Consider the following 72,089-nt stretch of genomic DNA (forward strand, 5'->3'; position numbering starts at 1 on the left):
AAGGGTTACAGGGATAGTGCAGGAAAATGGTGTTGAAGTAGATCAACCATGATCTCATTGAATGGTGGAGAGGGCTCAAAGGGCTGAATGACCTACTCCTGTGCCTAGTTCCTATGTTCTTGTGCTGTGGTCAGGGTAAGGGGGAACAAAACTGTGCTGCTGTACTGCAGTGCTGTCCAAAACTGACACTTTGTATCACCGGGTTCCCACTGTGGAAATGACAATGATGAAACTGTAAAGTTCGAACCCTCACCTGTTCTTGTCTTACAGGGAATACTTCTCCTTTGTGCAGGAACCGGAATAGATGTGATGTTTTCCTGGACCAAGGAACCGTGCAGCCCAGCTCCTTCTAACACACACTAGGTACGTGATCATTCCCACAGTGTAATGGCACAGAGAGCTCACCAGTTCCACTGTCAGGGACACCAGAAGGAATCAGTCTCACACTGATCCCAAGATCCAGACACATATTTTCAGTCCCAACAATGTAAAGAGAGCAGGAGAAATCGACATTGTATCCAGTTCAAACCAATTCAGTAATGATGACAGGGAGAGACATGAATCCCAGGTCAACTCTCAGATTTAATTCGTCATAGAGTCATATACAACACAGAGGAGGCTATTCGGACCATTGACTGCATGTTTACTCTCCACAAAGCAATACAGTCAGTCCCACTCCCCGGCTCGATCCTCGTAGCCTTGCAAGTCGATTTCTCTCAGGTGACCATCCAACATCCTACTGAAGTCAGTGATTGTCTCCACTTCCACCACACTTGTGGACAGTGAGTTCCAGGTCATTACCACCCACTGTGTAAAACAGTGTTTCCTCATATTTCCCCTGAATCTCTGGTCAAAAACATTCAATCTGTGTAACCTAGTCCTTGTATCATTTGTTAATGGGAACAGTTTTTCCCTTTCCAGCTTGCCTGTTAAAATCTTGTACACTTCAGTTAAATCTCCCCTCAATCTCCTTTGTTCTGAGGAGAACAAGGCCAGATTTTCCAGCCTAACCTTGTAACTAAAATCCTCCATCCCTGAAACCATTCTGGTAAATCTCCTCTGCAGTCTCTCAAGGACCCTCCCATCCATGCTAAGGTATGGTGACCAGAACTGGACACAGTACTCCAGTTGGGGTCTAACCAGAGCTTTATAAAGGGTCAGCGTAACTTCCCTGCTTTTGAACTCAATGCCTCTGTTTATAAAGCCCAAGATCCCATATGCTTTATTATCCAATCTCTCAATATGTCCTGACAGTTACAAAGATCTATGCACTTGCACCCTCAGGACCCTCTATTCCTGCAAACTCTTTAGAACTGTGCCAATAATTATATATTGCCTCTCCCTATTCCTTCTGCCAAAATGCATCACCTCACACTTGTCAGTATTAAATTCCATCTGCCACCTCTCTGCCCATTCTACTAGCCTGTCTATGTCCTGTTGCAGGCGGTTCATATCATCCTCACTGTGTGCCTCACCTCCATGTTTGGTGTTGCCATCAAATTTTGGAATAGACTCTGTGCAGGCTGAGCTACAAATTAAATATTAGATAGATCTGACAAACTGTCTCCGATTGAGAGGTATAGAATTCATCCCAGGAAGGTGCGCTCGGACTCAAATTAAGAAAATAACACTTAACCTGTGTATCAGTAGAAACAATATTCATCCCAATCGTACAACCTTACACCCAACTTAGATGCAAGTCCATAATTCTGTGCAGTATCAGATTGAGTGATGCTGTAAAATAGTGAAACCCCGAGGGACAACTTTGATCACAGTTCAGCATTCATCCACATTATACAGCTGCAAGATGCAGTATCAATTGTTTTCGGCCCAGAGCTGCACATTACATCCCATTTCAAACTGAAAGTTACAGTGTCAATTCCATCACTGGAGACTGAGCTCCAGGAGACAAGCCAGTCCAAAAACCTCATGCACTATCATTAGTGCTGTAAAGGATGGGTTAAAATTATGTATCACTGGTGTGTTTACAGGAGATTGGGTCAATAGTAGTTAAAAACACGTTCATATTAGTTAATTAAAACTGACAGCATCAAGCCCTGTGTAGTCATAATTTAAATTAAATGTCAAGTAAATACCTACTGAGGTATTAATGTTAAATATATTCGAGAGACCAAAGTGAGATGCAAATGAAATACATTCGACAAAAGAACAGCAGATGTACAAACATTCCCCGTAGCCCTGCAAGTCTATTTCTCTCAGGTGACCATCAGGGAATGACAGATCCCTCATTCAAACAGTACCACAGACTAATATGTAAAGACTGAATGCCACACTCACACACTACTGAGATAGACAAAATAAACAACACATTCACAAACAGTACCAGAGACTGCAAAGTACAGAATTAATCCCAATTGTACCCAATAACAGATTCTGACAGAGAATGTATTTCTCTCTCTCACTGAAAACACACACACACACATTCAGATGTCGTACGAGAGACTTACAGATCAAGAAGATAGTGCCCAGCAACATCAAACTACAGAGACTGACAAATGCTGAATGAATCCCACATTCACAAACAATACCAGACACTGAGAAATACAGAATTAAACTCCAAGTTATACACAGTAACAGAGAATGACACAAACAGCATTAATCACTCACTCATACTTTAGTACAAACTGACACAGGCAGAAAAAATACAACACACATAAACAGTACCAGTGACTGAGAGATACAAAATGAACCCCACATTCACAAACAGTAGCAGAGACAGACAGGGAAAGAATCCAACACTCTCATCGAGTAATGAACACTGAGAATGAATCCAAAACACACACGCGCGCGCGTACACACACACACACACTTTACCATAGATAGACAGATACAGATTGCATTTGACACAAACAGTAGCATAGACTGGTCTATATAAAAATAGAAAATACATCCCATGCTCACATACTGTAACACAGACTGACAGTAACAATACCAATCCCACACATGTATATAATACCAGAGACTGACAGATGCAGGTAAAATAAATATACCCACACAGGACCAGATAGTGTGTGATACAGAATTAATCTCTCATTCATATTGTATCAGAGTGTCAGAGGCAGAATGAATCTCACACTTACAAACTGCACCAGGGACTGAGAGATCCTGAATCAATTTCTCTCACACAAAGATACAATAGCAGAGACAGTCAGATACAGAATGAATCCGGAGTCCCACAGAGTGGCAGATACAGATTGAAACACTCACCAACATACTATAGCAGATCAGAGTGAATATAGAATGAATTCCACCCACACAAAATACCAAAGAGAGATCCAGAACTAATCCCACACTCACACACAGTAACAGACACTGAAAGATACAGAAGTAATCCCACACTCACACACAGTAGCAGACACTGAATGATGCAGAATTAATCCCACACTCACACACAGTAACAGACACTGACAGATATAGAACTAATCCCACACTCACACACAGTAACATACACTGACAGATACAGAATTAATCCCACACTCACACACAATAACAGACACAGATAGATACAGAATTAATTCGAAACTCACACACAGTAACAGACACTGGCAGATAAAGAATTAATCCCACACTCACACACAATAACAGTCACAGATAGATACAGAATTAATTCCACACTCACACACAATAACAGTCACAGATAGATACAGAATTAATTCCACACTCACACACAATAACAGACACAGATAGATACAGAATTAATCCCACACTTACATGCAGTAACACATACAATGTGAGTGTGTGGGATTATTTCAGTGCCTGTCAGTGTCTGTTACTGTGTGTGTGTGTGTGTGGGATTAATTCTGTGTCTGTCAGTGTCTGTTACTGTGTGTGAGTGTGGGATAAATTCTGTATCTGTCAGTGTCTGTTATTGTATGAGAGTGTGGGATTAATTCTGTATCTGTCAGAGTCTGATACTGTGTGAGAGTGTGGGATTAATTCTGTATCTGTCAGAGTCTGATACTGTGTGAGAGTGTGGGATTAATTCTGTATCTGTCAGTGTCTGTTACTGTGTGTGAGTGTGGGATTAATTCTGTATCTGTCAGTGTCTGTTACTGTGTGTGAGTGCGGGATTAATTCTGCATCTGTCAGTGTCTGTTACTGTGTGTGAGTGTGGGATAAATTCTGTATCTGTCAGTGTCTGTTATTGTATGAGAGTGTGGGATTAATTCTGTATCTGTCAGAGTCTGATACTGTGTGAGAGTGTGGGATTAATTCTGTATCTGTCAGTGTCTGTTACTGTGTGTGAGTGTGGGATTAATTCTGTATCTGTCAGCGTATGTTACTGTGTGTGAGTGCGGGATTAATTCTGCATCTGTCAGTGTCTGTTACTGTGTGTGAGTGCGGGATTAATTCTGTATCTGTCAGTGTCTGTTATTGTATGAGAGTGTGGGATTAATTCTGTATCTGTCAGAGTCTGATACTGTGTGAGAGTGTGGGATTAATTCTGTATCTGTCAGTGTCTGTTACTGTGTGTGAGTGCGGGATTAATTCTGCATCTGTCAGTGTCTGTTACTGTGTGTGAGTGTGGGATAAATTCTGTATCTGTCAGTGTCTGTTATTGTATGAGAGTGTGGGATTAATTCTGTATCTGTCAGAGTCTGATACTGTGTGAGAGTGTGGGATTAATTCTGTATCTGTCAGTGTCTGTTACTGTGTGTGAGTGTTGGATTAATTCTGTATCTGTCAGTGTCTGTTACTGTGTGTGAGTGTGGGATTAATTCTGCATCTGTCAGTGTCTGTTACTGTGTGTGAGTGTGGGATTAATTCTGTATCTGTCAGTGTCTGTTACTGTGTGTGAGTGTGGGATTAATTCTGTATCTGTCAATGTCTGTTACTGTGTATGTGTGTGGGATTAATTCTGTATCTGTCAGTGACTTTCACTGTGTGTGAGTGTGGGATTAATTCTGTATCTGTCAGGGTCTGTTACTGTGTGTGAGTGTCGCATTAATTCTGTCTCTGTCAGTGTCTGTTACTGTGTGTGAGTGTGGGATTAATTCTGTATCTGTCAGTGTCTGTTACTGTGTGAGAGTTTGGGGTTAGTTCTCTATCTGTCATTCTCTCGTCCAGTATGTGGTTTGGTTCTAAGTCTCCAGCTCTCATAATCTGTTACTGTGTGTGATTGTGAAATTAGTTCTGGATCTCTCTCTGGTATTTTCCGTGAGTGGAATTCATTCTATTTTCACTCTGCTCTTCCATAGTATATTCGTGAGTGTTTCAATCTTTATCTGCCACTCTGTGGCAATTGTGCATCTGTCAGTCTCTGGTATTATATACATGTGTGGAATTAATATTGTTACTGTCAGTCTCTGTTACAGGATGTGAGCATGGGATGTATTCTATATTTGTCAGTCTCTGCTACTCTGTATGGTTGTAGGATTCAATCCATATCTGTTGGCCGATGGTACTCTGTGTCTATGTGTGTATGTGTGTGTGGCAGAAACTATATTTCATGCCAATGTCTCCCTTACTTAATGTGAATGTGGGGTTCTTTCTCTATCTCTCTGTCACTGGTACTGTTTAAGTGTATTGGATATTTTCTGCCTGTGTCAGTTTGTGCTAAAGTATGAATGATTGATTAATGCTGTTTGTGTCATTCTCTGTTACTGTGTATAGGTTTGAGTGTAATTCCTTATTTCTCAGTGTCTGATATTGTTTGTGAATGTGGGATTCAATCAGGATTTGACAGTCTCTGTTGTTTGATGTCAGTGTGTGCTATCTTCTTTATCTTTAAGTTTCTGGTACTGCATCTGAAGGTGTGTGAGTGTGTTCAGTGAGAGTGAGAGATAGTGATAGAGAGGAATTCATTCTCTGTCAGAATCTGGTATTGTGTACAAGTGGGATTAATTCTGTATTTTTCATTGTCTTGCACTGAATGTGAATGTGTGGCCCATTTTGTCTCTCTCAGTTGAGTGTGAGTGTGGCATTCTGTCTGTACCTATCAGTCTGTGGTACTGTTTGAATGAGGGATCTGACATTCCCTGCTACTGTGTGTAAGCATGTGATTCATTCTGTATTTGTCTGTTTGTGGTACTGTATGGGACTGTGAGATTTAGTCAGTATCTGTCAGTCTCTTGTACGTTTGTGCATCTGATGTTCATTTGTCATTTGTATTTCATTTGCATCTCACTTCTGGTCTCTGAAATAATATATTTAACATTAATACCTGAATCTACAGTGATGGAATTGACACTGTATCTTTCAGTTTGAAATGGGATGTATGTGTAGCTCTGGGCCGAAAACAATTGATACTGTATCTTGCAGCTGTATAATGTCGATGAATGCTGAACTGTGATCAAAGTTGTCCCTCGGGGTTTCACTATTTTACAGCATCACTCAATCTGATACTGCACAGAATTTTGAACTTGCATCTAAGCTGGGTGTGAGGTTATACTATTGGGATGAATATTGTTTAAACTCACACTGCAGGTTAAGTGGGTGACATTTTAATTTGTGTCCTGGAGCATCTTCGTCGCATGAATTCTATACCTTTCAATCGAGTACAGTGTGTCAGATCTATCTAATATTTAATTTGTAGCTCAGCCTGCACAGAGTCTATTTCAAAATTTGCTGACAACACCAAACATGGAGGTGAGGCAAACAGTGAGGATGAAATGAACCGCCTGCAACAGAACATAGAGAGGCTAGTAGAATGGGCAGAGAGGTGGCAGATGGAATTTAATACTGACAAGTGTGAGGTGATGCATGTTGGCAGAAGGAATAGGGAGAGGCAATATATAATTATTGACACAGTTCGAAGGAGTTTGCAGGAATAGAGGGTCCTGAGGGTGCAAGTGCATAGATCTTTGTAACTGTCAGGACATATGGAGAGATTGGATAGTAAAGCATATGGGATCTTGGGCTTTATAAACAGATGCATTGAGTACAAAGGCAGGGCGATTATGCTGAACCTTTATAAAGCTCTGGTTCGACCCCAACTGGAGTAGTGTGTCCAGTTCTGGTCACCATACCTCAGCATGGATGGGAGGGTCCTTGAGAGGGTGCAGAGGAGATTTACCAGAATGGTTCCAGGGATGGAGGATTTTAGTTGCAATGTTAGGTTGGAAAAGCTCGGCTTGTTCTCCTCAGAACAAAGGAGATTGAGGGGAGATTTAACAGAAGTGTACAAGATTTTAACAGGCAAGCTGGAAAGGGAAAAACTGTTGCCATTAACAAATGGTACAAGGACTAGTTTACACAGATTGAATGATTTTGACCAGAGATTCAGGGGGAATATTAGGAAACACAGTTTTACACAGGGGGTGATAATGACCTGGAACTCACTGCCAACAAGGGAGGTGAAAGTGGAGACAATCACTGACTTCAGTAGGATGTTGAATGGTCACCTGAGAGAAATAGACGTGCAGGTCTACGGGGATCGAGCAGGGGAGTGGGACTGACTGTATTCCTTTGTGGAGAGTAAACATGGAGTCAATGGGCCGAATAGCCTCCACTGTGCTGTAAATGACTCTATGACTTTATTTAAATCTGGTAGTTGACCTGGGATTCATGTCTCTCCCTGTCAGCATTACTGAATTGGTTTGAACTGGATACAATGTCTGTCTCTCCTGCTCTATTTACCTTGTTGGGATTGAAAATGTGTGTCTGGATCTTGCGATCAGTGTGAGACTGATTCCTTCTGCTGTCCCTGACAGTGGAACTGGTGAGCTGTCTGTGCCTTTACACTCTGGGAATGATCACGTACCTACTGTGTGTTAGCAGGAGCTGGGCCGCACCATTCCTTGGTCCTGGGAAACATCACATCTATTCTGGTTCCTGCACAAAGGAGAAGTATTCCTTGTAAGACAAGAACAGGTGAGGGTTAGAACTTTACAGTTTCATCATTGTCATTTCCACAGTGGGAACCCGGTGATACAAAGTGTCAGTGTTGGACAGCACTGCAGTACAGCAGCACAGTTTTGTTCCCCCTTATCCTGTCCACAGCACAAAAACATAAGAACTAGGAACAGGAGTAGGCCATTCAGCCCATCAAGCCCTCTCCACCATTCAATGAGATCATAGTTGATCTACTTCAACACCATAACCCTGCACTATCCCTATAACCCTTGATGTTTTTAGTATATATAAATGTATCGATCTCCATCTTGAACTTACTCAATGACTGAGCCTCCACAGCCCTCTGGGTAGAGAATTCCAAAGATTCACCAGCCTCTGAGTGAAGAAATTCCTCCTCATCTCAGTCCTAAATGGCCTGCTCCTTATTCTGAGACTGTGTCCCCTGGTTATAGATCCCCAGTCCGGGGAAAGATCCTTCCTACATCTGCCCTATCGAGCCCTGTAAGAATTTTGAATGTTTGAATGAGATCACCTCTCATTCTTCTAAACTCCAGAGAATAAAGGCCCAGTCTGTTTAATCTTCCCTCATAAGGCAATCCCTTCATCCCAGGAATTAGTTTGGTGAACCTTCATTGCACTCCCTCCATGACAAGTATACCTTTTTATAGGTAAGAGAGCAAATCTGCACACAATACTCCAGGTACAGTCTCAACAAGGCTCTATCTCATTGCAGCAAGACATCTTTAATCCTATACTAATCATCTGTCAGATCATTAGTCTACAGTAATGCAGATTCCCAGTGCTGACTGATCAATAGTTGACAGTACTGCAGATTCCCAGTGCTGTCTGATCAATAGTCTACAGTACTGCAGATTCCCGGTGCTGTCTGATCATTAGTCTACAGTACTGCAGATTCCCAGTGCTGTCTGATCATTAGTCTACAGTACTGCAGATTCCCAGTGCTGTCTGATCATTAGTCTGCCGTACTGCAGATTCCCAGTGCTGTCTGATCAATAGTTGACAGCACTGCAGATTCCCAATGCTGCCTGATCAATAGTCTACAGTACTGCAGATTCCCGGTGCTGTCTGATCATTAGCCTACAGTACCGCAGATTCCCGGTGCTGTCTGATCATTAGTCTGCAGTACTGCAGATTTCCAGTGCTGTCTGATCATTAGTCTACAATACTGCAGATTCCCAGTGCTGTCTGATCAATAGTCTACAGTGCTGCAGATTCCCGGTGCTGTCTGATCATTAGTCTACAGTACTGCAGATTCCCGGTGCTCTCTGATCATTAGTCTACAGTACTGCAGATTCCCACTGCTGTATGATCAATTGTCTACAGTACTGCAGATTCCCGGTGCTGTCTGATCATTAGTCTACATCACTGCAGATTCCCAGTGCTGTCTGATCATTAGTCAACAGTACTGCAGATTCCCAGAGCTGTCTGGTCAATAGTTTACAGTACTGCAGATTCCCGGTGCTGTCTGATCATTAGTCGACAGTACTGCAGATTCCCGGTGCTGTCTGATCATTAGTCTACAGTACTGCAGATTCCCGGTGCTGTCTGATCATTAGTCTACAGTACTGCAGATTCCCGGTGCTGTCTGATCATTAGTCTGCAGTACTGCAGATTCCCAGTGCTGTCTGATCATTAGTGAACAGTACTGCAGCTTCCCGGTGCTGTCTGATCATTAGTCTACAGTACTGCAGATTCCCGGTGCTGTCTGATCATTAGTCTACAGTACTGCAGATTCCCGGTGCTGTCTGATCATTAGTCTGCAGTACTGCAGATTCCCAGTGCTGTCTGATCATTAGTCTACAGTACTGCAGATTCCCGGTGCTGTCTGATCATTAGTCTGCAGTACTGCAGAGTCCCAGTACTATCTGATCATTAGTCTACAGCACTGCAGATTCCCAGTGCTGTCCGATCATTAGTCTACAGTACTGCAGATTCCCAGTGCTGTCTGATCATGAGTCTACAGTACTGCAGATTCCCGGTGCTGTCTGATCATTAGTCTACAGTACTGCAGATTCCCGGTGCTGTCTGATCATTAGTCTACAGTACTGCAGATTCCCGGTGCTGTCTGATCATTAGTCTACAGTACTGCGGATTCCCGGTGCTGTCTGATCATTAGTCTGCAGTCCTGCAGCTGCCTGGTGCTGTCTGATCATTAGTCTACAGTACTGCAGATTCCCGGTGCTGTCTGATCATTAGTCTGCAGTACTGCAGATTCCTGGTGCTGTCTGATCATTAGTCTACAGTACTGCAGATTCCCGGTGCTGTCTGATCATTAGTCTGCAGTCCTGCAGATTCCCGGTGCTGTCTGATCATTAGTCTACAGTGCTGCAGATTCCCGGTGCTGTCTGATCATTAGTCTACAGTACTGCAGATTCCCGGTGCTGTCTGATCATTAGTCTTCAGTACTGCAGATTCCTGGTGCTGTCTGATCATTAGTCTACAGTAGTGCAAATTCCCTGTGCTGTCTGATCATTAGTCTACAGTACTGCAGATCTACAATGCTGTTTGATTGAAGCCTTCTGGTTGATCAGCATACACATAATGGCCAGCACCTCAAATAGCCTACAAAACAAAACAAAACATATATGTTAATGTTGACAAAGTCTGTTGAACAATTTATCGCATTAACATTTAATACAATTTTACATAAAGCTTCCTATCACTTTTTTTTCAACTAAAAATATTCTTACCCTAGATTATTTGATGTCATGCGTGAATCTCAACCCTCCAAAGCTTTCAGATTGTCCATCTATCCTTTGAGATCTTTGTAAGTTTTTGTAGTACTGCCAGATAAACAATCAGCAAGTACTGCTTGTTCATTGCTTTTACACACTGGACTGCCCTGTTCCTCAAAAAATTACAGTTCAGTCCTCGAAGAGATAAAACATCCCAGAAACCCTGATGTTAACAAAGAACTAAGAACAGTACAGCACAGGAACAGGCCATTCGGCCCTCCAAGCCTGCACCGATCTTGATGCCTGCTGAATCTAACACCTTCTGCACTTCCCTCTATTCCCTTCCTATTCATATATTTGTCAAGATGGCTCTTAAACGTCGCTATCGTATCTGCTTCCACCACCTCCCCTGTCAGCAAGTTCCAGGCACTCACCACACTCTGCGTAAAACATTTGCCTCGCACATCACCTCTAAACTTTGCCCCTCGCACCTTAAATCTATGTCCACTAGTAACTGACTCTTCCACCCTTGGAAAAAGCTTCTGACTATCCACTCTGTCCATGCGTTCATAACTTTGTAAACCTCTATCATGTCGCCCCTCCACCTCCGTCGTTCCAGTGAAATCAATCCGAGTTTTTCCAACCTCTCCTCATAGCTAATGCCCTCCAGACCAGGCAACACCCCGGTAAACCTCTTCTGTACCCTCTCCAAAGCCTTCACGTCCTTCTGGTAGTGTGGCGACCAGAATTGCATGCAATATTCTAAGTGGGTCCGAACTAAGGTTCTGTACAGCTGCAACATGACTTACCAATTTTTATACTCTATGCCCCGACCGATGAAAGCAAGCATGCTGTATGCCTTCTTGACTACCTTATCCACCTGCGTTGCCACTTTCAGTGACCTGTGGACCTATACGCCCTGATCTCTCTGCCTGTCAATGCTCCTAAGGGTTCTGCCATTTACTGTATACCTCCCACCTGCATTAGACCTTCCAAAATGCATTACCTCACATTTGTCTGGATTAAACTCCATCTGCCATTTCTCCACCCAAGTCTCCAACCGATCGATATCCTGTTGGAACCTCTGACAATCCTCATCATTATCCGTAACTCCACCAACCTTTGTGTCGTCCGCAAACTTACTAATCAGACCAGCTATATTTTCCTCCAAATCATTTATATATACTACAAACAGCAAAGGTCCCAGCTCTGATCCCTGCGGAACACCACTAGTCACATCCCTCCATTCAGAAAAACACCCATCCACTGTTACCCTCTGTCTTCTGTGACTGAGCCAGTTCTGTATCCATCTTGCCAGCTCACCTCTGACCCCGTGTGACTTCACCTTTTGCACCAGTCTGCCATGCGGGACCTTGTCAAAGGCTTTACTAAAATCCATATAGACAACCTCCACTGCCCTTCCCTCATCACTCATCTTCGTCACTTCCTCAAAAAAGTCAATCAAATTAGTAAGACACGACCTCCCCTTCACAAAACCATGCTGTCTCTCGCTAATAAGTTTGTTTGTTTCCAAATGGCATTAAATAATGTCCCCAAGAATCCTTTCCAATAGTTTCCCTACCACTGACGTCAGGCTCACCAGCCTAGAATTTCCTGGATTATCCTTGCCACCCTTCTTAAAAAAAGGAACAACATTGGCTATTCTCCAGTCCTGTGGGACCTCACCTGTAGCCATTGAGGATGCAAAGATTTCTGTCAAGGCCCCAGCAATTTCTTCCCTTGCATCCCTCAGAATTCTACGGTAGATCCCATCAGGCCCAGGGGACTTATCTAACTTAATGCTTTGCAAGTATTAAAATGCAGAACAAATAATCTAACAGTGATCAAATACAGTTATGTATTTATTGAACATCTTTCTTCCAACTCCTTGAGTACATAAAATTAAAGATCCCAACTCTAGGAACCAAAATAAGTTTTTCTTGATAACTTATAAATACACACAGTATTTATCTTTTCTGTCAGAAATATCAGCCTGTCTCTTCTGAGACTTTCAAACAACTTCTTGACTCCCTCATGATTTTTACGCAGTCTTCTCATGAGATTATCCATTTTCTCTCCACAAAGAAAGACTTGCTCTTCTCGAGCACCTTTCACAATCTCAGGACGTCCCAAACCACATTCCACCCAATGAAGATCTTTGTGAATTGTCATCACTGTTGTACAGTAGGAAACACAACAGCCATTGCCCACAACAAGTTCCCACAATCAGCACTGTGATAATAACCAGATAAAACAGAAACAAATCGTGTCAAACCATAGTTTCGTTTAGTTTAGTGATGCACCACTGAAACAGGCCCTTCGGCCCACCGAGTCTGTGCCGACCATCAACCACCCATTTATACTAATCCTACATCCCGACCACCTACCGAGACAAGGGGCAATTTATAATGGCCAATTAACCTACCAACCTGCGTGTCTTTGACATGTGGGAGGAAACCGGAGCACTCGGAGAAAACCCATGCAGACACAGGGAGAACTTGCAAACTCCACACAGACAGTACCCAGAATTAAACCCGGGTCGCTGGAGCTGTGAGGCTGCGGTGCTAACATCTGCGCCACTGGACCGCACAAATAGATTAAAATAGATTAAAAAGAAAACTAATAACCTACTCCAACGAGGCACCCAATCAGCAGTGAGGTGAACATTGGATGTGGTAGTCTCAGTTACAGACATAACAGGTCAGTCGTCCCATTCACAGACATAGCAAGTAAGTAGTCTCAGCTACAGGCAGAGCAATTAAGTAGTCTCAGTTACAGACAGAGCAATTACGTAGTCTCAGTTCCGGGATAGCAAGTAAGTAGTCTCAGTTACAGACAGAGCAATTAAGCAGTCTCAGTTACAGACATAACAAGTAAGTAGTCTCAGTTACAGGCAGAGCGATTAAGTAGTCTCAGTTACAGAGATAGCAAGTAAGTAGTCTCAGTTACAGAGATAGCAAGTAAGTAGTCTCAGTTACAGACAGAGCAAGTAAGTAGTCTCAGTTACAGAGATAGCAAATAAGTAGTCTCAGTTACAGACAGAGCAAGTAAGTAGTCACAGTTACAGAGATAGCAATTAAGTAGTCTCAGTTACAGACAGAGCAAGTAAGTAGTCTCAGTTACAGAGATAGCAAGTAAGTAGTCTCAGTTACAGAGATAGCAAGTAAGTAGTCTCAGTTACAGACAGAGCAAGTAAGTAGGCTCAGTTACAGACAGAGCAAGTAAGAAGTCTCAGTTGCAGACAGGGCAAGTAAGTAGTCTCAGTTACAGACAGGGCAAGTAAGTATTCTCTGTTACAGACAGGGCAAATAAGTAGTCTCAGTTACGGACACAGCAAGTCAGTAGTCTCAGTTACAGAGATAGCAAGTAAGTAGTCTCAGTCACAGACAGAGCAAGTAAGTAGTCTCAGTTACAGACAGAGCAAGTAAGTAGTCTCAGTTACAGAGATAGAAAGTAAGTAGTCTCAGTTACAGACACAGCAAGTCAGTAGTGTCAGTTACAGAGATAGCAAGTAAGTAGTCTCAGTCACAGACAGAGCAAGTAAATAGTCTCAGTTACAGACAGAGCAAGGATGTAGTCTCAGTTACAGAGATAGAAAGTAAGTAGTCTCAGTTACAGACACAGCAAAAAAAAACAAAAGGTCTTATAAATTGTCATGTAAAAAAAGAATACAGTCAACAGTGGAAGGCTGCAGGACCGTCCTCCACTGGTTGATTGTCCTTCCAGCTACGCTGAAGTTCCTCTCCCTGATGCTACAGCTCGCCGGAATGCAAAGTATACTTCTAGCCAGCCTGGTCAATTTAGGGTATGTACCACTGTGTTCCTTCCACCAGCCCAACAGATCACGTTCGTTTTCCATCGCCAACACAGCAGGTCTCTGTGCTGTGTACTGCTGCACTTCATCATTTGTGTCTATTTCGTCATGAACATTCTCCCATTCAGCAAATGCAGTCACTGTTTTTTTGGCAGCTGTAGGTTCATTATCAACCACTGCCGTTTCCTTCACCGGGTCTTCTGTTTTAATGTTGTTGATAAGTCTGCGCACTTCAGAATAAACTACTTCCCTGTCATGGCTGGATAACATTCGTAGCTGATTAAATTTAGGCCAGAGGAACGTTGCTATTTTGTGCTCGTCATTTATTTTAACTTTCTTCAGAAGCCACCGTCTGTGCCGTTCCCTGACAACTGCTTGCATTGGAGTATCTGAAGAATGTGGCATACAGGGACGTTTAAGTTTCTCAAACCACGGAATTACCAGGTTCAATGTAGGATATTGGTCTCCCTCCATTTCCCTCTGAGCTTCATAAAATTGTCGGAGGAAATCCACCAAAAACTGCAAGACATCAGGGGTGATATTTTCCAGCCTGGAGCTTTCCCCATGCTGTTCCAGTTTCTCGTGCAGCTCATGATAAATATCCTGAATTGAATTCAGTGTCAGATACACAGCACTGTACCTCGTTTCTTCTATTGGATTTAAAGTTTTAGAAAACTGTGCAGCAAGACCAGACTGTTTAATATATGTCACCAAGTCTTTGGCATGATGTATAGTTTCTACAACATCCGGAGCTTCAGAAGCGAATTCCTTTGGATCAAGTGAATGTAGAAGGACCGTGTTATATACATGGCACTGACAATCCAGACGTCGACATGGTCTAAGATCAAACACTATGTTGGTGCCTTGATCTGTCACCCAGACGAGTTTATATAAATTTGCTGTGTCGAATCCAAATGTATTCACGAGCAGAATTAAAATCTCCTGACTGATGTTTTTACCAGTTTTGACGTCCTCCAGTGGAAACATTGCTGTTGTTAAAACTTTGGCATGAAGTTTAAAATCTACTGTGATGTAATGACAAGTTATCGACATCTAATGGATTTTATTGTAGTCGTCCGTCCACATGTCAGTTGTCATTCCCACATTTACATCCTTCAGTATGTCAGTAATCTGAGAAATTAGTTCTTTTCTCTTTTCTTTGGCCACATCACGACACCTTCGTGAAACTGTCCTGGATTTGGTAACACACTTGATGCTGATACTTGACCATATGTTGCACCCTCATTGATAAGCTCTTGTGCTAGCTCAACAAACCCTTCACCAGAGACAGTTTGGAAAAATCGAGTATCTTTGCAACAGAAACTCACGCATTTGTCTATAATTTCTGATTTCTTGTGAGTGGGTATGCTTTTTTTTGTCCGTGCAAAGGAAGTTAAGTCTGACCGACTTGGCCCTGCTGTGGGTCGAGTACATCCTTTTACAGTGTGCCGCTGCAAAGATGAATTTCCTGTCTTTTTGCTGTGATACTTTAGTAGAAGTTTGCAAGATTTACATTGTACAAATCCACTTGAACTTTTACTATTGCGGAAAACAACAACATTGACATGTTCCCACACAGAAGATTTACGTTTTCCAGCTCCAGGACTTTCCACTGCTAAACATTCTCCAGCAGACAGCACTTGTTTTACATCCATAGTGTACAGTAATGTAAAATCACCTTTGGACACATGTAGTCGGGTCTAGTCGTGTTTGGGTCAGGCAGCCAGGCGTTAAGTCAGATTTATACTTCCAAGTCCGATTGTTGAAGGGAAAACAAGCAGACACTGTTTAAAATGTGTCCTTAATCTTCTCACCTAGTCATTAAACAATCGCCGCATCGTTAGTGCGGCCTTTTTTTTCTGCTGTTCACTGTCCAATAACAATGAACAGTGAGACTCTGGATCTGAACCAGGAACATTAATTACAGTTTGGAGACAGAAAGCAGCAATGATTTTCAATAGTGAGTACTTCTCATTCTGTCTCTCTCACCCTGTCCAGACACTGCCTGAGAAATACCTCTCTCTTCCCCCCGACTCACTCCATGTCCCAGGACCAGTACCTGCTAAAGGCCTGCGACCAGACCCGAACCCGACAGGACCTGACGACATGTGTCGGGTTTGGGTCGGTCACTCTTCCGGGTCGAGCTCTTGGGCTCGGGTCTGACAAACACAGCATTAATCGGACTCGAAAGGTTGTTTAAAAAGATGAAGATTGGAGCCACGAAGTCAGTGATTGTTTGGTCATGAGTTAAAAAGAAACCCATGGAGTTGTGTCCAGACAGGTTGTGCCACACTGTACCAGTATCTGTATTGCTTAAACTAAACACAGCAATTGCCCGGAGGCTCAGTAAGTATCATTTTCCATTACCTGGACTCCTGCTTTACAGGTTGAAATACTTGCTGCAAGTTTATTCAGTGAGCAGCTGAGATGCAAAGAGCAGGAATGTTCTGAGTGATTATTACAAAATGATTATAAAATATACAGTATTTATATTAAAAATATAACCTGTTCACTGTCAGGACTCTAGTCTGGAAACACACACATTACCTGTCCGAACCACAGTGGACCCGAACCCGACCCGACCATCCCTTCACTTCCCTTCCTGACACCCAACATGCAAGAAGCTGCAGCGCATGCGTGGAGGGCAAAGTGAAGGCACCGGCTCACTGCGCAGACTCAGTTCCAACCCAGACTCCCAGCTCCGGTCAGTTTATTTAAATTTCAATACTGACCAGCAGAGACTGACCGAGTGTGTCCGACCCGAACCCAAACTGGACCCGAGTCCGAAAGCCGGAGCCGCAAGCTGGGACCGAGCCGAGGCGGACACATGTGCTCGGGTCCCGCTCGGGTTGGAGTCGGGTATCCAGGCCTCCAGTGCACATTCCACACAGTCCCCGACTCCCGCTGAACTTCCCCGCTATTCAATGTTAATCTCTGAACACATCTCCAGACTCGCTCCCCAAACCTGGTGTTGCTGCTGGAAGCAGATGTTGTTTGTTCACTTACCCCGGGACCCGGATGTCTCCATTCGCAGCTGATTTAAACAATCTTCCGCTCACTCACTGAATGACGCTCAGAGACAGTGTTGGGGGCAGGGGAGCACATGCGCTCTTCTCCTCATGATGACGTCACAGTGGGCGGTGTTATATCGCGCGTGCGCAGCTCTCTGCAACAAAAATCAATGGGAACTTTCCCCATTTCACCCTCATCAATGTGTGAACAATGAAACTGAACATGGGGTTAGGGTGGAGGGAGTGTGGGGAGGGGTGGAGGGAATCTATAACCTAGAAAGCCGGGAGCTGATCCCATTTAGATGTTCAAATTGCCGTCTCTCCCTGCAGGGTGTTTGTTATTATTGAGACCCCCCTCTCAAAACAGTCCGACAGAAACATGGGAGGAAGGAGGGAGTCGGTGTGTTTGCTGGTACCTTGTAGAATTCATTTCAGCCAGCAAAGGTTTGTCTAAGCGGAGTGAAACCCGAGGTCAATGTGAGTAATACCGAATGGCGATCTTCATCGTTTCATTCTAAACAAGAGAGACACGGAGCTGCCGCGATTATTCCGGACACACAAACACAGTGACAATAGAGCCCGTCCCAGAGTTTCAGCTCCACTTTGTTAAATGTCCTCATGTACACAGTCATTGCTGTGAATTTTCAGGGCTCAGTTGCGGATGTCCAGTCCTGTATCCCTTAAACACACGGAGCAAGGAGATCCTCACACGCCATTTTGAAAGATTTATGGACAGGAATTTTTCTAAACTTTGGCTGAGTCGATCATAACCTGCTGTTCAATCATTGTATTATTCAAACAATTAATGAGACATTCTGTTCACTACTTGGGTCTTGAACTCGGTTTGAGCAGATCAACAAGTGAAAGGTTCAGCATTTTTCCAGATATAACAGACAGAGCTGGATAGAGGGACTCAGGGTTGATCCTGCACACACAGGGCAGTTTGAGTGACAGTCACACAGGGACGGGAAATGGTCTCGATTCCGTTGCCTACTCACCCAACAAGGACAGTTCGGGACTGACTAAACATCCAACTCACTATAATTCAGTACTGGAGAAAGACAGAGGCTTGTCCACTCCATCTTTCCTCACTGTATCTGCTACATTATGTGAGGGAAAGTGTTCCAGTATCTCTCACTCTCAGACAGCAACTGACATGTGTTCAGACAGTCAGTGTTAGTCTTTCACTTACCATGAATAGGTGCCTCCCCAAGAACCTGCAAATCCAATATCCCGAAGCAGCTGTTCTACTCAGAACTTGGTCATGGTAGGAGAACCCCAGGAGGACAGGAGAAACACTTCAGAGATGTCCTCAAATCATCCCCCATTTGGGAAGACATTTTATACTTCAGGGATATTTATCAGGAACATGCAAAGGCGAACTCGAGGCAGCGAAGACAGCGAAGGGAGCATCACACCTCCGATGCAGTCATTTACCTGACCCTTCCAGCACCATCTGACTCTGATATGACAGGGTCTGCAGATCATGCATTGGACTTAGCAGCCATTTCAGAACCCATCAAACTGGAGTGGAAAAAAGTCATCCCTGATCGCGAGAGACTGTCTGAGATGGAAGAGAATAAATAGGCCAATATAATGATCAGCAACAATAATGAACTGGATGGGGAGGAGATCGAGAGCAGGGAGATAGAATAGGGAGGGGAAGTGTCCTGTGATGTTTATATAATGTAACACATTGACAGAGATCCTGTTCTATTTGGGTAAAGACTTACTCAAGATAGAAAAATGTAAACTAGTCTCTCGATGACATACTATTATTTCCAAACTCAAACAGGGCCAGATTATGAAGAAATGCTGTATTTCTCACTGAACCACTTTTACCTGTTGGACTCTCTGCAGATTCGCAGGACAAGGCCATTCCGATATATTTTCAATCACTAAGAGATTCATTTTGATGACATTAAGCAGAGACTATCAGATGTTTAACTTTCATCCCTCAAACACTCGGATTCACTTTTACACTTCGACGAGATCCGTTTGGACAGTTTAGGAGCCGCCCCCTCACCCCTTCCTCCGCTTTATTCCGTCCATCTTCCAATCTCAGTGTCACACACGTTACCATTAATTTGCTTTTGATCAATACAATTCAAAGGTTTGCAGAGACAATCATTGAAATAATGATGACAGTGATTTGTACAAAATATCCCATATCCACCCTATCACCATGATTACAACCAGGCAGAACCAGGGGAAGGAAAAATCTGGTAACAAAGACCATTATTTTTGACAACAGTGGTGAGTTAATAAAGGACAACCAGTACGGATTTGCTCAGGGCAAATCATGTGCGACTAACATGATTGAATTCTTGTGGTTGAAGTTACTGAAGGTAGTACAGTAATTATTGGATATATGCTCTTCCAAAGGCATTCAATCAAGTAGTGAATAACAGACTTACATGGAGAATAGAAATGCATGTTAAAATTGACACTGGTATCCTGAGATGGTAGTTGGTTAAAGCATAGGAGGCTATTCCGTGACCGTGTCTTATTTACACCTTCTCCTTTGTTATCTCTTGCCCCACCCCCGCTTTACTTGCTTATAACCTTTTACAATTCAAATATTTGCTCGTTCTGAAGTAGGGTCACCGACCTGAAATGTTAACTCTGCTTCTCTCTCCACAGATGCTGCCAGACCTGCTGAGTTTTTCCAGCATTTCTTGTTTTTATTTCAGATTTCCAGCATCCGCAGTATTTTGCTTTTATTTTAGAGTTTAGTCGTGAACTGATACTTTTTACTTACTGGGGCAGAACTATGCAGTGGACTGACGCAGAAAACTGTGCGAAGAACAATGTTTTTATCGGGCCCACAATGTCGACGTTTGAGGAGGACAAAATACATAGCAATGTATGCAAATAGTAAAGAGCTGTAAGTTTCAGGTAGATGTTACCTGAACAGAAATGAGACAGAGAATACCCAAGCCATCGCACCTTTAGATTCATGACCAAGATATACCTACAAGTTACAAACTCAAGTTATGTGACCAAGTCAGAGAGTTTATTAGGTTTAACTAAGATGCACAAAGTTAATACTTAACAAGGCAATAGATATTCAGTAAAACACAACACCCATTATTGTTTCTGTGCTTGCTGCGGCACGGACTTCTCTCCTTCTTCTTCCTTTGCTGTGTTTTCTTGACTGTGTTCTACCTTCTCCTTCTAAGTGCTAACGATCTTCTATTGACCCCTCTCATTGCACAAACTGACAGATACAGAGTAAAATCAACCTTCACATACCAGGAACTGATAGATACAGAGTAAAATCAACGTGTACACACCAGAAACTGACAGGTACAGAGTAAAATCAGCATTCACATCCCAGGAACTGACAGGTACAGTGTAAAATCAACATTCACATACCAGGAACTGACAGGTACAGAGTAAAATCAACATTCACATACCAGGAACTGACAGGTGCAGAGCAAAATCAACATTCACACACCAGGAACTGACAGGTACAGAGTAAAACCAACATTCACATACCAGGAATTGACAGGTACAGAGTAAAATCAACATTCACATACCAGTAACTGACAGGTGCAGAGCAAAATCAACATTCACATACCAGGAATTGACAGGTGCAGAGTAAAATCAACATTCACATACCAGGAACTGACAGGTACAGAGCAAAATCAACATTCACATGCTAGGAACTGAAAGGTGCAGAGTAAAATCAACATTCACATACCAGGAATTGACAGGTACAGAGTAAAACCAACATTCACATACCAGGAACTGACAGGTGCAGAGTAAAATCAACATTCACATACCAGGAACTGAAAGGTGCAGAGCAAAATCAACATTCACATGCTAGGAACTGACAGGTGCAGAGTAAAATCAACATTCACATACCAGGAACTGACAGGTGCAGAGTAAAGTTAACATTCACATACCAGGAATTGACAGGCACAGAGTAAAACCAACTTTCACACACCAGGAATTGACAGGTACAGAGTAAAATCAACATTCACATACCAGGAACTGACAGGTGCAGAGCAAAATCAACAGTCACAGACCAGGAATTGACAGGTGCAGAGGAAAATCAACATTTACATACCAGGAACTAACAGGAACAGAGTAAAATCAACATTCACATACCAGGAACTGACAGGTGCAGAGTAAAATCAACATTCACATACCAGGAACTGACAGGTGCAGAGTAAAATCAACATACTCATACCAGGAACTGACAGGTGCAGAGTAAAATCAACATTCACATACCAGGAACTGACAGGTGCAGAGTAAAATCAACATTCACATACCAGGAACTGACAGGTGCAGAGTAAAATCAACATTCACATACCAGGAACTGACAGGTGCAGAGTAAAATCAACATTCACATACCAGGAACTGACAGGTGCAGAGTAAAATCAACATACACATACCAGGAACTGACAGGTGCAGAGCAAAATCAACATTCACATACCAGGAACTGACAACTGCAGAGCAAAGTCAACAGTCACATACCAGGAATTGACAGGTGCAGAGTAAAATCAACATTCACATACCAGGAACTGACAGGTACAGAGTAAAATCAACATTCACATACCAAAAACTGACAGGTGCAGAGTAAAATCAACATTGACATACCAGGAACTGACAGGTGCAGAGTAAAATCAACATTCACATACCAGAAACTGACAGGTGCAGAGTAAAATCAACATTCACATACCAGGAACTGAAAGGTGCAGAGTAAAATCAACATACACATACCAGGAACTGACAGGTGCAGAGTAAAATCAACATTCACATACCAGGAACTGACAGGTGCAGAGTAAAATCAACATTCACATACCAGGAACTGACAGGTGCAGAGTAAAATCAACATACACATACCTGGAACTGACAGGTGCAGAGTAAAATCAACATTCACATACCAGGAACTGACAGGTGCAGAGTAAAATCAACATACACATACCAGGAACTGACAACTGCAGAGCAAAATCAACAGTCACATACCAGGAATTGACAGGTGCAGAGTAAAATCAACATTCACATACCAGGAACTGACAGGTACAGAGTAAAATCAACATCCACATACCAAAAACTGACAGGTGCAGAGTAAAATCAACATTGACATACCAGGAACTGACAGGTGTCAGAGTAAAATCAACATTCACATACCAGGAACTGACAGGTGCAGAGTAAAATCAACATTCACATACCAGGAACTGAAAGGTGCAGAGTAAAATCAACATACACATACCAGGAACTAACAGGTGCAGAGTAAAATCAACATTCACATACCAGGAACTGACAGGTGCAGAGTAAAATCAACATTCACATACCAGGAACTGAAAGGTGCAGAGTAAAATCAACATACACATACCAGGAACTAACAGGTGCAGAGTAAAATCAACATTCACATACCAGGAACTGACAGGTGCAGAGTAAAATCAACATTCACATGCCATGAACTGACAGGTACAGAGTAAAATCAACATTCACATGCCATGAACTGACAGGTACAGAGTAAAATCAACATTCACATACCAGGAATTGACTGGTGCAGAGGAAAATCAACATTCACATGCCATGAACTGACAGGTACAATACAGATCGTTGGCCGGTAGTTATTTTAAGGCAGGGAATTAACAAGTGATGCAATGATCGAACCGATATATTAACGTTCCTGTCGGAGATCTCGAAGTTACCTTTAGCTGAAATGTGAGCAGTTGGTATTCAAATAACTGCAGTAAATCGATTCTTTCAGAGAGGCTGTCAGTGGATGTTAAAAGAGCCGATGTGCTTGGTGCTTTATTTTTGTACATTGTGGAGATCTGCAAGGAGCTGTTGTGCTTGGTCACCGCAATGTCCAATCGCAGGTCAAATTTATGTTGCAGTATTTTACAAAGGAAAAAAATGTCAAAGCCATTACAGAATAGAAGTTGATAAAATATTCTCATCATCCAATCAGATTCATTCTCCTGCTTGATCGGCGTCGCCCTGCAGCAAGTTTGTTTCCTTCAAGTGTTTCTCCAATTTCCTTTTGAAATCATTGATTGTCTCTGCTTCCACCACACTTGTGGACATACATTGCAGTTGCAATGTAGCAGGTAAAGCAAAAAGTGCTTCCTCACATTTCCATGCAAATCTTTCCCAAAACCATCAATCTGTGTCTCCTAGTCCTTGTACCATCAACTAATTGGAAGAGGTTCTCCTTGTCTTACTTACCTACACCTGTATCAAATTTCCCCTCAATCCACATTGCTGTAAGGAGAACAACCACTTACTTAGATAACACAATCCAGAGCCATCTATCCAAGCTTTTCAATAACAAAAGAATAGTAGTGTTGTAAGTAGCATAGATAGGAGCATCGTCATCACACTTAGACAGGGGTCAACAGAAGATCGTTGGTACTTCAAAGGAGAAGGTAGAATACAGTCAAGAAAACACAGCAAGGGATGAAGAAGGAGAGAAGTCCGTGCCGCAGCAAGCACAGAAACAAGAACGGGTGTTGTGTGTTGCTGCATATCTATTACCATTGTTAAGTATTAACTTTGTAGATCTTAGTTAAGTCTAATAAACTCTCTGACTTGGTCACATAACTTGAGTTTGTACCTTGTAGGTCTATCTTGGTCAGCAATCTAAAGATGAGACGGGTTGGGTATTCTCTGTCTCACCTCTGTTCAGGTAACATCTACCTGAAACTGACAGTTCTTTACTATATGCATACATTGCTATGTATTTTGTCCTCCTCAAACTTCGAAATTGTGGGCCCGTTAAAAACATTTTTCTCCGTACAGTTTTCTGCGTCACCTCACTGCATAGTTCTGCCCAGTAAGCAAAAAGGATCAGTTCACTACGAAACTCTAAAAGAAAAGCAAAATGCTGCGGATGCTGGAAATCTGAAATAAAAACAAGAAATGCTGGAAATACTCAGCAGGTCTGGCAGCATCTGTGTAGAGAGAAGCAGAGTTAACGTTTCAGGTGAGTGACCTTTGATCAGAATATTTGCAGCACTGTCTGTTTTTATTTCAGATTTCCAGCATTCACAGTATTGTGTTTTTATTAACATGAACGGATTGCTCAGCTGCAAGTTGAAATCATTGTACAACATTCTATTAATCAAAACGCCGGAGTGATGCAGCGCAGTAAGCGATGGTGGTATAGTGGTGAGCATAGCTGCCTTCCAAGCAGTTGGCCCGGGTTCGATTCCCGGCCATCGCAATCTTAAATTGCAGGTTTGCTTTCTGTTGCAGTATTTTGCAAAGGAAAAAATTTCAAAGCCTTGACAGAATTGAAGTTGATAAAATATTCTCATCATCCAATCAGATTCATTCTCCTGCTTGATCAGCGTCGCCTTGGAGCAAGTTTGCTTCCTTCAAGTGTTTCTCCAATTTCCTATTGAAATCATTGATTGTCTCTGCTTCCACCACACTTGTGGACAGACAGTTGCAGCCGGTATAACAAAACGTGCTTCCTCACATTTCCCTGCATCTCTTTCCCAAAACCATCAATCTGTGTCTCCTAGTCCTTGTACCATCAACTAATGGGAACAGGTTCTCCTTGTCTAACTTACCTACACCTGTATCAAATTTCCCCTCAATCCACATTGCTGCAAGGAGAACAACCACTTACTTAGATAACACAATCCAGAGCCATCTATCCAAGCTTTTCAATAACAAAAGAATTGTTGTGTTGTAAGTAGTCTAGATAGGAGCATAACATCAAGAGACTTTGATAGATCAACTGATTGTCTCTGCCCAACGCACCAGATTTTCTGTATCACCTGAACACTGCTCACCGCTGTGTAAAGTTTAGAGTATTTTCATGGCTTACATTTATGCAAGAACTGCAATGTCAAGGTTGGATTGTAAAGCATGACGGTCATCTTCACTGAACTACGTCAAAATGTCATGTTGAGAGTGGTGTCAGTGTGGAAGATGCACGTAGCCATAGGAAAAAAAAGGCAAGTCATGTAGCTGGAGGGGGATCCACAATGTGGGGGCGATGGACCGTGACATATTTTACGTTTGTGACAAATAAGAACAACTAAAATAATTGGATTAATGATATGCTTTGTACATCAATATATTGAAGTCTGTTTGATCTGTTGCTTGCTTTATTATGAAATTTGTTTTCAAGGCTATACTTTGTTTAAACCTTTGTGTGAGAACAATGGGACAGACACCAGCACTCCTTGCAGGGAGAGAGAAGAGATAAAGGCAGAATTAAAGAAAAAAATGTCTGGGATCAGCAAGAATGTAAACTTTAGGATCTTTGCTAAAATAGAAAGAATCGGGAAGCATCTGTAATGTGTGTAGATTCAACTATTAACTAACTAGTGTCAAACAATGATGTCATCCTGGACCAATTAGAAAACTTAGAACAATTCAAAACTTATATGGTAACATCCTTGCACCACAAAAAGGATAAAAGAAAGGGTATTCCAGGACATCGTCATCACACTTAGACAGGGGTCAACAGAAGATCGTTGGTACTTAAAAGGAGATGATAGAATACTGTCAAGAAAACACAGCAAGGGATGAAGAAGGAGAGAAGTCCGTGCCGCAGCAAGCACAGAAACAAGAACGGGTGTTGTGTGTTGCTGCATATCTATTACCATTGTTAAGTATTAACTTTGTACATCTTAGTTAAGCCTAATAAACTCTCTGACTTGGTCACATAACTTGAGTTTGTACCTTGTAGGTCTATCTTGGTCAGGAATCTAAAGGTGAGACGGGTTGGGTATTCTCTGTCTCACCTCTGTTCAGGTAACATCTACCTGAAACTTACAGCTCTTTACTATATGCATACATTGCTATGTATTTTGTCCTCCTCAAACTTCGGAATTGTGGGCCCGTTAAAAACATTGTTCTCCGTACAGTTTTCTGTGTCACCTCACTGCATAGTTCTGCCCAGTAAGTAAAAAGGATCAGTTCACTACGAAACTCTAAATCAAAAGCAAAATGCTGCGGATGCTGGAAATCTGAAATAAATACAAGAATTGCTGGAAATACTCAGCAGGTCTGGCAGCATCTGTGTAGAGAGAAACGAGTTAACGTTTCAGGTGAGTGACCTTTGATCAGAATATTTGCAGCACTGTCTGTTTTTATTTCAGATTTCCAGCATTCACAGTATTGTGTTTTTATTAACATGAACGGATTGCTCAGCTCCAAGTTGAAATCATTGTACAGCATTCTATTAATCAAAACTCCGGAGTGATGTAGCGCAGTAAGCGATGGTGGTATAGTGGTGAGCATAGCTGCCTTCCAAGCAATTGACCCGGGTTTGATTCCCGGCCATCGCAATCTTAAATTGCAGGTTTACTTTCTGTTGCAGTATTTTGCAAAGGAAAAAATTTCAAAGCCTTGACAGAATTGAAGTTGATAAAATATTCTCATCATCCAATCAGATTCATTCTCCTGCTTTATCAGCGTCGCCCTGGAGCATGTTTGCTTCCTTCAAGTGTTTCTCCAATTTCCTATTGAAATCATTGATTGTCTCTGCTTCCACCACACTTGTGGACAGACAGTTGCAGCCGGTATAACAAAAAATGCTTCCTCACATTTTCCTGCATCTCTTTCCCAAAACCATCAATCTGTGTCTCCTAGTCCATGTACCATCAACTAATGGGAACAGGTTCTCCTTGTCTAACTTACCTACCCTGTATTAAATTTCCCCTCAATCCACATTGCTGTCAGGAGAACAACCACTTACTTAGATAACACAATCCAGAGCCATCTATCCAAGCTTTTCAATAACTGAAGAATAGTTGTGTTGTAAGTAGTCTAGATAGGAGCATAACATCAAGAGACTTTGATAGATCAACTGATTGTCTCTGCCCAACGCCCAGATTTTCTGTATCACCTGAACACTGCTCACCGCTGTGTAAAGTTTAGAGTATTTTCATGGCTTACATTTGTGCAAGAACTGCAATGTCAAGGTTGGATTGTAAAGCATGACGGTCATCTTCACTGGACTACGTCAAAATGTCATGTCGAGAGTGGTGTCAGTGTGGAATATGCACGTAGCCATAGGAAAAAAAAAGGCAAGTCATGTAGCTGGAGGGGGATCCACAATGTGGGGGCGATGGACCGTGACATATTTTACGTTTGTGACAAATAAGAACAACTAAAATAATAGGATTAATGATATGCTTTGTGCTTAAATATATTGAAGTCTGTTTGATCTGTTGCTTGCTTTATTATGAAATTTGTTTTCAAGGCTATACTTTGTTTAAACCTTTGTGTGAGAACAATGGGAGAGACACCAGTACTCCTTGCAGGGAGAGAGAAGATATAAAGGCATAATTAAAGAAAAAAATGTCTGGGATCAGCAAGACTGTAACCTTTAGGATCTTTGCTAAAATAGAAAGAATCGGGAAGCATCTGTAATGTGTGTAGATTCAACTATTAACTAACTAGTGTCAAACAATGATGTCAACCTGGACCAATGAGGACACTTAGAACAATTCAAAACTAATATGGTAACATCCTTGCACCACAAAAAGGATAAAAGAAAGGGTGTTACAGGACATCGTCATCACACTTAGACAGGGGTCAACAGAAGATCGTTGGTACTTAAAAGGAGAAGATAGAATACAGTCAATAAAACACAGCAAGGGATGAAGAAGGAGAGAAGTCCGTGCCGCAGCAAGCACAGAAACAAGAACGGGTGTTGTGTGTTGCTGCGCATCTATCACCATTGTTAAGTATTAACTTTGTAGATCTTAGTTAAGCCTAATAAACTCTCTGACTTGGTCACATAACTTGAGTTTGTACCTTGTAGGTCTATCTTGGTCAGGAATCTGAAGGAGAGACGGGTTGGGTATTCTCTGTCTCACCTCTGTTCAGGTAACATCTACCTGAAACTTACAGCTCTTTACTATTTGCATACATTGCTATGTATTTTGTCCTCCTCAAACTTCGAAATTGTGGGCCCGTTAAAAACATTGTTCTCCGGACAGTTTTCTGCGTCACCTCACTGCATAGTTCTGCCCAGTAAGCAAAAAGGATCAGTTCACTACGAAACGCTGAAAGAAAAGCAAAATGCTGCGGATGCTAGAAATCTGAAATAAAAACAAGAAATGCTGGAAATACTCAGCAGGTCTGGCAGCATCTGTGTGGAGAGAAGCAGAGTTAACGTTTCAGGTGAGTGACCTTTGATCAGAATATTTGCAGCACTGTCTGTTTTTATTTCAGATTTCCAGCATTCACAGTATTGTGTTTTTATTAACATGAACGGATTGCTCAGCTCCAAGTTGAAATCATTGTACAGCATTCTATTAATCGAAACGCCGGAGGAATGCAGAACAGTAAGCGATGGTGGTATAGTGGTGAGCATAGCTGCCTTCCAAGCAGATGGCCCGGGTTTGATTCCCGGCCATCGCAATGTTAAATTGCAGGTTTGCTTTCTGTTGCAGTATTTTGCAAAGGAAAAAATTTCAAAGCCTTGACAGAATTGAAGTTGATAAAATATTCTCATCATCCAATCAGATTCATTCTCCTGCTTGATCAGCGTCGCCCTGGAGCAAGTTTGTTTCCTTCAAGTGTTTCTCCAATTTCCTATTGAAATCATTGATTGTCTCTGCTTCCACCACACTTGTGGACAGATAGTTGCAGCAGGTATAACAAAAAGTGCTTCCTCACATTTCCCTGCATCTCTTTCCCAAGACCATCAATCTGTGTCTCCTAGTCCATGTACCATCAAATAATGGGAACAGGTTCTCCTTGTCTGACTTACCTACACCTGTATCACATTTCCTCTCAATCCACATTGCTGTATGGAGAACAACCACTTACTTAGATAACACAATCCAGAGCCATCTATCCAATCTTTTCAATAACAAAAGAATAGTTGTGTTGTAAGTAGTCTAGATAGGAGCATGACATCAAGAGACTTTGATCGATCAACTGATTGTCTCTGCCCAACGCACCAGATTTTCTGTATCACCTGAACACTGCTCACCGCTGTGTAAAGTTTAGAGTATTTTCATGGCTTACATTTATGCAAGAACTGCAATGTCAAGGTTGGATTGTAAAGCATGACGGTCATCTTCACTGAACTACGTCAAAATGTCATGTTGAGAGTGGTGTCAGTGTGGAAGATGCACGTAGCCAAAGGAAAAAAAAGGCAACTCATGTAGCTGAAGGGGGATCCACAATGTGGGGGCGATGGACCGTGACATATTTTACGTTTGTGACAAATAAGAACAACTAAAATAATAGGATTAATGATATGCTTTTTACATCAATATATTGAAGTCTGTTTGATCTGTTGCTTGCTTTATTACGAAATTTGTTTTCAAGGCTATACTTTGTTTAAACCTTTGTGTGAGAACAATGGGAGAGACACCAGCACTCCTTGCAGGGAGAGAGAAGAGATAAAGGCAGAATGAAAGAAAAAAATGTCTGGGATCAGCAAGAATCTAACCTTTAGGATCTTTGCTAAAATAGAAAGAATATGGAAGCATCTGTAATGTGCGAAATTTCAATTATTAACTAACTAGTGTCAAACAATGATGTCAACCTTGACCAATTAGGACACTTTGAACAATTCAAAACTAATATGGTAACATCCTTGCACCACAAAAAGGATAAAAGAAAGGGTGTTACAGGACATCGTCATCACATTTAGACAGGGGTCAACAGAAGATCGTTGGTACTTAAAAGGAGAAGATAGAATACAGTCAAGAAAACACAGCAAGGGATGAAGAAGGAGAGAAGTCCATGCCGCAGCAAGCACAGAAACAAGAACGGGTGTTGTTTGTTGCTACATATCTATAACCATTGTTAAGTATTAACTTTGTACATCTTAGTTAAGCCTAATAAACTGTCTGACTTGGTCACATAACTTGAGTTTGTACCTTGTAGGTCTATCGTGGTCAGGAATCTGAAGGTGAGACGTGTTGGGGATTCGCTGTCTCACCTCTGTTCAGGTAACATCTACCTGAAACTTACAGCTCTTTACTATTTGCATACATTGCTATGTATTTTGTCCTCCTCAAACTTCGAAATTGTGGGCCCGTTAAAAACATTGTTCTCCGTACAGTTTTCTACGTCACCTCACTGCATAGTTCTGCCCAGTAAGCAAAAAGGATCAGTTCACTACGAAACTCTAAAAGAAAAGCAAAATGCTGCGGATGCTGGAAATCTGAAATAAAAACAAGAAATGCTGGAAATACTCAGCAGGTCTGGCAGCATCTGTGTAGAGAGAAGCAGAGTTAACGTTTCAGGTGAGTGACCTTTGATCAGAATATTTGCAGCACTGTCTGTTTTTATTTCAGATTTCCAGCATTCACAGTATTGTGTTTTTATTAACATGAACGGATTGCTCAGCTGCAAGTTGAAATCATTGTACAGCATTCTATTAATCAAAACGCTGGAGGGATGCAGAACAGTAAGCGATGGTGGTATAGTGGTGAGCATAGCTGCCTTTCAAGCAGTTGGCCTGGGTTCGATTCCTGGTCATCGCAATACTAAATCGCGTGTTTACTTTATGTTGCAGTATTTTCCGAACGAAAAAGTTTCAAAGCCTTGACAGAATTGAAGTTGATAAAATATTCTCATCATCCAATCAGATTCATTCACCTGCTTGATCAGCGTCGCCCTGGAGCAAGTTTGTTTCCTTCAAGTGTTTCTCCAATTTCCTATTGAAATCATTGATTGTCTCTGCTTCCACCACACTTGTGGACAGATAGTTGCAGCAGGTATAACAAAAAGTGCTTCCTCACATTTCCCTGCATCTCTTTCCCAAAACCATCAATCTGTGTCTACTAGTCCTTGAACCATCAAATAATGGGAACAGGTTCTCCTTGTCTAACTTACCTATACCTGTATCAAATTTCCCCTCAATCCACATTGCTATATGGAGAACAACCACTTACTTAGATAACACAATCCAGAGCCATCTATCCAAGCTTTTCAATAACAAAAGAATAGTTGCGTTGTAAGTAGTATAGATAGGAGCATAACATCAAGAGACTTTGATAGATCAACTGATTGTCCCTGCCCAACGCATCAGATTTTCTGTATCACCTGAACACTGCTCACCGCTGTGTAAAGTTTAGAGTATTTTCATGGCTCACATTTACGCAAGAACTGCAATGCCAAGGTTGGATTGTGAAGCATGACGGTCATCTTCACTGATCTACGTCAAAATGTCATGTTGAGAGTGGTGTCAGTGTGGAAGATGCACGTAGCCATAGGAAAAAAAAGGCAAGTCATGTAGCTGGAGGGGGATCCACAATGTGGGGGCGATGGACCGTGACATATTTTACGTTTGTGACAAATAAGAACAACTAAAATAATAGGATTAATGATATGCTTTGCACGTCAATAGAGAGAAGTCTGTTTGATCTGTTGCTTGCTTTATTATGAAATTTGTTTTCAAGGCTATACTTTGTTTAAACCTTTGTGTGAGAACAATGGGAGAGACACCAGCACTCCTTGCAGGGAGAGAGAAGAGATAAAGGCAGAATTAAAGAAAAAAATTTCTGGGATCAGCAAGAATGTAACCTTTAGGATCTTTGCTAAAATAGAAAGAATCGGGAAGCATCTGTAATGTGTGTAGATTCAACTATTAACTAACTAGTGTCAAACAATGATGTCAACCTGGACCAATTAGGACACTTAGAACAATTCAAAACTAATATGGTAACATCCTTGCACCACAAAAAGGATAAAAGAAAGGGTGGTACAGGACATCGTCATCACACTTAGACAGGGGTCAACAGAAGATTGTTGGTACTTAAAAGGAGAAGATAGAATACAGTCAAGAAAACACAGCAAGGGATGAAGAAGGAGAGAAGTCCGTGCCGCAGCAAGCACAGAAACAAGAACGGGTGTTGTGTGTTGCTGCATATCTATTACCATTGTTAAGTATTAACTTTGTAGATCTTAGTTAAGCCTAATAAACTCTCTGACTTGGTCACATAACTTGAGTTTGTACCTTGTAGGTCTATCGTGGTCAGGAATCTAAAGGTGAGACGTGTTGGGGATTCGCTGTCTCACCTCTGTTCAGGTAACATCGACCTGAAACTTACAGCTCTTCACTATATGCATACATTGCTATGTATTTTGTCCTCCTCAAACTTCGAAATTGTGGGCCCGTTAAAAACATTGTTCTCCGTACAGTTTTCTGCGTCACCTCACTGCATAGTTCTGCCCAGGAAGCAAAAAGGATCAGTCCACTACGTAACTCAAAAATAAAAGCAAAACACTGCGGATGCTGGAAATCTGAAATAAAAACAAGAAATGCTGGAAATACTCAGCAGGTCTAGCAGCATCTGTGTAGAGAGAAGCAGAGTTAACGTTTCAGGTGAGTGACCTTTGATCAGAATATTTGCAGCACTGTCTGTTTTTATTTCAGATTTCCAGCATTCACAGTGTTGTGTTTTTATGAACATGAACGGACTGCTCAGCTGCAAGTTGAAATCATTGTACAGCTTTCTATTAATCAAAACGCCGGAGGAATGCAGAACAGTATGCGATGGTGGTATAGTGGTGAGCATAGCTGCCTTCCAAGCAGTTGGCCCGGGTTCGATTCCCGGCCATCGCAATCCTAAATTGTGTGTTTACCTTATATTGCAGTATTTTACTAACAAAAAAGTTTCAAAGCCTTGACAGAATTGAAGTTGATAAAATATTCTCATCATCCAATCAGATTCATTCTCCTGCTTGATCAGCGTCGCCCTGGAGCAAGTTTGTTTCCTTCAAGTGTTTCTCCAATTTCCTATTGAAATCATTGATTGTCTTTGCTTCCACCACACCTGTGGACAGATAGTTGCAGCAGGTATAACAAAAAGTGCTTCCTCACATTTCCCTGCATCTCTTTCCCAAAACCATCAATCTGTGTCTCCTAGTCTTTGTACCATCAAATAATGGGAACAGGTTCTCCTTGTCTAACTTACCTATACCTGTATCAAATTTCCCCTCAATCCACATTGCTGTATGGAGAACACCACTTACTTAGATAACACAATCCAGAGCCATCTATCCAAGCTTTTCAATAACAAAAGAATAGTTGTGTTGTAAGTAGTATAGATAGGAGCATAACATCAAGAGACTTTGATAGATCAACTGATTGTCTCTGCCCAACGCACCAGATTTTCTGTATCACCTGAACACTGCTCACCGCTGTGTAAAGTTTAGAGTATTTTCATGGCTTACTTTTACGCAAGAACTGCAATGTCAAGGTTGGAATGTAAAGCATGACGGTCATCTTCACTGAACTACGTCAAAATGTCATGTTGAGAGTGGTGTCAGTGTGGAAGATGCACGTAGCCATAGGAAAAAAAAGGCAAGTCATGTAGCTGGAGGGGGATCCACAATGTGGGGGCGATGGACCGTGACATATTTTACGTTTGTGACAAATAAGAACAACTAAAATAATAGGATTAATAATATGCTTTGCACGTCAATAGAGAGAAGTCTGTTTGATCTGTTGCTTGCTTTATTATGAAATTTATTTTCAGGGCTATACTTTGTTTAAACCTTTGTGTGAGAACAATGGGAGAGACACCTTGCAGGGAGAGAGAAGAGATAAAGGCAGAATTAAAGAAAAAAATGTCTGGGATCAGCAAGAATGTAACCTTTAGGATCTTTGCTAAAATAGAAAGAATCTGGAAGCATCTGTAATGTGTGTAGATTCAACTATTAACTAACTAGTGTCAAACAATGATGTCAACCTGGACCAATTAGGACACTTAGAACAATTCAAAACTTATATGGTAACATCCTTGCACCACAAAAAGGATAAAAGAAAGGATGGTGCAGGACATCGTCATCACACTTAGACAGGGGTCAACAGAAGATCGTTGGTACTTAAAAGGAGAAGATAGAATACAGTCAAGAAAACACAGCAAGGGATGAAGAAGGAGAGAAGTCCGTGCCGCAGCAAGCACAGAAACAAGAACGGGTGTTGTGTGTTGCTGCATATCTATTACCATTGTTAAGTATTAACTTTGTACATCTTAGTTAAGCCTAATAAACTCACTGACTTGGTCACATAACTAGAGTTTGTACCTTGTAGGACTATCGTGGTCAGGAATCTAAAGGTGAGACGTGTTGGGTATTCGCTGTCTCACCTCTGTTCAGGTAACATCTACCTGAAACTTACAGCTCTTTACTATATGCATACATTGCTATGTATTTTGTCCTCCTCAAACTTCGAAATTGTGGGCCCGTTAAAAACATTGTTCTCCGTACAGTTTTCTGCGTCACCTCACTGCATAGTTCTGCCCAGGAAGCAAAAAGGATCAGTTCACTACGAAACTCTAAAATAAAAGCAAAATACTGCGGATGCTGGAAATCTGAAATAAAAACAAGAAATGCTGGAAATACTCAGCAGGTCTGGCAGCATCTGTGTAGAGAGAAGCAGAGTAAACGTTTCAGGTGAGTGACCTTTGATCAGAATATTTGCAGCTCTGTCTGTTTTTATTTCAGATTTCCAGCATTCACAGTATTGTGTTTTCTGAACATAAACGGACTGCTCAGCTGCAAGTTGAAATAATTGTACAGCATTCTATTAATCGAAACGCCGGAGAGATGCAGAACAGTAAGCGATGGTGGTATAGTGGTGAGCATAGCTGCCTTCCAAGCAGTTGGCCCGGGTTCGATTCCCGGCCATCGCAATCTTAAATTGCAGGTTTACTTTATGTTGCAGTATTTTACAAACGAAAAAGTTTCAAAGCTTTGACAGAATTGAAGTTGATAAAATATTCTCATCATCCAATCAGATTCATTCTCCTGCTTGATCAGCGTCGCCCTGGAGCAAGTTTGTTTCCTTCAAGTGTTTCTCCAATTTCCTATTGAAATCGTTGATTGACTCTGCTTCCACCACACTTGTGGACAGACAGTTGCAGCAGGTATAACAAAAAGTGCTTCCTCACATTTCCCTGCATCTCTTTCCCAAAACCATCAATCTGTGTCTCCTAGTCCTTGTACCATCAACTAATGGGAACAGGTTCTCCTTGTCTGACTTACCTACACCTGTATCAAATTTCCCCTCAATCCACATTGCTGGAAGGAGAACAACCACTTACTTAGATAACACAATCCAGAGCCATCTACACAAGCTTTTCAATAACAAAAGAATTGTTGTGTTGGAAGTAGTATAGATAGGAGCATAACATCAAGAGACTTTGATAGATCAACTTATTGTCTCTGCCCAACGCACCAGATTTTCTGTATCACCTGAACACTGCTCACCGCTGTGTAAAGTTTAGAGTATTTTCATGGCTTACATTTATGCAAGAACTGCAATGTCAAGGTTGGATTGTAAAGCATGACGGTCATCTTCACTGAACTACGTCAAAATGTCATGTTGAGAGTGGTGTCAGTGTGGAAGATGCACGTAGCCAGAGGAAAAAAAAGGCAAGTCATGTAGCTGGAGAGGGATCCACAATGTGGGGGCGATGGACCGTGACATATTTTACGTTTGTGACAAGTAAGAACTACTAAAATAATAGGATTAATGATATGTTTTGGACATCAATAGATTGAAGTCTGTTTGATCTGTTGCTTGCTTTATTATGAAATTTGTTTTCAAGGCTATACTTTGTTTAAACCTTTGTGTGAGAACAATGGGACAGACACCAGCACTCCTTGCAGGGAGAGAGAAGAGATAAAGGCAGAATTAAAGAAAAAAATGTCTGGGATCAGCAAGAATGTAACCTTTAGGATCTTTGCTAAAATAGAAAGAATCTGGAAGCATCTGTAATGTGTGTAGATTCAACTATTAACTAACTAGTGTCAAACAATGATGTCAACCTGGACCAATTAGGACACTTAGAACAATTCAAAACTTATATGGTAACATCCTTGCACCACAAAAAGGATAAAAGAAAGGATGGTGCAGGACATCGTCATCACACTTAGACAGGGGTCAACAGAAGATCGTTGGTACTTAAAAGGAGAAGATAGAATACAGTCAAGAAAACACAGCAAGGGATGAAGAAGGAGAGAAGTCCGTGCCGCAGCAAGCACAGAAACAAGAACGGGTGTTGTGTGTTGCTGCATATCTATTACCATTGTTAAGTATTAACTTTGTACATCTTAGTTAAGCCTAATAAACTCACTGACTTGGTCACATAACTTGAGTTTGTACCTTGTAGGACTATCGTGGTCAGGAATCTAAAGGTGAGACGTGTTGGGTATTCGCTGTCTCACCTCTGTTCAGGTAACATCTACCTGAAACTTACAGCTCTTTACTATATGCATACATTGCTATGTATTTTGTCCTCCTCAAACTTCGAAATTGTGGGCCCGTTAAAAACATTGTTCTCCGTACAGTTTTCTGCGTCACCTCACTGCATAGTTCTGCCCAGGAAGCAAAAAGGATCAGTTCACTACGAAACTCTAAAATAAAAGCAAAATACTGCGGATGCTGGAAATCTGAAATAAAAACAAGAAATGCTGGAAATACTCAGCAGGTCTGGCAGCATCTGTGTAGAGAGAAGCAGAGTAAACGTTTCAGGTGAGTGACCTTTGATCAGAATATTTGCAGCACTGTCTGTTTTTATTTCAGATTTCCAGCATTCACAGTATTGTGTTTTCTGAACATAAACGGACTGCTCAGCTGCAAGTTGAAATAATTGTACAGCATTCTATTAATCGAAACGCCGAAGAGATGCAGAACAGTAAGCGATGGTGGTATAGTGGTGAGCATAGCTGCCTTCCAAGCAGTTGGCCCGGGTTCGATTCCCGGCCATCGCAATCTTAAATTGCAGGTTTACTTTATGTTGCAGTATTTTACAAACGAAAAAGTTTCAAAGCCTTGACAGAATTGAAGTTGATAAAATATTCTCATCATCCAATCAGATTCATTCTCATGCTTGATCAGCGTCGCCCTGGAGCAAGTTTGTTTCCTTCAAGTGTTTCTCCAATTTCCTATTGAAATCGTTGATTGACTCTGCTTCCACCACACTTGTGGACAGACAGTTGCAGCAGGTATAACAAAAAGTGCTTCCTCACATTTCCCTGCATCTCTTTCCCAAAACCATCAATCTGTGTCTCCTAGTCCTTGTACCATCAACTAATGGGAACAGGTTCTCCTTGTCTGACTTACCTACACCTGTATCAAATTTCCCCTCAATCCACATTGCTGGAAGGAGAACAACCACTTACTTAGATAACACAATCCAGAGCCATCTACACAAGCTTTTCAATAACAAAAGAATTGTTGTGTTGGAAGTAGTATAGATAGGAGCATAACATCAAGAGACTTTGATAGATCAACTTATTGTCTCTGCCCAACGCACCAGATTTTCTGTATCACCTGAACACTGCTCACCGCTGTGTAAAGTTTAGAGTATTTTCATGGCTTACATTTATGCAAGAACTGCAATGTCAAGGTTGGATTGTAAAGCATGACGGTCATCTTCACTGAACTACGTCAAAATGTCATGTTGAGAGTGGTGTCAGTGTGGAAGATGCACGTAGCCAGAGGAAAAAAAAGGCAAGTCATGTAGCTGGAGGGGGATCCACAATGTGGGGGCGATGGACCGTGACATATTTTACGTTTGTGACAAGTAAGAACTACTAAAATAATAGGATTAATTATATGCTTTGGACATCAATAGATTGAAGTCTGTTTGATCTGTTGCTTGCTTTATTATGAAATTTGTTTTCAAGGCTATACTTTGTTTAAACCTTTGTGTGAGAACAATGGGACAGACACCAGCACTCCTTGCAGGGAGAGAGAAGAGATAAAGGCAGAATTAAAGAAATAAATGTCTGGGATCCTAAAGAATGTAAACTTTAGGATCTTTGCTAAAATAGAAAGAATCGGGAAGCATCTGTAATGTCGGTAGATTCAACTATTAACTAACTAGTGTCAAACAATGATGTCAACCTGGACCAATTAGAACACTTAGAACAATTCAAAACTAATATGGTAACATCCTTGCACCACAAAAAGGATAAAAGAAAGGGTGTTACAGGACATCGTCATCACACTTAGACAGGGGTCAACAGAAGATCGTTGGTACTTAAAAGGAGAAGATAGAATACAGTCAAGAAAACACAGCAAGGGATGAAGAAGGAGAGAAGTCCGTGCCGCAGCAAGCACAGAAACAAGAACGGGTGTTGTGTGTTACTGAATATCTATTACCATTGTTAAGTATTAACTTTGTACATCTTAGTTAAGCCTAATAAACTCTCTGACTTGGTCACATAACTTGAGTTTGTACCTTGTAGGTCTATCTTGGTCAGGAATCTAAAGGTGAGACGGGTTGGGTATTCTCTGTCTCACCTCTGTTCAGGTAACATCTACCTGAAACTTACAGCTCTTTACGATATGCATACATTGCAATGTATTTTGTCCTCCTCAAACTTCGAAATTGTGGGCCCGTTAAAAACATTGTTCTCCGTACAGTTTTATGTGTCACCTCACTGCATAGTTCTGCTCAGTAAGCAAAAAGGATCAGTTCACAACGAAACTCTAAATTAAAAGCAAAATGCTGCGGATGCTGGAAATCTGAAATAAAAACAAGAAATGCTGGAAATACTCAGCAGTTCTGGCAGCATCTGTGTGGAGAGAAGCATAGTTAACGTTTCAGGTGAGTGACCTTTGATCAGAATATTTGCAGCACTGTCTGTTTTTATTTCAGATTTCCAGCATTCACAGTATTGTGTTTTTATGAAGATGAACGGACTGCTCAGCTCCAAGTTGAAATCATTGTACAGCATTCTATTAATCAAAACGCTGGAGTGATGCAGCTAAGTAAGCGATGGTGGTATAGTGGTGAGCATAGCTGGCTTCCAAGCAATTGGCCCGGGTTCGGGTTCCCGGCCATCGCGATCTTAAATTGCGGGTTTACTTTCTGTTGCAGTATTTTACAAACGAAAAAGATTCAAAGCCTTGACAGAATTGAAGTTGAGAAAATATTCTCATCATCCAATCACATTCATTCTCATGCTTGATCAGCGTCGCCCTGGAGCAAGTTTGTTTCCTTCAAGTGTTTCTCCAATTTCCTATTGAAATCATTGATTGTCTCTGCTTCCACCACACTTGTGGACAGATAGTTGCAGCAGGTGTAACAAAAAGTGCTTCCTCACATTTCCCTGCATCTCTTTCCCAAAACCATCAATCTGTGTCTCCTAGTCCTTGCACCATCAACTAATGGGAACAGGTTCTCCTTGTCTAACTTACCGACACCTGTATCAAATTTCCCCTCAATCCACATTGCTGTAAGGAGAACAACCACTTACTTAGATAACACAATCCAGAGCCATCTATCCAAGCTTTTCAATAACAAAAGAATAGTTGTGTTGTAAGTAGTCTAGATAGGAGCATACCATCAAGAGACTTTGATAGATCAACTGATTGTCTCTGCCCAACGCCCAGATTTTCTGTATCACCTGAACACTGCTCACTGCTGTGTAAAGTTTAGAGTATTTTCATGGCTTACATTTATGCAAGAACTGCAATGTCAAGGTTGGATTGTAAAGCATGACGGTCATCTTCACTGAACTACGTCAAAATGTCATGTTGAGAGTGGTGTCAGTGTGGAAGATGCACGTAGCCATGGGAAAAAAAGGCAAGTCATGTAGCTGGAGGGGGATCCACAATGTGGGGGCGATGGACCGTGACATATTTTACGTTTGTGACAAATAAGAACAACTAAAATAATAGGATTAATGATATGCTTTGTACATCAATATATTGAAGTCTGTTTGATCTGTTGCTTGCTTTATTATGAAATTTGTTTTCAAGGCTATACTTTGTTTAAACCTTTGTGTGAGAACAATGGGACAGACACCAGCACTCCTTGCAGGGAGTGAGAAGAGATAAAGGCAGAATTAAAGAAAAAAATGTCTGGGATCATAAAGAATGTAAACTTTAGCATCTTTGCTAAAATAGAAAGGATCGGGAAGCATCTGTAATGTGTGTAGATTCAACTATTAACTAACTAGTGTCAAACAATGATGTCAACCTGGACCAATTAGAACACTTAGAACAATTCAAAACTAATATGGTAACATCCTTGCACCACAAAAAGGATAAAAGAAAGGGTGTTACAGGACATCGTCATCACACTTAGACAGGGGTCAACAGAAGATCGTTGGTTTTCAAAAGGAGAAGATAGAATACAGTCAAGAAAATTCAGCAAGGGTCGAAGAAGGAGAGAAGTCTGTGCCGCAGCAGGCACAGAAACAAGAACGTGTGTTGTGTGTTACTGAATATCTATTACCATCGTTAAGTATTAACTTTGTACATCTTAGTTAAGCCTAATAAACTCTCTGACTTGGTCACATAACTTGAGTTTGTACCTTGTAGGTCTATCTTGGTCAGGAATCTAAAGGTGAGACGGGTTGGGTATTCTGTCTCATCTCTGTTCAGGTAACATCTACCTGAAACTTACAGCTCTTTACTATTTGCATACATTGCAATGTATTTTGTCCTCCTCAAACTTCGAAATTGTGGGCCCGTTAAAAACATTGTTCTCCATACAGTTTTCTTCGTCAACTCACTGCATAGTTCTGCCCAGTAAGCAAAAAGGATCAGCTCACTACGAAATTCTAAAAGAAAAGCAAAATGCTGCGGATGCTGGAAATCTGAAATAAAAACAAGAAATGCTGGAAATACTCAGCAGGTCTGGCAGCATCTGTGTAGAGAGAAGCACAGTTAACGTTTCACGTGAGTGACCTTTGATCAGAATATTTGCAGCACGGGTTTGATTCCCGGCCAACGCAATCTTAAATTGCTGGTTTACTTTATGTTGCAGTATATTACAAACGAAAAAGTTTCACAGCCTTGACAGAATTGTCGTTGATAAAATATTCTCATCATCCAATCAGATTCATTCTCCTGCTTGATCAGCGTCGCCCTGGAGCAAGTTTTTTTCCTTCAAGTGTTTCTCCAATTTCCTATTGAAATCATTGATTGTCTCTGCTTCCACCACACTTGTGGACAGACAGTTGCAGCAGGTATAACAAAAAGTGCTTCCTCACATTTCCCTGCATCTCTTTCCCAAAACCATCAATCTGTGTCTCCTAGTCCTTGCACCATCAACTAATGGGAACAGGTTCTCCTTGTCTAACTTACCTACACCTGTATCAAATTTCCCCTCAATCCACATTGCTGGAAGGAGAACAACCACTTACTTAGATAACACAATCCAGAGCCATCTATCCAAGCTTTTCAATAACAAAAGAATTGTTGTGTTGTAGGTAGTATAGATAGGAGCATAACATCAAGAGACTTTGATAGATCAACTGATTGTCTCTGCCCAACGCACCAGATTTTCTGTGTCACCTGAACACTGCTCACCGCTGTGTAAAGTTTAGAGTATTTTCATGGCTTACATTTATGCAAGAACTGCAATGTCAAGGTTGGATTGTAAAGCATGACGGTCATCTTCACTGAACTACGTCAAAATGTCATGTTGAGAGTGGTGTCAGTGTGGAAGATGCACGTAGCCAGAGGAAAAAAAAGGCAAGTCATGTAGCTGGAGGGGGATCCACATTGTGGGGGCGATGGACCGTGACATATTTTACGTTTGTGACAAATAAGAACAACTAAAATAATAGGATTAATGATATGCTTTGTACATCAATATATTGAAGTCTGTTTGATCTGTTGCTTGCTTTATTATGAAATTTGTTGTCAAGGCTATACTTTGTTTAAACCTTTGTGTGAGAATAATGGGAGAGACACCAGCACTCCTTGCAGGGAGAGAGAAGAGATCAAGGCAGAATTAAGGAAAAAATGTCCGGGATCAGCAAGAATGTAACCTTCAGGATCTTTACTAAAATAGAAAGAATCGGGAAGCATCTGTAATGTCTGTAGATTCAACTATTAACTAACTAGTGTCAAACAATGATGTCAACCTGGACCAATTAGGACACTTAGAACAATTCAAAACTAATATGGTAACATCCTTGCACCACAAAAAGGATAAAAGAAATGGTGTTACAGGACATCGTCATCACACTTAGACAGGGGTCAACAGAAGATAGTTGGTACTTAAAAGTAGAAGAGAGAATACAGTCAAGAAAACACAGCAAGGGATGAAGAAGGAGAGATGTCTGTGCCGCAGCAAGCACAGAAACAAGAACGGGTGTTGTGTGTTGCTGCATATCTATTACCATTGTTAAGTATTAACTTTGTACATCTTAGTTAAGCCTAATAAACTCTCTGACTTGGTCACAAAACTTGAGTTTGTACCTTGTAGGTCTATCTTGGTCAGGAATCTAAAGGTGAGACGGGTTGGGTATTCTCTGTCTCACCTCTGTTCAGGTAACATCTACCTGAAACTTACAGCTCTTTACTATTTGCATACATTGCTATGTATTCTGTCATCCTCAAACTTCGACATTGTCGGCCCTATCGAAGTAATGTTCTTCGTACAGTTTTCTGCGTCACCCCACTGCATAGTTCTGCCCAGTCAGCAGAAAGGATCAGTTCACCACTAAACTCTAAAATAAAAGCAAAATACTGCGGATGCAGGAAATCTGAAATAAAAACAAGAAATGCTGGAAATACTCAGCAGGTCTGGCAGCATCTTTGGAGAGTTAACGTTTCAGGTCAGTGACCCTACTTCAGAACGAGCAAATATTAGAATTGTAAAAGGTTATCAGCAAGTAAAGTGGGGGTGGGGCAAGAGATAAGAAAGGAGAAGGTGTAAATAAGACAAGGTCACAGAAGAACCTCCTATCCTTTAACCAACTACCATCTCAGGATGCCAGTGTCAATTTTTACATGAATTTCTATTCTCCATGTAAGTCTGTTATTCACTACTTGATCGAATGCCTTTGGAAGAGCATATATCCGATAATTACTGTACTACCTTCAGTAACTTCAACCACAAGAATTCAATCATGTTATTCGCACATGATTTGCCCTCAGCAAATCCGTACTGGTTGTCCTTTATTAATTCACCACTGATGTCAAAAATAATGGTCTTTGTTACCAGATTTTTCCTTCTCCATTCCAGAACAGGAGTGTAATCCTTCAGTCACCTGGCACATCTTCCATATTCAAAGATTTTGCTCAGAGCTTCTGCTATGTCCCCCAGTAATATGGGATACTTCCTTTCTGGACTTATTAACTTAAAGAGATGTCAACCTATCCAGAACTTTTTCATCCTATCCAATAACTCTGCACCCCTCCTATATCGGGATATTAACTTCACCCCTTTCTTTTGTGAACATACATCTAACACACTATTTCATGAACAAAAACAAGAAATGCTGGAACCACTCAGCAGGTCTGGCAGCATCTGTGGAAAGAGAAGCAGAGTTAACGTTTCGGGTCAGTGACCCTTCATCCCTTCATCTGGTTACAGAATGCTGTGGAAGAGGCTTTCTGTCCGCTGGCTATACAATGTTTCAAAAAGGATAGAGAGTAAACCCGAATAGATGGCGGAATGTGAAAGCGAATCTGTAACTTGTTATCAAATGCAGAAAAATACAATATGAATAAAAAATATTTGCGGTGAAACCAAGTTACCGAAAAATGTGGTGATCTATATTGAACCCGCTCTGTATTTTACAAATATATTGGCGGGCTTTTCAAATTTGAGAAATCATTTGCAGTCTGACAATTTCGCGCCGTTATTTTCCGCCCTCATCTCCTTGGCGTCTCCGGATTGGTGAATTCAGCAGTTCTCTGATTGGTCACATGACGAGCACAATGACACCCAGTGCAGAGTGACCAATCACCAGTGCCCCCGACACCATTCCTCCCGAAGGTATAAATGGGACTATTGTGGGCGGTTCTCAGCATTCTTCCTGAAAGTGTTTGTCAGATTGATGAAATATCTGGAAGAGGGAAGACCGGTGGTAAAGCTCGGTCCAAGGCCAAGTCTCGCTCCTCCCGGGCTGGACTGCAGTTCCCGGTGGGCAGTGTTCACAGGTTCCTTAAAAAGGCGTGTGTGTGCCGGAGCACCGGTCCATCTGGCTGCTGTGCTCGAGTATCTGACAGCTGAAATCCTCGAGCTGGCCGGCAACGCGGCCCGGGACAACAAGAAGACCCGCATCATCCCCAGACACCTCCAGCTGGCCGTCCGCAACGACGAGGAGCTCAACAGGCTGCTGGGAGAGGTGACCATCGCTCAGGGCGGGGTGCTGCCTAATATTGAGGCTGTGCTGCTGCCCAAGAAAACCAGCGCTCTGAGCACCAAGAGAAAGTGAAGCTGCCTGACTTAAGTCTGCGAACCCAAAGGCTCTTTTCAGAGCCACCCACTTTATCTGTTAAAGGGCTGTTTGCTGTCTGAGAAGGCAATTTTATAATGCTAGCGCTGCTTTGTATTGGCATAGAAAGAGGGCACTTGCCCCATCGTGTCGGTACCGGCCGAAAAACGACACACCTATTCTAGTCCCACCTTCCAGCATTCAGTCCGTCGCCCTGCAGATTACAGCACTTGAGATGCATATCCAGATTCCCTTTGACTGAGTTGGTGGTCTCTGCCTCAACTATCATTTCAGGCAGTGAGTTCCAGACCCCCACCACCCTCTGGGTGAAAATACAATTCTCGTTTTCCCTCTAATTTTTCTACCTATCTCTTTAAACATATGCCCCATAGTCACTGACCTCTCTGCTAAGACCCTTCACCTCCACTCTCTCCAGTCCCGCCAAAATGTTGTGCATTTCAATCAGATCTCCCCTCAGCCTTCTCAGTACTGGATTCGGGCATTTAACTGCTCGCCTCTTGCAATATTTGTCAGGCATTTTAGCAAATCTACCTTTTACACAAAACGAAAGCTTTTACACAATGATCGGCTCTCCAATAAAATGATCTGCTCTAGACCACAGTTCTCTGACAACAGGAGATCGCTGCTCTTTGTTTTGCCGATTTGGTGGCTCTTAAAAGAGCCGTTGTGTTATTTGATGCCAAACTCAGTTCGGGGCGGGGTGAGTTTAGACGCGCTCCCCGCGGATACGGCGGGCCAGCTGGATGTCTTTGGGCATGATGGTGACTCGATTGGCGTGGATGGCGCACATGTTGATGTCCTCAAAGAGCCCCACCAGGTAAGCCTCGCTGGCCTCCTGCAGGGCCATGACGGCCGAGCTCTGGAAGCGCAGGTCTGTCTTGAAGTCCTGCGTGATCTCCCGCACCAGGCGCTGGAAGGGCAGTTTGCGGATGAGCAGCTCGATGGATTTCTGGCAGTGGCGGATCTCCCGCAGAGCCACAGTGCCGGGTCTGTAACGGTGAGGCTTCTTCACTCCACCCGTGGCTGGAGCGCTCTTGCGGGCCGCTTTGGTAGCCAGCTGCTTGCGGGAAGCTTTCCCTCCGGTCGATATGCGCGCTGTCTGCTTGGTTCTGGCCATTATGGTAGAAGATGTGGAACAAAGACACTGTAAATGTTGAGACTGCTCAGGGACTGTCTATTTAAGACAGTAGAGGGACCGCCCTAGTGTTGTGATTGGATGCAGCCCCGTCCATCAGTCAAGTTTGAAACCAGCTCTGGGAAGTAGAAGGGCGGCGGGAAATGCTGGGCCCTGATTGATTGAACTGCAACAGAAATGTAATCAATTTCAAAAAGCCCGCCAATTTCCGATTAGCAAACAAGGCCAAGATTAAAATAAACTAATTTGGCCGGATGAATTATGAAATCTGACTTTTTGTATCTTCATTTATATCGGCTGAGATCCCCCATCTGTCTTACAACTCGGTTTGAATCGGCCTTCACGAATACATTATCAAATGCAACCATTTAATTCATGACACACTGAATCAACACGGAACAGAAACATACAGTAAAACATACAGTCTCAAGGTGAGACGGGTTGGGTATTCTCTGTCTCACCTCTGTACAGGTAACATCTACCTGAAACTTACAGCTCTTTACTATTTACAAACATTGCTATGTATTTTGTCCTCCTCAAACTTCCAAATTATGGTCCTTTGAAAGCAATGTTGTTAATAAAGGTTTCTGTGTCAGCCGACTGCATACTTCTTCACATTAAAAAGACATCAGTTCACTACTACACTCTGTCTCCGATCCTTTCGCCAACTACCATCTCAGCATACCAGTATCAATATTTAACATGAACTTCTATTTTCTGTGTAACTCTGTTCTGTACTACTTGATCGAATGCCTTTCAAAAAGCAGATATCCAATATCTACAGTACTACCTTCAGAAAAGTCAACGCCAAGAATTCAATCAGGTTATTTGCACATGATTTGTCCTTAGCAAATCGGTACTGCTTGTCACTTATTAACTCATCATTCTTCAAGTTGAAGTTCATTTGATCCTTGACACTTGTCTCCAATTGTTTTCGACCACTGATGATAAAATTAATTGGTATGCAGTCACCAGCGTTTTCCTTCCCATTTCTGGAACAGGAGTGTAACATTTGCACTGTTTCATTCGACTGGAACTACTTCAATATCCAAACATTGTCGTCAGGACTTCTGTTATCTCCCTCAGCAATCTGAGATGCTTTCGCTCTGGACTCATTAACTTAAAGTGATGCCAATCTATTGAGAACCTCCTTTCTGTCTATTTTCATTCTATCCAATATCTCTGTACCTCTCCTCTACCGAGACATTAACTTCATCCTTGCTTTTGTGAACAGACATATAACGCTCTCATTCATTACCTTTTCCAACACAAGGAGATTTCATTTCTTTCTCCCGAAAAGCTCCGTAATTTCTTGCACTATCATTTTACATTTTTCTTTACGTATAAATTATTTTTGTTTCTCTTGGTTGCTACTTATTAATATTTTCTTATACTCTTTTAGAAACATGTTTTGTTTTTCTACCTGTACTCTCACTATTCTGTCTGGTTGGAATTATGGTGATGTCGAGGATATGGGATATTTGTACAAATCACTGCCATTATTATTTAAGTGATTGGCGCTGCAAACAATCTTTGAGTCATATTGATCAAAATCAAATAATTGGTAAGGTGTGTGACGCTGAGACTGGAAGGTTGTCTGAATAAGGCAGGGGAGCGGGTGAAGGGGCGGCTCCTCATTTGGCCAAAACAATCTGGTAGAAGTGTAAGAGTGAGTCCGACTATTTCCAGGATGAAGGATAAATATCTGATAGTCTCTGTTTAATATCATCGGAATGAAACTCTTGGTCACGGAAATGATACCTGAAAGGCCTTGTGCTGTCAATCTGCCGAGTGTACGGGAGGGAAGGATGGAGTGGAAGAGCCTCTGTATTTCTCCAGGACTGAATTGCAGTGGGTTAGATGTTTAATCAGTTTCTAACTCTACCTGTTGGGTGAGTAGGCCACAGAAACAATACCAGTTCCCATCCCTGTGTGACTGTCACTCCTTCTGTTGTGTGTGTGCAGGATTAAACCCTGAGTCCCTCTATCCAGCTCTGGATGCTATATCTGGAAAGAAGCTGAATCTTTCAGTAGTTGGTCTGCTCAAACCCAGTTCAAGGCCCGATAGTGAACAGAATTTCACATTAATTGTTTGAACAATACTATGTTTGAACAGCAGGTTATGATCGACTGGATCAAAGGCTGGAAAAATTCCTGTCCATCAATCTTTCAAAATGGAGTGTGAGGATCTCATGGTTCCGTGTGTTTAAGGGATAGAGCCCTAGACATCGGCAACTGAGCCCTGAAAATTCACAGCAAAGACTGTGCACATAAGGACATTTAACAACCGGGAGCTGAAACTCTGGGACGGGCTCTATTGTCACTGTGTTTGTGTGTCCGGTATAATCGCGGCAGCTCCGTGCCTCTTGTTTAGAATGAAACGATGAAGATCACCATTCGGTATTACTCACATTGACCGCGGGTTTCACTCCGGTTAGACAAACCTTTGCTGGCTGAAATGAATTCTACAAGGTCCCAGCAAACACACCGACTCCCTCCTTCCTCCCATGTTTCTGTCCGATTGTTTTGAGAGGAGGGTCTCAATAATAACAAACACCCTGCAGGGAGAGACGGCAATTTGAACATCTAAATGGGATCAGCTCCCGGCTTTCTAGGTTATAGATTCCCTCCACCCCTCCCCACCCTCCCTCCACCCTAACCCCATGTTCACTTTCATTGTTCAAACATTGATGAGGGTGGAATGGGCAAAGGACCCATTGAATTCTGTTGCAGCGATCTGCGCTCGCGCGATGTAGCCCCGCCCACTGATGACGTCACAATGATGGGAAAAGCGCATGTGCTCCCCTTCCCCCAACACTGTCTCTGAGCGTCATTCAGTGAGTGAGCGGAAGATTGTTTAAATCAGCTGCGAATGGATACATCCGGGTCCCGGGGTAAGTGAACAAACAACATCTGCTTCCAGCAGCAACACCAGGTTTGGGAGCGAGTCTGCAGATGTGTTCAGAGATTGACATTGAATAGCGGGGAAGTTCAGCGGGAGTCGGGGACTGTGTGGAATGTACACTGGAGGCCTGGATAGCCGAGTCCAACCCGAGCGGGACCCGAGCACATGTGTCCGCCTCGGCTCGGTCCCAGATTGCGGCTCCGGCTTTCGGGCTCGGGTCCAGTTCGAGTTCGGGTCGGACACACTCGGTCAGTCTCTGCTGGTCTGTCTTGAAATTTTAAAAAACTGACCGAAGCTGGGAGTCCGGCTCGGAACTGAGTCTGCGTAGTGAGCCGGTGCCGTCACTTTGCCGTCATCACGCATGCGGTGTAGCATCTTGCATGTTGAGTGTCAGGAAGGGAAGTGAAGGGATGGTCGGGTCGGGCTCGGGTCCGCTGTGGTTCGCTCAGGGACTGTGTGTGTGTGTGGACCAGAGTCCTGTAAGTGAACAGGTTATATTTTTAATACAAATACTGTATATTTTATAATCATTTTGTAATAATTAATCACTCTTTGCATTTCAGCTGCTCACTGGATAAACTTGCAGCAAGTATTTCAACCTGTAAAGCAGGAGTCTGGGTAATGTACAATGATATTTACTGAGCCTTCTGGCAATTGCTGTGTTTAGTTTAAGCAATACAGATACTGGTACAGTGTGGCACAACCTGTCTGAACACAACTCCATGGGTTTCTGTTTAACTCATGACCAAACAATCACTGGCTTCGCGGCTCCAATCTTCATCTTTTTAAACAACCTTTCACGTCCGATTAATACTGTGTTTGTCCGACCGGAGCCCAAGAGCTCGACCCAGAAGAGTGACCGACTCAAACCTGACACATGTCGTCAAGTCCTGTCGGGTTCGGGTCTGGTAGCAGGCCTTTAGCAGGTACTGGTCCTGGGACATGGAGTGAGTCCGGGGAAAGAGAGAGGTATTTCTGAGGCAGTGTCTGGGCAGGGTGAGAGAGACAGAATGAGAAGAAGGCACTATTGAAAATCATTGCTGCTTTCTGTCTCCAAACTGTCATGAATGTTCCCGGTTCAGATCCAGCGTCTCACTGTTCATTGTTATTGGACAGTGAACAGCAGAAAAAAATGGCTGCACTATAACGATGCGGCGGGTTTTTAAAGACTAGGTGAGAAGTTTAAGGACACATTTTAAACAGTGTCTGCTTGTTTTCCCTTCAACAATAGGACTTGGAAGTAGAAATATGACTTAAAGCCTGGCTGCCTGACCCAAACACGACTAGACCCGACTACATGTGTCCAAAGGTGATTTTACATTACTGTACACTATGGATGTAAAACAAATGCTGTCTACTGGAGAATGCTTAGCAGTGGAAAGTCCTGTAGCCGGAAAACATAAATCTTCTGTGTGGGAACATGTCAATGTTGTTGTTTTCCGCAATAGTAAAAGTTCAAGTGGATTTGCACAATCTAAATCTTGCAAACTTCTACTAAAATATCACAGCAAAAAGACAGGAAATTCATCTTTGCAGCGGCACACTGTACAAGGATGTACTCGACCCACAGCAGGGCCAAGTCAGTCAGAATTAACTTACTTTGTACGGACAAGAAAAAAAAACTTACCCACTCACAAGAAATCAGAAATTATAGACAAATGCGTGAGTTTCTGTTGCAAAGATATTCGATCTTTCCACACTGTCTCTGGTGAAGGGTTTGTTGAGCTAGCACAAGAGCTTATCAATGTGGGTGCGACATACGGTCAAGTATCAGTTTCAACTGTGTTAGCAAATCCAAGTACAGTTTCAAGAAGGTGTCGTGATGTGGTCAAAGAAAAGAGAAAAGAACTAATTTCTCAGATTACTGACATACTGAAGGATGTGAATGTGGGAATGACAACTGACATGTGGACGGACGACTACAATAAAATCCATTATATGTCGATAACTTGTCATTACATCACGGCAGATTTTAAACTTCATGCCAAAGTTTTAACAACAGCAATGTTTCCACTGGAGGACGTCAAAACTGGCGGAAATATCAGGCAGGAGATTTTAAATCTGCTCGTGAATACATTTGGTATCGACCCAGCAAATTTCCATAAACTAGTCTGGGTGACAGATCAAGGCACTAACATAGTGTTTTCTGTTAGACCATATCAACGTCTGGATTGTCAGGGCCATGTATATAACACGGTCCTTCTACATTCACTTGATCCAAAGGAATTAGCTTCTGAAGCTCTGGATGTTGTAGAAACAGTACATCATGCCAAAGACTTGGTGACATATATTAAACAGTCTGGTCTTGCTGCACAGTTATCTAAAACTTTAAATCCAATGGAAGAAATGAGGTACAGTACTGTATATCTGACACTGAATTCAATTCAGGATATTTATCATGAACTGCACGAGAAACTAGAACAGCGTGGTGAAAGCTGCAGGCTGGAAAATATCACCCCTGATGTCTTGCAGTTTTTGGTGGATTTCCTCCGACCATTTTATGAAGCTCAGAGGGAACTCGAGGGAGACCAATATCCTACATTGAACCTGGTAATTCCGTGGTTAGAGAAACTTAAACGTCTCTGTATGCCACATTCTTCAGATACTCCAATGCAAGCAGTTGTCAGGGAACGGCACAGACAGTGGCTTCTGAAGAATGTTAACATAAATGACGAGCACAAGATAGCAACATTTCTCTGGCCAAAATTCAATCAGCTACGAATGTTATCCAGCCATGAAAGGGAAGAAGTTTATTCTGAAGAGTGCAGACTTATCAATAACATTAAAACAGAAGTCCCGGTGAAGGAAACGACAATGGTTGATAATGAACCTACAGCTGCCAAAAAAGCAGTGACTGCATTTTCTGAATGGGAGAATGTTCATGAAGAAATAGACACAAATGATGAAGTGCAGCAGTACACAGCACAGACCTGCTGCGTTGGCGATGGAAAACGAACGTGATCTGTTGGGCTGGTGGAAGGAACACAGTGTTACATACCCTAAATTGACCAGGCGGGCTAGAAGTATACTTTGCATTCCGGCGAGCTGCAGCATCAGGGAGAGGAACTTCAGTGTAGCTGGAAGGACAATCAACCAGTGGAGGTCTGTCCTTCAGCCTTCCACTGTTGACTCTATTCTTTTTTTACATGACAATTTATAAGACCTTTTGTTTTTTTTGCTGTGTCTGTCACTGAGACTACTGACTAGCTCTGTCTGTCACTGAGACTACTTAAATGCTATGTCTCTAACTGAGACTACTTACTTGCTCTGTCTGTAACTGAGAGTACTTACTTTCTGTCTCCGTAACTTAGACTACTTACTTGCAATCTCTGGACTGAGACTACTTACTTGCTATCTCTGTAACTGAGACTACTTACTTGCTCTGCCTGTAACTGAGACTACTTACTTCCTCTGTCTGTAACTGAGACTACTTAGTTGCTATCTCTGTAACTGAGACTACTTACTAGCTCTGCCTGTAACTGAGACTACTTACTTGCTCTGTCTGTAACTGAGACTACTTACTTGCTCTGTCTGTAACCGAGACTACTTACTTGCTATCTCTGGGACTGGGACTACTTACTTGCTCTGTCTGTAACTGAGACTACTTACTTGCTCTGTCTGTAACTGAGACTAATTATTTGCTCTGTCTGTAACTGAGACTACTTACTTGCAATCTCTGGACTGAGACTACTTACTTGCTATCTCTGTAACTGAGACTACTTACTTGCTCTGCCTGTAACTGAGACTACTTACTTGCTCTGTCTGTAACTGAGACTACTTACTTGCTCTGTCTGTAACTGAGACTACTTACTTGCTATCTCTGGGACTGGGACTACTTACTTGCTCTGTCTGCAACTGAGACTACTTACTTGCTCTGTCTGTAACTGAGACTAATTATTTGCTCTGTCTGTAACTGAGACTACTTACTTGCTCTGCCTGTAACTGAGACTACTTACTTGCTCTGCCTGTAACTGAGACTACTTACTTGCTCTGTCTGTAACTGAGACTACTTATTTGCTCTGTCTGTAACTGAGACTACTAACTTTCTGTCTCCGTAACTGAGACTACTTACTTGCAATCTCTGGACTGATACTACTTACTTGCTATCTCTGTAACTGAGACTACTTACTTGCTCTGTCTGTAACTGAGACTACTTACTTGCTCTGTCTGTAACTAAGACTACTTACTTGCTCTGTCTGTAACTGAGACTACTTACTTGTTCTGCCTGTAACTGAGACTACTTACTTGCTCTGTCTGTAACTGAGACTACTTACTTGTTCTGCCTGTAACTGAGACTACTTACTTGCTCTGCCTGTGACTGGGACTACTTACTTGCTCTGTCTGTAACTGAGACTACTTACTTGCTCTGTCTGTAACTCAGACTACTTATTGCTCTGCCTGTAACTGAGACTACTTACTTGCTCTGCCTGTAACTGTGACTACTTACTTGCTCTGTCTGTAACTGAGACTACTTACTTGCTCTTTCTGTAACTGAGATTACTTACTTGCTCTGTCTGTAACTGAGACTACTTACTTGCTATCTCTGTAACTGAGATTGCTAACTTGCTCTGTCTGTAACTGAGACTACTTACTTGCTCTGTCTGTAACTGAGACTAATTACTTGCTCTGTCTGTAACTGAGACTACTTACTTGCTGTGTCTGTAACTTTGACTGCTCTCTTGCTCTGTCTGTAACTGAGACTACTTACTTGCTCTGTCTGTAACTGAGACTACTGACTTGCTATCTCTGTGAATGGGACGACTGACCTGTTATGTCTGTAACTGAGACTACTAAATCCAGTGTTCACCTCACTGCTGATTGGGTGCCTCATTGGAGTAGGCTATTAGTTTTCTTTTTAATCTATTTTAATCTAGTGGCGCAGTCGTTAGCTCCGCAGCCTCACAGCTCCAGCGACCCGGGTTCAATTCTGGGTACTGTCTGTGTGGAGTTTGCAAGTTCTCCCTGTGTCTGCTTGGGTTTCCTCCGGGTGCTCCGGTTTCCTCCCACATGCCAAAGCCATGCAGGTTGTTTGGTTAATTGGCCATTATAAATTGCCCCTTCTCTCGTGAGGTGGTCGGGATATGGGATTAGTATAAATGGGTGGTTGATGGTCGGCACAGACTCGGTGGGCCGAAGGGCCTGTTTCGGTGCTGTATCTCTAAACTTTGGTTTGACACAATTTGTTTCTGTTCTATCTGGTTATTATCAAAGTGCTGTTTGTGGGAACTTGCTGTGGGAAATGGCTGCTGTGTTTCCTACTGTACAACAGTGATGATAATTCACAAAGATCTTCACTGGGTGGAATGTGTTTTGGGACGTCCTGAGATTGTGTAAGGTGCTCGAGAAGAGCAAGTCTTTCTTTGTGGAGAGAAAATGGATAATCTCATGAGAAGACTGCGTAAAAATCATGAGGGAGTCAAGAAGTTGTTTGAAAGTCTGAGAAGAGACAGGCTGATATTTCTGACAGAAAAGATAAATACTGTGTGTATTTATAAGTTATCAACAAAAACTTATTTTGGTTCCTCGAGTTGGGATCTTTAATTTTATGTACTCAAGGAGTTGGAAGAAAGATGTTCAATAAATACATAACTGTATTTGATCACGATTAGATTATTTGTTTTGCATTTTAATACTTGCAAAGCATTAAGTTAGATAAGTCCCCAGGGACTGATGGGATCTACCCTAGAATTCTGAGGGATGCAAGGGAAGAAATTGCTGGGGCCTTGACAGAAATCTTTGCATCCTCATTGGCGACAGGTGAGGTCCCAGAGGACTGGAGAATAGCCAATGTTGTTCCTTTGTTTAATAAAGGTGGCAAGGATAATCCAGGAAATTCTAGTCCGGTGAGGCTGACGTTAGTGGTAGGGAAACTATTGGAAAGGATTCTTGGGGACATTATTTAATGCCATTTGGAAACAAACAAACTTATTAGCGAGAGACAGCATGGTTTTGTGAAGGGGAGGTCGTGTCTCACTAATTTGATTGACTTTTTTGAGGAGGTGACGAAGATGATTGATGAGGGAAGGGCAGTGGATGTTGTCTATATGGATTTTAGTAAAGCCTTTGACAAGGTCCCGAATGGCAGACTGGTGCAAAAGGTGAAGTCACACGGGATCAGAGGTGAGCTGGCAAGATGGATACAGAACTGGCTCAGTCGCAGAAGACAGAGGGTAACAGTGGATGGGTGTTTTTCTGAATGGAGGGATGTGACTAGAGGTGTTCCACAGGGATCAGAGCTGGGACCTTTGCTGTTTGTAGTATATATAAATGATTTGGAGGAAAATGTAGCTGGTCTGATTAGTAAGTTTGCAGACGACACAAATGTTGGTGGAGTTACGGATAATGATGAGGATTGTCAGAGGTTACAACAGGATATCGATTGGCTGGAGACTTGGGCGGAGAAATGGCAGATGGAGTTTAATCCAGACAAATGTGAGGTAATGCATTTTGGAAGGTCTAATGCAGGAGGGAGGTATACAGTAAATGGCAGAACGCTTAGGAGTATTGACAGGCAGAGAGATCTGGGCGTACAGGTCCACAGGTCACTGAAAGTGGCAACGCAGGTGGATAAGGTAGTCAAGAAGGCATGCGGCATGCTTGCCTTCATCGGTCGGGGCATAGCGTATAAAAATTGGCAAGTCATGTTGCAGCTGTGCAGAACCTTAGTTGGGACCCACTTAGAATATTGCGTGCAATTTTGGTCGCCACTACCAGAAGGACGTGGAGGCTTTGGAGAGGGTACAGAGGAGGTTCACCAGGATGTTGCCCGGTCTGGAGGGCATTAGCTATGAGGAGAGTTGGGAAAACTCGGATTGATTTCACTGGAACGACGGAGGTGGAGGGGCAACATGATAGAGGTTTACAAAGTTATGAGCGCATGGACAGATTGGATAGTCAGAAGCTTTTTCTCAGGGTGGAAGAGTCAGTTACTAGGGGAGATAGGTTTAAAGTGCGAGGGGCAATGTTTAGAGGGGATGTGCGAGGCAAGTTTTTTACACAGAGGGTGGTGAGTGCCTGGAACTTGCTGCCAGGGGAGGTGGTGGAAGCAGATAAGATAGCGACGTTTAAGAGCCATCTTGACAAATATATGAATAGGAAGGGAATAGAGGGATATGGGCCCCAGAAGTGCAGAAGGTGTTAGTTTCAGCAGGCATCAAGATGGCTGGCTTGGAGGGCCGAATGGCCTGTTCCTGTGCTGTACTGTTCTTTGTTAACATCAGGGCTTCTGGGATGTTTTATCTCTTCCATGACTGAAATGTAATTTTTTGAGGAACAGGGCAGTCCAGTGTGTAAAAGCAATGAACAAGCAGCACTTGCTGATTGTTTATCTGGCAGTACTACAAAAACTTACAAAGATCTCAAAGTATAGATGGACAATCTGAAAGCTTTGTAGGGCTGAAATTCAACCATGACATCAAATAATCTAGGAGAAGAATATTTTTATTTGAAAAAAAAGTGATAGGAAGCTTTATGTAAATCTGTATCAAATGTTAATGCCAGAAATTGTTCAACATACTTTGTCAACATTAACATATATGCTTTGTTTTGTTTTGGAGGCTATTTGAGGTGCTGGCCATTATGTGTATGCTGATCAACCAGAAGTCTTCAATCAAACAGTATTGTAGATCTGCAGTACTGTAGACCAATGATCAGACAGCACTGGGAATCTGCAGTGCTGTAGACTAATGATCAGACAGCACTGGGAATCTGCAGTACTGTAGACTAATGATCAGACAGCACCGGGAATCTGCAGTACTGCAGACTAATGATCAGACAGCGCCGGGAATCTGCAGTACTGTAGACTAGTGATCAACAGCACCGGGAATCTGCAGTACTGTAGACTAATGATCAGACAGCACCGGGAATCTGCAGCACTGTAGACTAATGATCAGACAGAACCGGGAATCTGCAGTACTGTAGACTAATGATCAGACAGCACCGGGAATCTGCAGTACTGTAGACTAATGATCAGACAGCACCGGGAATCTGCAGTACTGCAGACTAATGATCATACAGCACTGGGAATCTGCAGTATTGCAGACTAAAAATCAGACAGCACTGGGAATCTGCAGTACTGTAGACTAATGATCAGACAGTACTGGGAATCTGCAGTACTGTAGACTAATGATCAGATAGTACTGGGAATCTGCAGTACTGTAGACTACTGATCAGACAGCACCGGGAATCTGCAGTACTGCAGACGAATGATCAGACAGCACCGGGAATCTGCAGTACTGTAGACCAATGATCAGACAGCACCGGGAATCTGCAGTCCAGTGGACTAATGATCAGACAGTACTGGGAATCTGCAGTACTGTAGACTAATGATCAGACAGCACCGGGAATCTGCAGTACTGTGGACTCATGATCAGACAGCACCGGGAATCTGCAGTACTGTAGACTAATGATCAGACAGCACTGGGAATCTGCAGCACTGTAGACTAATGATCAGACAGCACTGGGAATCTGCAGTACTGTAGTCTATTGATCAGACAGCACTGGGAATCTGCAGTACTGTAGACTAATGATCAGACAGCACCAGGAATCTGCAGTACTGTAGTCTATTGATCAGACAGCACTGGGAATCTGCAGTACTGTGGACTAATGATCAGACAGCACTGGGAATCTGCAGTACTGTAGACTAATGATCAGACAGCACTGGGAATCTGCAGTACTGTCGACTAATGATCTGACAGAGGATGAGTATCGGAGTAAAGATGTCTTGCTGCAATGAAATAGAGACTTTTTGAGACTGCACCTGCAGTATTGTGTGCAGTTTTGGTCTCTTACCTGTAAAAATATATACTTGTCATGGAGGGAGTGCCATGAAGGTTCACCAAACTATTTCCTGGGATGAAAGGATTACCTTATGAGGGAAGATTAAACAGACTGGGCCTTTATTCTCTGGAGTTTAGAAGAATGAGAGGTGATCTCATTCAAACATTCAAAATTCTTACAGGGCTCGATAGGGCAGATGTAGGAAGGATCTTTCCCCGGACTGGGGATCTATAACCAGGGGACACAGTCTCAGAATAAGGAGCAGGCCATTTAGGACTGAGATGAGGAGGAATTTCTTCACTCAGAGGCTGGCGAATCTTTGGAATTCTCTACCCAGAGGGCTTTGGAGGCTCAGTCATTGAGTAAGTTCAAGATGGAGATCGATACATTTCTATATACTAAAAACATCAAGGGTTACAGGGATAGTGCAGGGTTATGGTGTTGAAGTAGATCAACCATGATCTCATTGAATGGTGGAGAGGGCTTGATGGGCTGAATGGCCTACTCCTGTTCCTAGTTCTTATGTTTTTGTGCTGTGGACAGGATAAGGGGGAACAAAACTGTGCTGCTGTACTGCAGTGCTGTCCAACACTGACACTTTGTATCACCGGGTTCCCACTGTGGAAATGACAATGCTGAAACTGTAAAGTTCTAACCCTCACCTGTTCTTGTCTTACAAGGAATACTTCTCCTTTGTGCAGGAACCAGAATAGATGTGATGTTTCCCAGGACCAGGGAATGGTGCGGCCCAGCTCCTGCTCACACACAGTAGGTACGGGATCATTCCTAGAGCGTAAAGGCACAGACAGCTCACCAGTTCCACTGTCAGGGACACCAGAAGGAATCAATCTCAAACTGATCCCAAGATCCAGACAGACATTTTCAATCCCAACAAGGTAAATAGAGCAGGAGAGACAGACATTGTATCCAGTTCAAACCAATTCAGTAATGCTGACAGTGAGAGACATGAATTCCAGGTCAACTACCAGATTTAAATAAAGTCACAGTGTCATTTACAGCACAGAGGAGGCTATTCGGCCCATTGACTCCATGTTTACTCTCCACAAAGGAATACAGTCAGTCCCTCTCCCCTTCTCGATCCCCATAGCCCTGCACGTCTATTTCTCTCAGGTGACCATTCAACATCCTACTGAAGTCAGTGATTGTCTCCACTTCCACCTCCCTTGTGGGCAGTGAGTTCCAGGTCATTATCACCCCCTGTGTATAACAGTGTTTCCCCATATTCCCCCTGAATCTCTGGTCAAAATCATTCAATCTGTGTAAACTAGTCCTTGTATCATTTGTTAATGGCAACAGTTTTTCCCTTTCCAGCTTGCTTGTTAAGATCTTGTACACTTCTGTTAAATCTCCCCTCAATCTCCTTTGTTCTGAGGAAAACAAGCCCAGAATTTCCAACCTAACCTTGTGACTAAAATCCTCCATCCCTGGAACCATTCTGATAAATCTCCTCTGCACCCTCTCAAGGACCCTCCCATCCATGCTGAGGTATGGTGACCAGAACGAGACACACTACTCCATTTGGGGTCTAACCAGAGCTTTATAAAGGTTCAGCATAACCGCCCTGCCTTTGTACTCAATGCCTCTGTTTATCAAGCCCAAGATCCCATATGCTTTACTATCCAATCTGTCAATATGTCCTGCCAGTTACAAAGATCAATGCACTTGCACCCTCAGGACCCTCTATTCCTGCAAACTCTTTAGAACTGTGCCAATAATTATATATTGCCTCTCCTTATTCCTTCTGCCAAAATGCATCACCTCACACTTGTCAGTATTAAATTCAATCTGCCACCTCTCTGCCCATTCTACTAGCCTGTCTGTGTCCTGTTACAGGCAGTTCATATCATCCTCACTGTGTGCCTCACGTCCAATATTGGCGCTGTCAGCAAATTTTGAAATAGACTCTGTGCAGCCTGAGCTACAAATTAAATATTAGATAGATCTGACACTTGTACCCGATTGAAAGGTATATAATTCATACCAGGAAGATGCTCCAGGACACAAATTAAAATGTCACCCACTTAACCTGCAGTATCAGTTTCAACAACATTCATCCCAATAGTGTAACCACACACCCAGCTTAGATGCAAGACCAAAATTCTGTGCAGTATCAGATTGAGTGATGCTGTAAAATAGTGATACCCCGAGGGACAACTTTGATCACAGTTCAGCATTCATCCACATTATCCAGCTGCAAGATGCAGTATCAATTGTTTTCAGCCCAGAGCTACACATTACATCCCATTTCAAACTGAATGATACAGTGTCAATTCCATCACTGTAGATTAAGGTATTAATGGTAAATATATTATTTCAGAGACCAGAAGTGAGATGCAAATGAAATGCATATGACAAATGAACATCAGATGCACAAACATACAAGAGACTGACAGATACTGACTAAATCTCACAGTCCCAAACAGTACCTCAAACAGACAAATACAGAATGAATCACATTCTTACACACAGTATCAGGGAATGACAGATCCCTCTTTCAAACAGTACCCCAGACTGATAGGTACAGACAGAATGCCACACTCACACACTACTGAGAGCGACAAAACGGGCCACACATTCACATACAGTGCGAGAGAATGAAACAGACAGTATTAATCCCACTTGTACACAATACCAGATTCTGACAGAGAATGAATTCCTCTCTATCACTATCTCTCACTCTCACTGAACACACACACACACACACACACACACACACATTCAGGTGCAGTACCAGAAAGTTAAAGATAAAGAAGATAGCACACACTGACATCAAACAACAGAGACTGACAAATCCTGATTGAATCCAACATTCACAAACAATATCAGTCTCTGAGAAATAAGGAATTACACTCAAACCTATACACAGTAACAGAGAATGACACAAACAGCATTAATCAATCATTCATACTTTAGCACAAACTGACACAGGCAGAAGATATCCAATACAGTTAAACAGTACCAGTGACAGAGAGATAGAGAATGAACCCCACCTTCACATGCAGTAAGGGAGACATTGGCATGATATATAGTTTCTACCACACACACACACACACACACATAGACACAGAGTACCATCGGCCAACAGATATAGATTGAATCCTACAACCAGACAGAGTTGCAGAGACTGTCAAATATAGAATACATTCCATGCTCACATACTGTAACAGAAACTGACAGTAACAATATTAATCCCACACATGTATATAATACCAGAGACTGACAGATGCAAGTAAAATACAAATAACCATACAGGATCAGACAGTGTATGATACAGAATTAATCTCTCATTCATATTGAATCAGAGTGCCAGAGAGAGAATGAAACTCACACTTACAAACTGCACCAGGGACTGAGAGATCCAGAATCAGTTTCTCTCACACAAAGATACGATAGCAGAGACAGTCAGATACAGAATGAATCCGGATTCCCACAGAGTGGCAGATACAGATTGAAACACACACTAATATACTATGGAAGAGCAGAGTGAATATAGAATGAATTCCAATCACAGAAAATACCAGAGAGAGATCCAGAACTAATTTCACACTCATACACAGTAACAGATTATGACAGCTGGAGACTTAGGACCAAACCACATCCTGGACGAGAGAATGACAGATAGAGAACTAACCCCAAACTCACACACAGTAACAGACACTGACTGAAACAGAATTAATCCCACACTCACACACAGTAACAGATACTGGCAGATACAAAATTAATCCCACACTCACACAAAGTAACAGACACTGACAGAGACAGAATTAATCCCACACTCACAAACAATAACAGCCACTGACAGAGACAGAATTAAACCCACACTCACACACGGTAACAGACAGTGACAGATGCAGAATTCATCCCACAGTCACACACAGTAACAGTCACTGACAGATACAGAATTAATCCCACAATCAAATACAGTAACAGACAATGACAGATACAGAATTAATCCCACACTCACAAACAATAACAGACACTGACAGAGACAAAATTAAACCCACACTCACACACAATAACAGACACTGACAGATAGAGAATTAATCCCATACTCACACACAGTAACAGACACTGACAGATACAGAATTAATCCCACACTCACACACAGTAACAGACACTGACAGATACAGAATTAATACCACACTCACACACAGTAACAGAGACTGACAGATACAGAATTAACCTCACACTAACACACAGTAACAAACACTGACAGATAGACAACTAACCCCACACTCACACACAGCAACAAACATTGTCGAGTCAGAATTAATCCCACACTCACACACGGTAACAGACAGTGACAGATGCAGAATTCATCCCACACTCACACACAGTACCAGAAACTGACAGAAAGAGAACTAATCCCACACTCACATAAAGTACCAGACACTGACAGATAGAGAATTAATCCGGCACTCACACGGATTAACAGACACTGACCGATACAGAATTAATCCCACAGTCACACACAGTAACAGTCACTGACAGATACAGAATTAATCCCACACTCAAATACAGTAACAGACAATGACAGATACAGAATTAATCCCGCACTCACACACAGTAACAGACACTGACAGATAGAGAATTAATGCCACACTCACACACAGTTACAGACACTGATAGAATCAGACTTAATCCCACACTCACATACTGTAACAGACACTGACAGATGCAGAATTAATCCCACACTCACACACAGTAACAGACACTGACAGATACAGAATTAATACCACACTCACACACAGTAACAGACACTGACAGATAGAGAATTAATCCCACACTCACACACAGTAACAGACACTGACAGACAAAGAATTAATCCCACACTCACACACAATAACAGACACTGACAGATACAGAATGAATCCCACTCTCACACAAGTAACAGACACTGACAGATACAGAATTAATCCCACACTCACACACAGTAACAGACACTGACAGATACAGAATTAATCCCACCCTCACACACAGTAACAGACGCAGACAGGTACAGAATTAATCCCACACTCACACGGATTAACAGACACTGACAGATACAGAATTAATCCCACAGTCACACACAGTAACAGTCACTGACAGATACAGAATTAATCCCACAATCAAATACAGTAACAGACAATGACAGATACAGAATTAATCCCGCACTCACACACAGTAACAGACACTGACAGATAGAGAATTAATGCCACACTCACACACAGTTACAGACACTGACAGAATCAGACATAATCCCACACTCACATACAGTTGCAGACACTGACAGATACAGAATTAATCCCACACTCACACACAGTAACAGACACTGACAGATACAAAATTAATCCCACATTCACACAAAGAAAGAGACACTGACAGAGACAGAATTAATCCCACACTCACACACAGTAACAGACACTGACAGATACAGAATTAATCCCACACTCACACACAGTAACAGACACTGACAGATACAGAATTAATACCACACTCACACACAGTAACAGAGACTGACAGATACAGAATTAACCTCACACTAACACACAGTAACAAACACTGACAGATAGAGAACTAACCCCACACTCACACACAGTAACAAACACTGTCGAGTCAGAATTAATCCCACACTCACACACGGTAACAGACAGTGACAGATGCAGAATTCATCCCACAGTCACACACAGTAACAGTCACTGACAGATACAGAATTAATCCCACAATCAAATACAGTAACAGACACTGACAGATACAAAATTAATCCCACATTCACACAAAGAAACAGACACTGACAGAGACAGAATTAATCCCACACTCACATACAGTAACAGACACTGACAGATACAGAATTAATCCCACACTCACAAACAATAACAGACACTGACAGAGACAGAATTAAACCCACACTCACACACAATAACAGACACTGACAGATAGAGAATTAATCCCACACTCACACACAGTAACAGACACTGACAGATACAGAATTAATCCCACACTCACACACAGTAACAGACACTGACAGATACAGAATTAATACCACACTCACACACAGTAACAGAGACTGACAGATACAGAATTAACCTCACACTAACACACAGTAACAAACACTGACAGATAGAGAACTAACCCCACACTCACACACAGTAACAAACACTGTCGAGTCAGAATTAATCCCACACTCACACACGGTAACAGACAGTGACAGATGCAGAATTCATCCCACACTCACACACAGTACCAGAAACTGACAGAAAGAGAACTAATCCCACACTCACATAAAGTACCAGACACTGACAGATAGAGAATTAATCCGGCACTCACACGGATTAGCAGACACTGACCAATACAGAATTAATCCCACAGTCACACACAGTAACAGTCACTGACAGATACAGAATTAATCCCACACTCAAATACAGTAACAGACAGTGACAGATACAGAATTAATCCCGCAATCACACACAGTAACAGACACTGACAGATAGAGAACTAACCCCACACTCACACACAGTAACAAACACTGTCGAGTCAGAATTAATCCCACACTCACACACGGTAACAGACAGTGACAGATGCAGAATTCATCCCACACTCACACACAGTACCAGAAACTGACAGAAAGAGAACTAATCCCACACTCACATAAAGTACCAGACACTGACAGATAGAGAATTAATCCGGCACTCACACGGATTAGCAGACACTGACCAATACAGAATTAATCCCACAGTCACACACAGTAACAGTCACTGACAGATACAGAATTAATCCCACACTCAAATACAGTAACAGACAATGACAGATACAGAATTAATCCCGCAATCACACACAGTAACAGACACTGACAGATAGAGAATTAATGCCACACTCACACACAGTTACAGACACTGACAGAATCAGACTTAATCCCACACTCACACACAATAACAGACACTGACAGATACAGAATTAATCCCACACTCACACAAGTAACAGACACTGACAGATACACAATTAATCCCACACTCACACACAGTAACAGACACTGACAGATACAGAATTAATCCCACCCTCACACACAGTAACAGACGCAGACAGGTACAGAATTAATCCCACACTCACACACAGTAACAGACACTGACAGATACATAATTAAGCCCACACTCACACACAGTAACAGACACTGACAGATACAGAATTAATCCCAGACTCACACACAGTAACAGAGACTGACAGATACAGAATTAACCTCACAATAACACACAGTAACAGACACTGACAGATAGAGAACAAACCTCACACTCACACACAGTAACAAACACTGTCGAGTCAGAATTAATCCCAGACTCACACACGGTAACAGACAGTGACAGATGCAGAATTAATCCCACACTGAAATACATTAACAGACAATGACAGATACAGAATTAATCCCGCACTCACACACAGTAACAGACACTGACAGATAGAGAATTAATGCCACACTCACACACAGTAACAGGCACCGACAGAATCAGAATTAATCCCACACTCAAATACATTAACAGACAATGACAGATACAGAATTAATCCCGCACTCACACACAGTAACAGACACTGACAGATAGAGAATTAATGCCACACTCACACACAGTTACAGACACTGACAGAATCAGACTTAATCCCACACTCACATACAGTAACAGACACTGACAGATACAGAATTAATCCCACACTCACACACAGTAACAGACACTGACAGATACAGAATTAATCCCACACTCACACACAGTAACGAACACTGACAGACAAAGAATTAATCCCACACTCACATACAACAACAGAGACTGACAGATAGAGAACTAATCCCACACTCAAATACCGTACCAGAAACTAACAGATAGAGAATTAATCGGGCACTAAAACAGATTAACGACACTGACAGATACAGAATTAATCCCACAATCGCACACAGTAACAGACACGTGACAGATACAGACTTAATCCCACACTCACACACAATAACAGACACTGACAGATACAGAATTAATCTAACACTCACACACTTGCAGACACGGACAGATACAGAATTAATACCACACTCACACACAGTAACAGAGACTGACAGATACTGAATTAACCTCACACTAACACACAGTAACAAACAATGACAGATAGAGAACTAACCCCACACTCACACACAGTAACAAACACTGTCGAGTCAGAATTAATCCCATACTCACACACGGTAACAGACAGTGACAGAAAGAGAACTAATCCCACACTCACATACAGTACCAGACACTGACAGATAGAGAATTAATCCGGCACTCACACGGATTAACAGACACTGACAGATAAAGAATTAATCCCACACTCACACACAGTAACAGACACTGACAGATAGAAAATTAATCCCACACTCACACACAGTAACAGACACTGACAGACAAAGAATTAATCCCACACTCACATGCAATAACAGACACTGACAGATACAGAATTAATCCCACACTCACACACTGTAACAGACACTGACAGATACAGAATTAATCCCACACTCACACACAGTAACAGACACTGACAGATACAGAATTAATCCCACACTCACACACAGTAACAGACACTGACAGATACAGAATTAATCCCACACTCACACACAGTAACAGACACTGACAGATACATAATTAAGCCCACACTCACACACAGTAACAGACACTGACAGATACAGAACTAATCCCACACTAACACACAGTAACAGACACTGACAGATAGAGAACTAACCTCACACTCACACACAGTAACAAACACTGTCGAGTCAGAATTAATCCCAGACTCACACACGGTAACAGACAGTGACAGATGCAGAATTAATCCCACACTGAAATACATTAACAGACAATGACAGATACAGAATTAATCCCGCACTCACACACAGTAACAGACACTGACAGATAGAGAATTAATGCCACACTCACACACAGTAACAGGCACCGACAGAATCAGAATTAATCCCACACTCAAATACATTAACAGACAATGACAGACAGAGAATTAATCCCGCACTCACACACAGTAACAGACACTGACAGAATCAGACTTAATCCCACACTCACATACAGTAACAGACAATGACAGATACAGAATTATTCCCGCACTCACACACAGTAACAGACACTGTCAGACAAAGAATTAATCCCACACTCACATACAACAACAGAGACTGACAGATAGAGAACTAATCAAACACTCAAATACTGTACCAGACAGTAACAGATAGAGAATTAATCGGGCACTAAAACAGATTAACGACACTGACAGATACAGAATTAATCCCACAATCGCACACAGTAACAGACACGTGACAGATACAGACTTAATCCCACACTCACACACAATAACAGACACTGACAGATACAGAATTAATCTAACACTCACACACTTGCAGACACTGACAGATACAGAATTAATCCCACACTCACACACAGTAACAGACACTGACAGAGACAGAATTAATACCACACTCACACACAGTAACAGAGACTGACAGATACAGAATTAACCTCACACTAACACACAGTATCAAACACTGACAGACAGAGAACTAACCCAACACTCACACACAGTAACAAACACTGTCGAGTCAGAATTAATCCCACACTCACACACGGTAACAGACAGTGACAGATGCAGAATTCATCCCACACTCACACACAGTACCAGAAACTGACAGAAAAAGAACTAATCCCACACTCACATACAGTACCAGACACTGACAGATAGAGAATTAATCCGGCACTCACACGGATTAACAGACACTGACAGATACAGAATTAATCCCACAGTCACACACAGTAACAGACACTGACAGATACAGAATTAATCCCACACTCACACACAGTAACAGACACTGACAGATACAGAATTAATCCCACACTCACACACAGTAACAGACACTGACAGATACAGAATTAATCCCACACTCACACACAGTAACAGACACTGACAGATACATAATTAAGCCCACACTCACACACAGTAACAGACGCTGACAGATACAGAAATAATCCCACACTCACACACAGTAACAGAGACTGACAGATACAGAATTAACCTCACACTAACACACAGTAACAGACACTGACAGATAGAGAACTAACCTCACACTCACACACAGTAACAAACACTGTCGAGTCAGAATTAATCCCAGACTCACACACGGTAACAGACAGTGACAGATGCAGAATTAATCCCACACTGAAAAACATTAACAGACAATGACAGATACAGAATTAATCCCGCACTCACACACAGTAACAGACACTGACAGATAGAGAATTAATGCCACACTCACACATAGTAACAGGCACCGACAGAATCAGAATTAATCCCACACTCAAATACATTAACAGACAATGACAGATACAGAATTAACCTCACACTAACACACAGTAACAAACACTGACAGATAGAGAACTAACCCCACACTCACACACAGTAACACACACTGTCGAGTCAGAATTAATCCCACACTCACACACGGTAACAGACAGTGACAGATGCAGAATTCATCCCACACTCACACACAGTACCAGAAACTGACAGAAAGAGAACTAATCCCACACTCACATACAGTACCAGACACTGACAGATAGAGAATTAATCCGGCACTCACACGGATTAACAGACACTGACAGATACAGAATTAATCCCACACTCACACACAGTAACAGACACTGACAGATAGAGAATTAATCCCACACTCACACACAGTAACAGACACTGACAGACAAAGAATTAAACCCACACTCACACACAGTAACAGGCACCGACAGAATCAGAATTAATCCCACACTCAAATACATTAACAGACAATGACAGATACAGAATTAATCCTGCACTCACACACAGTAACAGACACTGACAGAATCAGACTTAATCCCACACTCACATACAGTAACAGACACTGACAGATACAGAATTAATCCCACACTCACACACAGTAACAGACACTGTCAGACAAAGAATTAATTCCACACTCACATACAACAAAAGAGACTGACAGATAGAGAACTAATCCCACACTCAAATACCGTACCAGACACTAACAGATAGAGAATTAATCGGGCACTAAAACAGATTAACGACACTGACAGATACAGAATTAATCCCACAATCGCACACAGTAACAGACACGTGACAGATACAGACTTAATCCCACACTCACACACAATAACAGACACTGACAGATACAGAATTAATCGAACACTCACACACTTGCAGACACTGACAGATACAGAATTAATCCCACACTCATACACAGTAACAGACACTGACAGATACAGAATTAATACCACACTCACACACAGTAACAGAGACTGACAGATACAGAATTAACCTCACACTAACACACAGTAACAAACACTGACAGACAGAGAACTAACCCCACACTTACACACAGTAACAATCACTGTCGAGTCAGAATTAATCCCACACTCACACACGGTAACAGACAGTGACAGATGCAGAATTCATCCCACACTCACACACAGTACCAGAAACTGACAGAAAAAGAACTAATCCCACACTCACATACAGTACCAGACACTGACAGATAGAGAATTAATCCGGCACTCACACGGATTAACAGACACTGACAGATACAGAATTAATCCCACAGTCACACACAGTAACAGACACTGACAGATACAGAATTAATCCCACACTCACACACAGTAACAGACACTGACAGATACAGAATTAATCCCACACTCACACACAGTAACAGACACTGACAGATACAGAATTAATCCCACACTCACACACAGTAACAGACACTGACAGATACATAATTAAGCCCACACTCACACACAGTAACAGACGCTGACAGATACAGAAATAATCCCACACTCACACACAGTAACAGAGACTGACAGATACAGAATTAACCTCACACTAACACACAGTAACAGACACTGACAGATGGAGAACTAACCTCACACTCACACACAGTAACAAACACTGTCGAGTCAGAATTAATCCCAGACTCACACACGGTAACAGACAGTGACAGATGCAGAATTAATCCCACACTGAAAAACATTAACAGACAATGACAGATACAGAATTAATCCCGCACTCACACACAGTAACAGACACTGACAGATAGAGAATTAATGCCACACTCACACATAGTAACAGGCACCGACAGAATCATAATTAATCCAACACTCAAATACATTAACAGACAATGACAGATACAGAATTAACCTCACACTAACACACAGTAACAAACACTGACAGATAGAGAACTAACCGCACACTCACACACAGTAACAAACACTGTCGAGTCAGAATTAATCCCACACTCACACACGGTAACAGACAGTGACAGATGCAGAATTCATCCCACACTCACACACAGTACCAGAAACTGACAGAAAGAGAACTAATCCCACACTCACATAAAGTACCAGACACTGACAGATAGAGAATTAATCCGGCACTCACACGGATTAACAGACACTGACCGATACAGAATTAATCCCACAGTCACACACAGGAACAGTCACTGACAGATACAGAATTAATGCCACACTCACACACAGTTACAGACACTGATAGAATCAGACTTAATCCCACACTCACATACTGTAACAGACACTGACAGATGCAGAATTAATCCCACACTCACACACAGTAACAGACACTGACAGATACAGAATTAATACCACACTCACACACAGTTACAGACACTGACAGATAGAGAATTAATCCCACACTCACACACAGTAACAGACACTGACAGACAAAGAATTAATCCCACACTCACACACAATAACAGACACTGACAGATACAGAATTAATCCCACTCTCACACAAGTAACAGACACTGACAGATACAGAATTAATCCCACACTCACACACAGTAACAGACACTGACAGATACAGAATTAATCCCACCCTCACACACAGTAACAGACGCAGACAGGTACAGAATTAATCCCACACTCACACACAGTAACAGACACTGACAGACAAAGAATTAATCCCACACTCACACACAATAACAGACACTGACAGATACAGAATTAATCCCACTCTCACACAAGTAACAGACACTGACAGATACAGAATTAATCCCACAGTCACACACAGTAACAGTCACTGACAGATACAGAATTAATCCCACAATCAAATACAGTAACAGACAATGACAGATACAGAATTAATCCCGCACTCACACACAGTAACAGACACTGACAGATAGAGAATTAATAGCACACTCACACACAGTTACAGACACTGACAGAATCAGACATAATCCCACACTCACATACAGTAACAGACACTGACAGATACAGAATTAGTGCCACACTCACACACAGTAACAGACACTGACAGATACAAAATTAATCCCACATTCACACAAAGAAAGAGACACTGACAGAGACAGAATTAATCCCACACTCACACACAGTAACAGACACTGACAGATACAGAATTAATCCCACACTCACAAACAATAATAGACACTGACAGAGACAGAATTAAACCCACACTCACACACAATAACAGACACTGACAGATGGAGAATTAATCCCACACTCACACACAGTAACAGACACTGACAGATACAGAATTAATCCCACACTCACACACAGTAACAGACACTGACAGATACAGAATTAATACCACACTCACACACAGTAACAGAGACTGACAGATACAGAATTAACCTCACACTAACACACAGTAACAAACACTGACAGATAGAGAACTAACCCCACACTCACACACAGTAACAAACACTGTCGAGTCAGAATTAATCCCACACTCACACACGGTAACAGACAGTGACAGATGCAGAATTCATCCCACACTCACACACAGTACCAGAAACTGACAGAAAGAGAACTAATCCCACACTCACATAAAGTACCAGACACTGACAGATAGAGAATTAATCCGGCACTCACACGGATTAGCAGACACTGACCGATACAGAATTAATCCCACAGTCACACACAGTAACAGTCACTGACAGATACAGAATTAATCCCACACTCAAATACAGTAACAGACAATGACAGATACAGAATTAATCCCGCAATCACACACAGTAACAGACACTGACAGATAGAGAATTAATGCCACACTCACACACAGTTACAGACACTGACAGAATCAGACTTAATCCCACACTCACATACTGTAACAGACACTGACAGATGCAGAATTAATCCCATACTCACACACAGTAACAGACACTGACAGATACAGAATTAATAACACACTCACACACAGTAACAGACTCTGACAGATAGAGAATTAATCCCACACTCACACACAGTAACAGACACTGACAGACAAAGAATTAATCCCACACTCACACACAATAACAGACACTGACAGATACAGAATTAATCCCACACTCACATACAATAACAGACACTGACAGATACAGAATTAATCCCACACGCACACACAGTAACAGACACTGACAGATACAGAATTAATCCCACCCTCACACACAGTAACAGACGCAGACAGGTACAGAATTAATCCCACAGTCACACACAGTAACAGACACTGACAGATACAGAATTAATCCCACACTCACACACAGTAACAGACTCTGACAGATCGAGAATTAATCCCACACTCACACACAGTAACAGACACTGACAGACAAAGAATTAATCCCACACTCACACACAATAACAGACACTGACAGATACAGAATTAATCCCACACTCACACACAGTAACAGACACTGACAGATACATAATTAAGCCCACACTCACACACAGTAACAGACACTGACAGATACAGAATTAATCCCAGA

The 72,089-nt window shown here is 42.1% G+C and overlaps 7 non-coding genes across 7 annotated transcripts; all 7 read left to right on the forward strand.

The window, feature by feature from the left end:
- Nucleotides 1–24,453: 24,453 nt before the first annotated feature.
- On the forward strand, nucleotides 24,454–24,525 carry trnag-ucc (transfer RNA glycine (anticodon UCC)). The gene has a single exon. It is a non-coding gene; the product is annotated as a tRNA-Gly (tRNA).
- Nucleotides 24,526–26,536: 2,011 nt separating this feature from the next.
- trnag-ucc (transfer RNA glycine (anticodon UCC)) lies at nucleotides 26,537–26,608 on the forward strand. The gene has a single exon. It is a non-coding gene; the product is annotated as a tRNA-Gly (tRNA).
- Nucleotides 26,609–28,619: 2,011 nt separating this feature from the next.
- trnag-ucc (transfer RNA glycine (anticodon UCC)) lies at nucleotides 28,620–28,691 on the forward strand. Its single transcript has one exon. It is a non-coding gene; the product is annotated as a tRNA-Gly (tRNA).
- A 2,012-nt stretch (nucleotides 28,692–30,703) lies between these two features.
- Nucleotides 30,704–30,775, forward strand: trnae-uuc (transfer RNA glutamic acid (anticodon UUC)). The gene has a single exon. It is a non-coding gene; the product is annotated as a tRNA-Glu (tRNA).
- Nucleotides 30,776–32,787: 2,012 nt separating this feature from the next.
- Nucleotides 32,788–32,859, forward strand: trnag-ucc (transfer RNA glycine (anticodon UCC)). The gene has a single exon. It is a non-coding gene; the product is annotated as a tRNA-Gly (tRNA).
- A 2,002-nt stretch (nucleotides 32,860–34,861) lies between these two features.
- Nucleotides 34,862–34,933, forward strand: trnag-ucc (transfer RNA glycine (anticodon UCC)). Its single transcript has one exon. It is a non-coding gene; the product is annotated as a tRNA-Gly (tRNA).
- A 2,011-nt stretch (nucleotides 34,934–36,944) lies between these two features.
- On the forward strand, nucleotides 36,945–37,016 carry trnag-ucc (transfer RNA glycine (anticodon UCC)). The gene has a single exon. It is a non-coding gene; the product is annotated as a tRNA-Gly (tRNA).
- The last annotated feature ends 35,073 nt before the right edge of the window (nucleotides 37,017–72,089 follow it).

The sequence above is a fragment of the Heterodontus francisci genome, unplaced genomic scaffold (assembly GCF_036365525.1).
Source record: "Heterodontus francisci isolate sHetFra1 unplaced genomic scaffold, sHetFra1.hap1 HAP1_SCAFFOLD_839, whole genome shotgun sequence".
NCBI lineage: Eukaryota > Metazoa > Chordata > Chondrichthyes > Heterodontiformes > Heterodontidae > Heterodontus > Heterodontus francisci.